Raw genomic sequence first — 71,405 nt, 5'->3', positions numbered from 1 at the left:
ATGTAATGTCTGCAATTCATAAGACTTTCTGTTACCATGGCAATGAGCATGGTATAAATACCCACACAAATCTCCCCTGTGGCAGTGCGTTCTGGTGCTCCCATGCTGCAGGGCCAGTCTGTGTACAGACATTTTGATGGGCATCTGCAAACCCTCTCTGGTAAAACTGTCTTTTGTTTTGAACTGATTTTGTTCAATCTCAAGCCTATAGTTCACTGAGCAAAAGTGCTCTTTCCACTTCATTCACCTCAACTCACTTTCTGGCTCCTACCAAACAAGCAAATAAATTCTTTAAAAACATAAACATGGAGGATTGCGTCCTTATTAATTTGTATTCAGGCTAAATAATCAATAGGAAGAGCTACATTTTAGTTGCTTTCATTATATTTGGATTCAGACTCAGCACAAGCAATTCCAGTAACAATTCAGTGTGATGAAAACTGCTAATGCTGTTGAATTTTGAGTTGTAATGGAGTTATAACAGATCCAGGTTAGCCAGCCACAGAGGAGCATAGCCTTAAGCTGAGTGCAATAATTAAAAAAGAAGTGCCTATGTTTCATAATACAGAAACCCTTCAATTGATTTTTCCAGGATGGGCGCAGTCTTGCATGAGATGCAGACAGAAATAGGTGGATTTTGTTATAAAAGTCAAACATGATCCTAGGTACAGACTTTAAACATCTTATTTTAAAAGGTTCGCTTCCCCATAATTCATTTGATAGGTATGGTAATGGCAGTGACCAGATTTGCAAGGACATCTCCTTTCCATTCACCCCCTACTTTTTGAGCATACAATTGAAAAGAGGAAAATGAAACAGCAGAAGGATATATATGTTCCTTCATATTACATCTATGTAGGAAGACAAACTACTTCAGAAGGAGAAAAAGTACATCTTCATTTGGAAATGAGGTTTGTTTTTATGCTGAGGAAACTCAGTAAAACTCAAATCCAAGCTAGGGCAAGAGAGCAGGTATTTTCCACATAAGTTAGCTGGGTAAATTACATATGGGAATCTGTATTTAACCCACCCTGTTGTGTGGAGAACACAATAAAAATGTCAAGCTGCCTGATTTTTTCTTATGACAGTTAACAGAAGATCAAGCCACAATGGGAATGAGAGAAATGTGCCTTGAAAGAAATCCATACTAGGATTAATTTCTTCCTGTACTCTTCCTGGTAACAAGCATGTAATATGGAAACAAATGGGGCTGGGAGCAGGAGGAGAGTCATGGAAAAGCCAGGCCATGGGATGAAAGAACCCTTCCTGCTACCAACACTGCGTCACTTCTGACAAGTCAAAATTTTCCAGAGCAGCACTTATTCTCCCTTTAGGTTCTGAATAATACAGGGAAGAGGGCAGTAGAGCCCAAATGTGAGGGAGAAGCAAAAAGAAAGTGAATGTCCCCCTTAGCCTAACTGGGATGGGTTTGCAGTTGAAACCACAAAGAGTAATTCTTTGTTAATCCCAAATTCTCACCCTCTTAAAATGAGGCTATGCTTCTTCCTCTAGCAAAAGTGTAGTTTCCTCCATCTCCTCACTCTTTATTTCTAAGCCAAACAATTAAAAATAACAAGGAAGAGCAAGAGAGAGCACCAAAGGAGTTTGGAAAAGGAAAATTTGCATTGGCAGTGAGAGCTAGTCAAGATGTATGTTTATCACACAGAGTAATCGAGACAGTTCTAATAGAATTGTACTGTAACCCCATGCTAAAACTGAGTAAGAGCTCATACAACTCTTCATACTAAATAATGTCATGATCCTGCAGTACTTTTAAATTGAAAACCCTTCCAAGAACTGAGAAATTGGTTTGACCTTTCCTTGGACACAGGTGAGGTGATTCATGTAATGACTGGAGGGGGAAGGGGGCATTGCATGAGTCACTTCTGTTTGTTATATGACAAGCACCTTCTCCTAACTGTTTATTTCACCAATTTTCATTTCCATCTGCTGCCCTGTGACCATGACAGAACATGTCATCCCCAATATGTGCCTTATACTTGCTTCTTAGCGCTGAAATAGATTACAGAGGCTATTCAGTGGACCCAACCAACTTGAACAGAACAGAAAATTCTTGCTTGTACTGAAAAAACGCTTCTCAGCCACTGGCTTGATTCTGACCTGGGACCCATCATTGTGGCTGAAGCCAATGGAGATGCAAAAAATGCATGAAAAATGGTTTTCTGACCACCTGGTTCTTTCAAGCATTAACCACTTCTAATAAAAAATATCCCAAAATAACAAATACCAGCACTTCTAATAACAAATATCCCACTCAGTTAGACCAGTAGTCTATCTAGCTCAACAACTCTCTATCCCATAATGGAAAAACCAGAATGCCTAGAAGAGTTTAGAAGTAGAAGGCAAGTATATATTCCCTCATTTCCCTGTTTCTAGAAGTCTATAGCTCAAGGACTTGCCTGTTCTAAGATTCCTGGGACAGATTTCCTGTGCCATGAGGACGTTTTTTTACAGGGACAAATATCTGCCTGCAAGGAGTAGAATGCCCTGTATGCACTTTCCCATGCTGTCCTGAAGATAAAGACAGCTCTTGCCAAAGGTGAATGCTGCTCTGTAACTCCAAATGCTCAAGGAGTGCTCCCAAGGGACTTGTGGGGACTTTCCCAAGTCGTTTGCCTGATGGCAGAGAGAGGGCTAATGGAGAAAAACCCCAAAACCCAACACTTCAGAAAAATCTTAGGCAAGTATCACAATTAAAAATGTGTACATTTGGTGAATGATAAATAGAAAATACTAGGAATGGGCTGAAGGGTTATTTTTTAACATTTCCCTTCCACATGAGCAGAATGATGATTGTGTCCTTGATGTTCCAGTATCAGTTATACACTGACAGAATTTCTTTAAGATGGTTTTATAAACTTAAATCAGAACACATACACCAAGGTGAACATGTTGTTGAAGCAGGAACACCGTCACTTCCCTAAGAGTGACAGCATCATCGCTCTCTATCAGTGACACACTCTGTAAAAAGGTACAATCTTCCATTAAACCCTTTCAGGAATTTTGGGAAGCTGCAGGCAGGAAATCCTCTGATGTCACATATTTTGATGTGCCACTATCAAGAGCATAACCCCCAGGATGTCCCAGATATGGCTCTGTGTTAGCTTGGAAGCCGGACAAAGTTACCCTCTGCAGGCTTTTGCACATCTATCAGAAATGGAGCATGGAGACCTGGAGTGTGTTACAGACAGGTTTATAAACAAGGAGAGAGAGATGCAAGTCTTTCTGTTTCTCCATTTGATTCCAGGACCGTGAGTGAGTTGGGCATGCCTTGCCATGTTCTTTACAGTGAATAAAAGCATTTTTTTCTTCTGCTGTTATCACCAAGAGGTGATATCTGTGTGACTGCTCTGCATTCAGCTGGCACCTCTGACAGTCTCGCCTGCACTCTGTCCAGCAGCACTTGAAAGTGGCCTGTAACCTCAGATTAAAGGGATGACTCTGAGTGCCTGTGCATGCTGCTGCCCATGGATAGCTGCTCCTCGAGTCATACCCTCAGTAAGGGTGTGGTAGCCTAGGAGAGAATTCCTACAGGTAGATAAGCACATCCAGAAGAAGAGGGCATGATGATATTCAGGGGGAAAGTCAGGACACCCAGCTGAGAATCTGCAGCAAACTAGGACTATGCCAATGGGGACTAATAAGAGAAACATTTTGCCTAATGCCAGAGGAGATTTTAAATTGGACAGAGAGAAAAAAAAAAGAGATATTTTTGCAAGACACTAAAACCTCAAAAAAAAAAAAAAATAGCCATGATGCTTTTGCAATTGGATCCATGAAAATATACTCCATAATCCAAGGTAATTTAGTACAGTTCTCTGTTTACTGCGGCATTACATCCCTTGGTATTAACTAGAAAGGCAACCGTGTATGTGTGCATATGAGTGAGTGTGACTGCACTTAGGAGGATGAGAATGAAGCTTTTTTCCTTTTTGACTGCCTTTTAATGAATGAAAAATGAAAAATTCAAAGCCTTGCCGCGTGATTCTGATCTCCACATTTGGCATCTGGGATTAATTCTGCAGGCCGGCTGCATGTGGATCCCCCTTCACATCTCCAACAGAGAGACTGGGAGTGCAACATCCAGCCCGAGGTGCTGCTGTGTCCCTGCTTCCTGGGGATATTGTCTCATCACAGCCAGGAAGAAAAACAAAACAAAAATCCAAGCACACAGCTGCAGAATTGGCTTACAGACTTAACATTCAGAATAGGTACAGCAACACCTGACTACCAAACTATTGCATTTGCTAAACATTGAAGCAGACAATGCAAATAATTGCAGCTAAAACCATTTCTTTCTGAGAAAAGAATATGGAGCAACAGGGCAGGATCCTGTTTGGCTTATGTTAGACATATTAAATGAATCATAGCTGGTGTTGATAAGTCTGTCAATCCACAAGAGGGGAAAAAATGCCTTAAAGGAAATAAGCAGAGCAGGAAGAAGAAAATCTGTATTCAGGACAGTGCTCTGGGTACTGGATTGCAGCAGTGATGGAGAGAGTGGAAGCGAAAGGGAGAAGCACACATTATTCCATATGCTGTCCTGATTATCAGGCAAGGTGGATGAAGCACTGTGAGTTATTTGACTTGGAATAGGTGTGTAAATAGCAAATAAATGTTAGCTCTGATCCTTTTAAGATTTTTAATAGCTTTTTTAGATTCAAATGTTGAGAAATATACAAGGAAGTTGACAATGGTATACCTGGAAAAGAGTGGAGAGCAGCCACCTCTGTAGTTTCCCATGGATGCTGTCTTCAACAGGGACAATCCTTACCCAAAGGGGTGGAGGGCACCGACAGAGTGGTGAGCTAACACCACTTCTTTTGCTCTAGCTGAATAAGGGAGCAATTTTAAAAGCATCCAAGTGCAGTTCTGGTTGAGAAGACAAATGTCTGAGTTAGATCCAGTTGGTCCAGACTTAGTATCCCCTGCTGAGAGGCAGGGCCATGTTTGCATGACTGTACAGGCTTCTGCACTGGAGCTGGACAGAAAAACTGATTTCAGACTTACTAAGTGCCACACAAAAGTAAATATTTAGATACCTATGCATACAAATGCACACTTGATAGGTTTATAAATGTGCTTATGCAGTTAGGCACCTGCTCTTAAATCAGTGTGAACCTTAAGTAACGAAATCCTCCTGGAAATCCCACCAAGCATGGTGTTTTGTCTTCCACCTTCCATTCTATAGGACCCAGCCCACTGACTGTCACTGAGGCCTTGTGTACTTGTATGGCTCAGTTCCCTCTGAAGATGGAATGGAGGCTTCTGCATCACCTCTTAATTTCTATTGTTTTCAGCCACCTGAAAAAGAGCTCAAACAGAAGATAAGGCGCAGAATCTCTAACAGGGCAGCACTTGTCTGGCTGCCCACACCAGCCTATGGCCGTGACTCCCTTCCTCATCTGTTGCTTCAAGACTTTATGCTGTGAGGAGGGACAGAAGACATCCAAAGCAAGGAAGGATCCAGAAAGGTGGTGGCATTTCCAGGGCAACAAGGAGCACAGCTCCTGCATCAGTCCCGGCCATGGCCCACAGTCACAGGCTTGAAGCCACTTGGAAGGGCTGGCCATGCTCCTGCACAGCCCTGGCACAAAGGAAGCTCATGCAGTTTGCCGGTGATGTTGACCCACCAGGTCCTACAGAGAGCAGTATTTTCTGCAGGAATGGGGGACAATAACATTTGACTTGGCAGGGATGTTCACAAGTCACTCTGGATGTTCCCAGATTCATGATAATGAGTTTTCTGGTGCAACTGCCCAAATATTCCTTTTCATTTTCTCCTTCTGCTTGAGTTAACTTAGGTAACCTTGGACTCACACATATGCAATAAGCTCTAGACTCAGTCAGTGGACTGGCTGTCAACCACAGTCAGGTGACATCCTGGCCTACTTTATATGTGAACAGCATCTTGCAGCTGAATAAATGGTTGATTATGAGCAATCTCTGTAGAGCAATCTGTGGAGACTGTTCTACCTGTGACTGATAGGCACACTGTGCCCCTTCCTCACCACCTGAGGGATTTGCACTCGACCAGAGCTATAGGTGTATTTATGAATTCTGAACTTTGTTATTGTAATTCCCTAGTCCTGCATGTACGATTGCCAAGTTTAAAGAGAAAATCCATTCACAACATCACATCTTCTCAAAAGCACAGCAACCAACAATACCTCATCCTCTGTATCCTATTCTCAATTCTGCTGCTGCCCTGAATACTGAAAAAAAATTGAAAAATCCTATTTTCCTTTCCAGTGCTCTTCAGGGGAGTGCATAATGTACGTAAGGGCTGGCTGCACTGTGTGTCATTTGGATCTCCCACAACACCTCCAATGGTCAAAGTTTGTGCCAGGGCAAACTTTTAGGAGAGAACAGGAACAAGCCACATGTTTTGAACGGAAATTCAAGACAATTTCTGTAGTTCTAATCCAGCTACTTACAATTTATGAGGGATACCTAGACTCCTGTGATGAGTGCTAAAGAGCCACGTTTTTAGAAAAGGTGAGATGAAACTGTACATACACAAAACCCACAAGTATGGACACACATTTCCAAGCATTCTTTGAAAAGCTGCTCAATCTACCTCATAAAATAACACAACTTTATCCTCTGGACATATCACACAAAGGTTTGAACTACTTTGAAAACAAAAAGGGAGGATTGCTGCAAGGTCAGGAGCACTAAGGACTTACTGTAAACACCACTGATAATTAAACCACCTTTTTTTTTTTTTTTTTGGTCAAAATTTGTCCATTTAATAATTCATACGCCTTTCTGCAATCAGCTGAATTCCAGCTGTATATGCCTCATCCTGAAGAGCACAGCTGTCAGCATAATCGGCACGTTTCATCTCTGGGGGGAGATGTGGCAAATCTCAAAAGAGCATCAAAATCCTACCTCAACTGTAGAGTTCACCTCATGCTCCCACACAGAAAAGTCCCAGGGTCCAGTGATGTGGCAAGGGGCCAGTGGCTCAGCGAGTGTCTTCCATGGAGGAAAAGTCATACCTGAGATGATGCAACCACTATAAACTCTGAAATTACACTTCCAGACTTGCTCTTGCAAGAGTGAAGTTTCTCCTGCGTCACATTATCTGAAAGCCAGAAACTCCGTTGCACAGGCCATTGAGGGTCCATTGATTGTTTTATAAGGCTCCATGAAAGGTAATTATGAAAAGATTAATTATGGGGGAAAAAATCCTTAGGGATATGAAAACTGGAAAAACAAAGGATAAAAATCACAGGTTTAATCTTCTGTCTTCTTCCTTCCTTGAAGCCTCTACTGGCAAGGTCTGGAAACACTTTTGATTATCTCCGAAAATGATGGAAGATGAAGGCACTCGGCACCTTGCACAATCAGGCACCTAATGTCCTTACCCTCCCTGGGGCTCTGCTGCTGACAGTAAATGAACTGATAGCTCCTGCTGCTCCCACCAGCCTGGTTCTCTGTGTCATCCACCTACACACTCACACATTCATTCTCTCCCTCATGATTTATTCATTCAATTTACTTATTTATGTAGGTCATTTTAAGTTGTAGTTTTACAAATAATGGTGGAAGGGAAAAAAGAGCAAGACAGAAACAAAGTTAAGGAGAGAGCTGGTGGCACGCAGGGAATGGCAGGGGGAACTCTGCTGAAAACAAGATGTACACTAGAGGACTGTTTCTGATTTTCTCCTCAGGCAGAGCCCGAGCAAATTCCAAGTGACATCAGCTTCACCAGCCTTTCCTTGACACTGACTTCACACAGCCAATTCACCTGGTGCTCATGCCCTGCTCCCTGGGCTTGCATGGTCTTTCTGATTGCACTTGAGGACTTTTGGAGTTCTCTGAAGGCTACTTCTGCATTTAGAGACCATTGTTTTGGTTTTCCTGGCACTTAGTCATTAACTGGGTTCTGAAGCTTTAATCACAGGGGTCTTTGCAGTTAAGAGCAGGCCTATTTACATTGCCTAACCTATGTGTCTAAACTAGATTACTTCCCTTTATTTCCTTTTTAGCCACCCTCTAAAGAAACTCCCTTTTCTACACTGAACCCACAGGAACTCCGGGGAAATCACCTTCTCAAGGACATAAGCAGACATGATAAGTTGATTTTAAGGCTTTCTCTCACTGAAAGAAGCAGTCTTGTCCCTTCACCTTGCGTGCTTTTTCCTGTCTTTTTCCTCTTCCTTTCCCTAATTCCACCTGTTTCCCACCCATGCTTCCTTACTTTTGACCCTTAGCTGACCCTTCGCTGAGCTGATTCAGCTCATTGAACTGACAGAAAATAAATCCAGAGAAGTAAAAAAAAAAAAAAAGGACAGTTTTCTGAGGGGTTAATGAGCTGCATCAGCTCAGTGAATATGAAAGTCAGCCCAAGGGTGAATCAGGATCATGTAGGAGGGAGTGTGAAGAGCAAGGAATATTGACCCTTTTCACAGCAGAAAGTGATCAAAAGAGCTCAGTTTGTCTCCACTAATGGTATCCTTAGTTGAGAATATAAAGTAGATGCCTGGAAACAGACAGAATTTATCCTTGCTGTTCTGGCTCTGCAGTAATGAATTTATATTTCATTTTCTTTCCCTTCTATGCTCAGCTGGCATGTTCTACCACAATTCATAGCCTGAGAGTATTATAGAGCCTCCCTTCAAGCACAGCATCTCTACACTGCTAAGAAATTCTGTCTCTCAGATGTTTCACAAATACATGAAACACTGAAAACCATTAGTTATCAACTATAACCTGCCCTGTTATGGAGTCTAGTGGAGAAGCACATAAGGGGAGCTAAGAGCAGCACAGTTGTCAAACTGTGAAAGTCAAACTGTGACAGTGAAATGAAACCTTGGCTGCTCCATTTTTTGATACCTTCAGACCAAGACTGGGCACTTTCTTCACGATACACTGTGCCAAGCACAAGGTTCATAACCTGTTATGCTCAGCAACACGGTTAGTTCAGTGAAACTGAAGGTTCTGTGATATATTGGAGGTCAAAGAAAATAATCTCATGTTCCATAAATCTGTAAAGCACTGATTACACAAAGGAAAAAAAATATACCAAAGCAAGACTTTTTAGTTAATGAGCACAACCAACTCCTATTGTTCTTCCAAAACAAAGAGGACTTCTCCCTATGTCCTTCACTTTGGATTAGTAGTCCTTACCTAACAGGAGGAGAGCTCCTTTTCTTTTGATCTGTGGACATGAGCACCAAACCAGCAATTACAGAAAGGTGTCCTCTCTGTTTTCAGAAAAGTAATTTTTGAATGCACATGTGGCATCTCAGCATTCTCCTAGCAATGTTCTGGCAATGCTTTTGTCACTTCTGCTTCTCCCATGGTGTTATGTGCTCTGCCCCAGACTTTCCTGCTCAGGCTGTGATGGAAGCACAGGCAGAGTGTGCACTCCAAAGGGTTACATATCACGTGGAAACCTTCAAGGCCCTCAAAATGTAATCTCTATTCTGATTGCAAAATCTGTGGAAGATATTTTATTTCAACAAGGCTCTCAGCCTCTCTTCATGGGTTAAGGAGAAATATTTTCATTTCCTATCTTCATTATCACTTTTTACATTCAGAACACATGCAGACAAATCCAGTTGGAACTACAGATATTAAAGTGGTAGGTGCCTGCCCTGGCAATAATCTGTTTGTAAGTCTTATTTTAAGGAGTCTTTTTGTAAGACTCCTTGAATCAGAGTCCCCCAGTAGTCTAACCAGTATCCTAGTTAGCTTTCATTCCTATCAGTCATGACAAGTCATGATTGCATTTCTCCTGCCTCAATTCAAAACTAGTCTGGCATCCTACAGTTTCTTCATTTCTCTAACTTCTTTCTTTTTTTTTTTTTTTTTTTTTTGAGTTAAAATTTCTACCCATGGTCCAGGACTAGTGTAAATAGTGACTCTGGTTCTGTAGCAAGTTGGTTTCCTGTTGCAACACCACCTACACTAAGGAAACCACAACTGTTCAGAGATGGACCCATTTTAAGAACAGTTATTTTTAGGCTGTAGAAGATTATCAGTCACTGAGACAAAGGTGGCTCAGGTGACTCCTTAAAAAAAATAAGAGTCGGGAAAGTCTTCTGACATATTGAGATACTGGAGTCAAGACGGGAGAAATACAATTTGCAGGTTGCTCTGCTTAGGAGAATTAAACATTTTAAACAAACAGTTCAAAAGTTTTTGTGTTTGAAAATGAAACAGTGCTCTGAAGGGAAGGACTAAACAGATTAATGAGTGAAATTATTATGGGCTACAAGACAGGCTTTTCTACTTCATGTGGGCAGGGAGGATGACATCCCCCATCTTCAGTGCTCTTTGCTACTTCTCCTGCATGTTCTGAATATTGTGATTTATGGCTCTTATCACAGGAGAGATTAAAGCCCTGGTCACGTTGAGCCCTCCCTGCTGCTCTGTGCTGTGAACACAGACGGACACCTCCACTGCCTGTGTGTGTGGATGTGCACAGGGGCTCCAGTCACATCTGCCGCTTCGGGCACCCAGAAGCTCAGAGCATGAGAAGAGTCCGAGTCCTCCCATGTAAAATACTCAGAGCTGATAAACACCTGCCATGTCATCCACTTGTCCTTTCTCATCCCTCTCCAAGATGTGAGGATACAATTTGCCAGCACAGTGAAGCCCTGGACACAATTTCCTCATGCAATGTAATGTTACAAACAAGGAAGGGATACGATACAAACCTAAGTTGGGAACCTCTTCAACAGAGAAACTTTGGGGTGAAATGAAGGAACAGTTCCAGACAGGAGTTCAGACTCAGCACTCTCTGGGGAAATCTTCATTGTTTTCCTGTCACGTTTTAGACAGATAAATACCTCTTGTGCATAGAGATTTGTTGCTCTTTTCTGACTGGATTAACTGCAATTAAGATAGAACTTTGCATGGAGAAAAGGGTCTGACCAGCTATTCTGGCAGCAGACATTTTGCACTCCAGGACTACGTGGTCTCTTTTTGCCTTCCACAAAACAGATTAAGCCACACTGCAGAAGGACACTATTTGTACAGTATGAAAGGATCTATGCATGGAAAGGTGCAGAATAATCAGCTTTTATGTATTTATTTCACTGATTTTCAGCAGCTTTCCCATGAATGCAAACCCATCCCCAGAAATTCAAGGGTTTTATCTCCATTCTAGCAAGTCAAAGGAACAGGAACTGGTTTGAGTTTCCATTCCTTGTTTTATTCCAGAAAATGTTCAGTTCTTGTCTCTTGATGTACTGGTATTTTATGTACTGTACCTCTGTCTAGTGCTCTACAAGATGCTAAAGAAAAGGAGGATTTTTTGTGTACATCTTTTTAAGAAAACATATTATACATTTATGGAAAAAAAAAATCCGCTCTGTATTTCTCTCTGCTCCACAGCAGCCTTAACACAAACTACTGATAAGTCTAGTTCATGTGCTTGTGCAGGGAACAGGTTTCCAAAGGCCTATTCCAGAGAGCCCTGATTAGATAATACATAACAGAGAGAAACCATGGGCTAGAGGACTTTGTTTTCATTTGCAGCTCATTAGAGGCAGCCCAGAGCTAACCTAAGCCTCCTGGCTGGGAGATACTGGATCAGGATAAAACCAGGCACAGACAAAATAGCACTGTTTACACTTGATACAGCTGTACCCTGAGTTCCCACACGATCAAAAAACAATAAGCCACCAAAGGAAGAGGCACTGTCTTCAAAAGCCGCAAAATCCATGCATGCAAATTGCTGCAGTCCAGTGCTTGTGGGGGTTCTTGCACTGTAAAGCTGGCCAAGAAAAGCACCCTTAGTCTATAAAGGTGACTTTACCCTCCTACAGTTTCAGATAGGAAATGAGACCAAACTCTCCTCCTGCTGCAGAAAATGAGACAGGCAAGTGGTGGAGGCAGGTCTTTACCAGTTCCACCCAGACTAAGACAAAGGGCTCCCTTAAGCCAAATTAAGAAGGCCACCTTAGAGGGGGGAGAGAAAGAAGAGTGTCCATGTGTATCTAATTCCAGTTCTAAATTAATTTAGTTAAATCAGTATGTGTTATGTGAGCAAGGCTTATTGTCAGAAAGCCAATTCTAAATTAAAATGAGAAATAGAGTGGTGTCATCCATTACAAAAGAGGCATGGGCTGAAACTACTGCTGAATTGCATGAGGCCTTCTAAAAATACCAGAATGCAAGGATTAGGTACAAGTGAGTTAATAAGGTGTTATACTGCATTCTGAAGGCTGCTTAAAATTAGCTGTGAATGCGCTTTTGCTTGTTCTAAATGCATTGCAGAAACACAGAATTTTTTTTCCTCTCTCTCAGTCTTCCTTTGAGCTGTCATACTCTGAGAAGTCTGGGTCTGTAAGCACTAGAGGGAGAGAGATCGCTTTGCTGTTGCTCTTCTTGCCAATCCTGCTCTCAAGCCTGAAGGAATCTGTTCCAGTAAGGGATGTTCTGAGGTGAATCTCAGTCATTTCCCCACACAATTTGTTTTGTTTGCACTACGGCGCCATTGGGCAGTGCTGTGCTTTCTGGTGAAAGCACATTTTCACAAAAAGTGCCCACTTTCAGGATCAGATCATTTTCTATAAACCAACCAAACAAAAGACAGAAAGGGCTGCAACTTTCCTGGTTGAACCCCAATTGAAAATAAAATATTGCTAGGATTTACTGAAAGTCTACTGTGTCTTCTGCATTCTACAGCTGTGCAGAAAGATGACAATTTTTAGCTTTTTGCACAGCACTGCAACAAGCCACAGGCTATTAATTACCTCTGCAATCAGTAGGGCTGGGAATCTTCCACGCTTAAGCTGCATGAATTGTGGGCTACACGCAGTCCACAGGATGTGGTCTGTGCCCCACAGAACTCTCTAAATAACTCTTGGCCAGGTGCTGCCCAGCCCCACGCAAAGCATTTCATGTCCCTCTGGCACAACAGGCTGTATTTAGTTAGGTGTAAGAGATTGGTGCTTCCAGGTGAACTACAATCCTTGAAGAGAGGTGATTCCACCCTCAGCCTTCATTTTCTGAACTTCCAAAACTGGCATTGACCAGAATTTCTGCCTGCATGGAAGCCCCTATAGCATCTGAGAGCAACCTGCTCCTCTTGCCCATAAGCAAAATATCCTATAATCCACTAGAGGACCAGTATTCCTGCACTGCTACAGGTATGAGTCTGTTTTTTCACGGTACTCTTCAATTTTAAGGGACAGCGAGTAGTTGCTGGAGTTCACTAAGTCAACCAAGTTTGCAGTCACACAGCTAAACACACAATCACCTCTTTAGCCTGGAGCCAAACCTGTTCTGGCATTCCCCTTTGTCAGAGCTGGCATCTTGGAGCTTTGTGACACAGGCAGTGTTTAGGTAAGTTACTAAATGCTACAAAAAAATGTTGGTTTATCCCTTCTGGGGAAAAAAAAAAACAAACCAATCTAGAAGCTGTGCAAGAGAGAAGTTTCTTGGAAAGCATCTTAGCCCAGAAACTTCCTTCACATCCAAAGTCTGGGTGGAGCATGGCAGCTCAGACACAATTCTGTGTGTCCTTACTTCTGAGAGTGAGGGTCAGCATTTAAACCTAATGTGACCGCGGCTGAGATCTACAAAGAGTTTGCAATTAAGCATGTTCTGGTACCCACCTTTGTCTTTAGAGGAGCGTGAGAGTTTGCACTGTCTGAATGTATTAGCCAGCAGCAGTTAAATACAATCGAGCTGTCTACTTCTAAGGTCAGGACAGAATACTTCACAGCTGCAGTCCTTCTCCCACTGGGTATGACTAATCACATCTACTTCCCTGATATTCTCTCCGTCTCTTTAGGTGTTTGCACAGATAAATCCTTTTGGCCAAAAGTGCTTTCATGTTGAAATAAGGGTTCGCTTTGTATTTTTTCAGCACACATGTATTTTTTTTTCAAATTCCGAGTAACACCCAGGGATGGTTAGACAGGGAGAAATCACAAGGTTTGGAGGGTATTGTCAAGTTGTTCAAGTCAATGACTGAACAGTGCAATTCATCACTTTACCCCCATGTGCCAGATTGCCAGATCAGGGGCTCTTTCTCCTTTGTTAGCTTTTCAAAGATGTGGGGTCCAGAAAGGATGTCACTGTTTTGCTCCCATTGCAGAATTACTTGTGAACAAAGCATTTCTTTACGCACAGAAAAAAATGCAGCTTCTATGGTTAAAACAGTAAATTGAGTTGTTATTAACTTAATTGCAATAATAATGAAAATACATTATTATTTTGAGGATAGCAAGGCCTTTAGCTGGCTTTAGTTCCAGTCTGACAAAGATAAATCCATTTAAAATTTACACTGGATATCAACATTGTTAGTAAACAAGCCCCAAAAGAAGCTCAGAGTAATACAGCTATGTTAAGTATTAAAAAAATAATCCATTTTGCCTTATAATAAGAAAGGAGACTTTTGTAAATTCAAGAAAAATCAAAGATTCTATTTTATGACTCGGAGAATGTTGCTTTTCTTAAGTTGTTCACAACACATAATTAGAACTGGGGTGTACTTTACTATTCACCACACAAGAGATTCTCTGTCTCACTAACCAGAGTGACTGACAGAGAACTCTCAATCTGTTACTATAGGTCTCCTACCATTCAAAAAAATAGTTGTCAAACTTAATCCCACAGACAAAGCAGATCAAAAAAGAGACTTAAAATTATAATTTTAAAGCTTATAAATTGGAGACTTTTTCTTTCTTAATTGGTTCCCTTTATGACCCTTTTAATAAACAGAAAAAAAGCAAAGCACGTGCAGTAACCAGCTACAAACCCTCTTCCTCTAACACACACACACATTTTTGCAAAGAATGCTCTATTTTAGGTGCAGTAAGCCCTGTACAATTCACAAACCAGTGGTTTATAGCTTGAAGTACTGGACTGTCAACAAATTCATTCATTTTAAAAGTACTTTTAATTAAAAAAATAATGATACAGGACATAAAATCACTTGTGATTAAAAGGTCATTGATATTTTTCTATTGGACTTTCAGCATAACATGATAGAAAAAGTCTTATATTCATGCAAGTGCTACAGTGGAAAAGTCTAATCTTTTTTGGATATTGGTATGTGTTTGATCTAATAGTGACACATGGAACCTCTTTAGAATTTAAATACATATGTTAACTTTTATTGAATTGTAAGCTCTATAAGTTTATAATGTGCAGCACTCCAATTACTGATACTATATGTGGGACTCTCTCACACTACAGTGGATTCTCTCGTGTTCTGAGAAGAATGGAAGATATCAAACTCTTATTACTCATAATTTATACAGGCATTTGGATATAATATTGCTAAACATCGCAACACGGTATGAATTAAATGATTAGCAAGAAATCTTTGCACTATATTTGCATGCTATTACTCTTTATTATTAAAAAAAATACTTAAATGTCAGGTCCAGGAGGTGCCTGTGTGATTAAACATTTCTCTGATTAAAAAGCCCGACAGAGAAATTGAATGACCGAGCTCTAAGCGACACAAACCCAGGACAGCTCAGAGCCTGCCTTGGAGAGCATGACATGGTCTGCCTCCCTCCCACTGAACATTCGCCCCAGGGTTCCAAGGAACAGTAAATGTTTAACTTCCCTGGAAACAGAAAGTCACCTGCTGTCCTTCCTTCCCATTAGCTCTATAACCCTGTCAGCTCCACAGTTAATAGCAACAGGTTTTGATCGACCAACAAATCCCTACCTGAAGCCAGGCTTCTGGGCTCCCCAGTAGGGCTTTTTACATACAGAGGGGTGCAATGACTAGAATCATGGAATCATGGAATCATGGAATCATAGAATCATAGAATAAGCTGAGTTGGAAGACACCCATCAGGATCATTGAGTCCAACTCGTAGCCCAGCACCAGACACCCCAAGAGTCACACCCTGTGCCTGAGAGCATTGTCCAAACACTTCTTGAGCTCTGTCAGGCTTGGGGCTGTGACCACTGCCCTGGGGAGCCTGTTCCAGTGCTCAACCAGTCTCTTGGTGAAAAATGCTTTCCTGATACCCAACCTAAACCTCCCCTGACACAGCTTCAGGCCATTCCCTCAAGTCCTGTCACTGGTCATGAAAGAAAAGAGATCAGTGCCTGCCTCTCCTCGTCCCCTCACCAGGAAGTGGTAACTGCAGTGAAGCCTTCCCTCAGTCTCCTCTTCTCCAGGCTGAACAGACCAAGTGCCCTCAGCTGCTCCTCACATGGCTTCCCCTCAAGGCCTTTCACCATGCTCACGTCATGCAGCGAGGCACACACTGCTCACAGCAGGAGCTGGCCAGGCTGATTCAGAGACTGGCTGCAGTGCTGGGCCATCGCCCCAATCCCCTGTATCCCTACCACATCCTGCTTCTCCTATGGCTCTAAGGCCCTGTCCATGCTCCATGACAAGATGAGCCAGGTAGAGCTGGTCATCAGACCAAAGATGGATACTTTACTGTGAGGCTGTGAGGACTGGCACAGGGTGACCAGAGAATCTGTGGATGCCCCATCCCTGGAAGCATTCGAAACCAAGCTGGATTGAGCTCTGAGCAACCTGCTCTAGTGGAAGGTGTCCCTGCCCATGGCAGAGGCCTTGGAACTGGATGATCTTTAAGGTCTCTTCCAACCCAAGCCATTCCAAGCCAAGTATGGACCAGCCATGCCTGCACATCAGGTCACTCAGCTGGACAGGGCCCCAGTGCCACACTGAGTGTCTGTGTGAGGGACTGTCCATGTGCAGGAAAGCCTGTGGTCAGAGCCAATGCTTGCACGACACTTACCAGGCCTGTTCTCTTCCCACTGCTACAAGAAAATTTATCACCAGGTTTAAATGGCAGAAGGTTGAAACCTGCTGAATGAAGAGAATAAACATGACTGAAAATACAGTAGCTTTTTCAGGGAGCCCTCTCTACCCCAGAAGTCCTGTTACGCTTTCCAGCAACCCCACTGACCCAGCTTTCTCCCTCACACAGTTTTGCCTTTGCCACCCCAACAGATTTCTCGAACCTACTTCCAGTTCCTTCAAGGTGGGGTTTTGAATTTAGGCACAATGCTCATCCTTCCTAGAAGTACTTGTGTCAGAGAATGGTAGCACTGCCAATCACAGAAAGGCAACAAGAAGAAGGAAACTTAAATATTTCTTTTTCACTACTATCACGTAGGCCAGTCAATTGTTTTTGAACTCCTAATGCTTATCTCCAGCTTTCTGTTAAAACAACTGATCTTGCCAAGTCTTCCAACAGCACAATTGCTGTGGGCGCACAAACGTAAGCCTTGAGCTTTTGACATTTCTCTGTAACTGCTCCTCCTTTCTTTGAAAACAGTATCAAGAGTTTCTTTCCTATGCAGCCATGTGAGAGGAGAGCTCAGCACAATCTGTGCCACAGCACTGATTACCTTCTCTCCAAGAGGAGCAGAGAAAGGCAGACAAGCTGAGGATGTCCACCCCCCCCAAACAATGCTGAAAAATTCACCAAGGCCAGAGCTTTTCTGAGGAAGGATTCTAAAAAGGGCAAAGTTAAACTGCATCAGAATTTCCCACCTGCTTTTTCATCAACAAAGTCTGAGTTTGTGCCAGTGTAATCAATGGGAACTTTATTATGGACTAAATCGGAAGAAAAGAGATGGGAAGAAGGGGGGAAAGCAATTTAAAATCCTGTATTTCCAAGTTATAGTTCTTATAAACAGCCTAATCAGGTTCCTGTGCATGTAAGCCAGTATTTTCTTCAACAGTGCAGCTAGCTGGCCATAAAATGAGCACATTGCATTTATTCATGCATCCAGAGTGAAAAAAAAATTTTCGTAAGTTTGAAAAAAACATCTTTAAAGTGGGCAGACAAGAACTTCAAATACATTAAGCCAATAACTTATATCACAATATGATCCAGAGAGTATTTATCATTCTATCCTTTATAGATCTTTTACAGATTAATGTATATAAACAGAACAAAGTAAATACTTCTTTCATCTGTATTGGAAAAAAACACCCCTCTCAACCAACCTTAAAAAAACCCCAAAAGTTAGGTATAAACACATTTTAGTGATTTTAGCAGTAAAATTTCCCAGCCAACAATCATAATCCACCCCCAGCTCAAAGGTTCATCTTACTGTGACTGAAGCAGCCCACAAACCTGGCTCACAGCTGCAGCAATACTGCCCTTCCTACCTGAACAGGTTGTTGTTGTTATTATTAATAAATTGATTACACACTTCTCAGGTTGAAAAATGTTTCCTTTAATATTTAACTTTGCTGGAAAGATATGAGTAAGAGGAAAGGTTTTCAAAAGACTGCACTTCACACAAAACAAATAGGACCTTTCCTTCTTTTTATTAAACCTGGAGGAGTTTGGGTATTTATTGTGTTTATTGTGGGGATTTCTTTGTAATCATAAAGCAAGAATTTATGATTTTACACTTGACTGAATCATGACACAAAACACCCAGGATTTATAGTTTCCTTACACAGTCCCCTTTGGTAACCAGTACACAACACATCAATCTTCAGCTGTTTACAGACCTTCCCTCTCCCTCCCTTCAGGGGTGTCAGTTGATCTGTAAGACAGAAATATGAAAAAGTTCCCAAAGTCTTCTGTTTATCACCTGATCCCACTGGATGCTCTGCTGCTCATGGCTCCTTTTTCTCACTTTAGCAATGACCTCGAAGGAGGATGTTCTGCTAGTGCTCATCATCTCGACACCCCTCACGAATGCTCCACCAAGTCATTAGGAAGGGATTGGCCAGCCTGGTGCCCAACAGAGTCCGCTGTTCCTTGACAGCCCCAAGAGCTGCATCAAAGGCTCTTTTGAGGCACCAAGTCCATAACCTGGTTCTATTTCACCCTGGATTTCAGTAACATGGGCAGATACAAGGGCAGGGATGTGATTCTGCCCCTCTGCTCAGCCCTGGTGAGGATCACCTGGAGTGCTGTGCTCAGTTCTGAGCTCCTCAGGACAGGAGAGACATGGAGCTCCTGGAGTGGGTTCAGTGGAGGGTGACAAAGATGATGAAGGGACTGGAGCATCTCTCTGAGGAAGGGCCTGTTCGACCTCGAGAAGAGGCAGCTGAGAGGGCATCTTATCCCTGTCTGTCAATGTCTGCAGGGAGGGGGCACAGGATGGACCAGGCGCTGCTCCATGGTGCCCAGCAGTGGGACAGGAGGCAAGGGGCAGAAACTGATGCCCTGGACACAAGGAAGAATTTCTTTCCTGTGCAGAGACCGAGCACTGGGACAGATTGTCCAGAGAAGCTGTAGAGCCCCCCTCACTGGAGATATTCCAGAACCGTCTGGACACAATCCTGTGCCATGTGCTCTGGGATGGCCCTGCTTGAGCAGGGAGGTGGGACGAGATGGCGCGCTGTGGTCGCTTCCAGCCTGACCCATCGCGGGATCCAGCGGTCCCGTGGCACAATGGCAGCTCCATCTCCTGTCCCGTGTGTGTGTCCCTGTGTGTGTCCCATGGGTGTCCCTGTGTCCCGTGGGTGTCCCTGTGGATGTCCCTGTGGGTGTCCCTGTGTGTGTCCCGTGGGTGTCCCTGTGGATGTCCCTGTGGGTGTCCCTGTATCCCGTGTGCGCCCCGCGGCCCCCGCCCCGTCCGCGCTTCCCGGAAAGGTTCCCCGTTCGCTTCCGGTTCCGTGCCCCATCATGGCGGCGGCCCCTGCGCCCGGCGGGCTCTGAGCGCTGCGGAGCCGCCCCGCTCCCGCCGCCCCTTCCCCGCTCCCTCCGTGCGGGGCGAGCCGGGCACGGTGCCGGCGCCACCGGGAGCCGTTCCCGGGCTGCCGCGCGGCTCCTGCCCGGGGCCGAGGCGCCGCCGCCGCCATGGCGCCGGTGCAGCTGGAGAGCGCCCAGCTGGTGCCGGCCGGCCCCGCGTCAGCCCCGGCCCCGCCGGCCCCCGGCGCCGTGACAGCCGCCGCCAGCCCCGGCTACCGCCTCAGCACCCTCATCGAGTTCCTCCTGCACCGCACCTACGCCGAGCTCACCGTGCTGGCCGACCTGTGAGTGCCGCAGATCTCTCCGTGCCCGGCTGGCGGTGCCGCCTCGCAGCATCCCGGGAGGATGCGGAGGCCTCGCCAGGGATCTGTCCCGGAGCTCATCCGGGGCTGGAGTGGGGGGAGGTGGTTGCGCTTTTCCATTCATAAAATGGTTTGGGTTGGAGGGGACCATAAAGATCATCTTGTTCCAACCCCCTGCCATGGACGGGGCCACCTTCCACTAGACCAGGTTGCTCAGAGTCCTATCCAACCTGAGCTTGAACGCTTCCAGGGATGCAGCACCCACAGCTTCTCTGGGCAACCTGTGCCAGTGCCTCACAGGGAAGAATTTTTTCCTGATACCTAATCTAAACTTACTCTCTTTCCCATTCCCCGTTGTCCTGCTCTTGTAAGTACCCTTGCCCATTCTCCCGTCTGGGGAGATGCCTGTGCAGGCAGGTTGGTCTCTGCATCAGGCTGTGTCCAGGGGCACAGTGAAAGCTGCTGAGTGATCTGTCATAAACAGAGAAAATGATTGTGAGAACTGAAAGCAGCTGCCGATTGGCTGCTTAGATGCTTAAGTTTGGCCCCAAGTTACTGCCAAAAAACCCCAACTGTAGTGCTGGTACTGATATCAAAATGTGTGAAGCTGGAATGTCTGAAACTGAGGTGTTTTCAGATGCTGCAACTCCTTGACTTGCCTCTGTAGTTTTAAAAATACTGTTTGATTATTTTGGGGAAATAAGTTATTTACGTTTACTTAATGATCTGCCATGCCGATGTTGTTGCGTTTGAAGTGGCAAAACAAAGGAATGTTTTTGGGCCAAGAAAAACTTTCCAGAAAGCATTTGGACTCTGAATAAACCTGTTTCCCTCTTAACGTTGTTTAACCGTAGAGGTTCTTGTGGGGAAGCTGTGTGTTTCAAGAAGCGACATACAGAACAAATGGGAAGAAATAGGTATAGCTCTTGTACAGTACCATGTCTGGTAAGGGTGCAAATTGAAGTTTGCCTGACGTGAGTTAAAGGATATTCAAAGTCTGGACAGGACAAGGAATTTTAAGTTTTAGTTTGCTTTGAAAAAATTTCCAGAATATCAGTCAAGAAGTCCGTCCTTTGTGTTTATGGCGTGTGTAGAGTAATTGATTTCAGTACCCTTCATCAAACTTCTCAATTAATTTGTCCAGTTCCAGTTTGCCTGGTACAGAGTAGTGAAAAGTGACCCATGGTACTATTTTTTCTATACTTTCTAGTTGTGTAGAAGTTCCTGTGCTTGAAGGTTGCTAATTAAATTTCTAGTTGTCTGAAATGTAATAGGACAATATATAATACATTTTTTTTTCCCCCTCTTCTTTCATATAGATTACCAAGAAAGACTGATATGGAAAGGTGAGTTATGAGAAGAAAATCTGTAATACATGTTAAAATATGGAACTTGTTTAGGATGTTAATATTAATATACTGCTGTTTAAATAAAATCTTTTTCACGTAATTTTAGATTTTATGCAAGAAAATAAGCTTTGTCTGTCTTGCTGTCACTACATATTTTCAAGTTTTTTCTCAGCATCAGTGACAATATTGGGTTTTGTTGCTGTTTGGGTTTACAGTTGTTTTGGGCTTTTTTTTGTTGCTGTTACAGTAGGTGAACTCTGTTAAGGGGATTTTTCTCTTCATGAATCTTGAAGCAATGAATTGACAGTAAAGCTGATGTGAAAGGGAACTGGAGATTCTAGTTAGTGTGATAAAGTAATGTTTTGTTCAGAACAAGGACAGCAAGGTAAAAACTTCTTTTCTGCATTTTTCCATTTTACCTGATCTTTCTTATCCTGGGCACTGTTTTCTGCTCCTGTTCTATTTGGTTTTGAAGTGTGGAAATTAATGGAGAGCAAATGTAAGAGACCAGAACAGCACCCTGCTGAGATGAAAAAAATCCATTTACTTTTTTGTTTCTCTTAATAAATGTTACGAAACTTGTCAGAATATTGTTCCCTTTGTGTTGATGTATTAATTGACCCAAATGTCTTTAGAGAGATATAGGAGCTATGATATTCCTAAGAATCTTAATAAAGAATTCTGTGTACCAGGATGATCATTAATTGTTATCTCAAACCTTCCAAAACTCTCATAACATGTGGAATTAATCCCATTTTCATGGAATCATAACCTGGAATGATTACCTGTACCCCTTTTCCTTCTGCATAGTATTTTATTAAGAGAAACAGTGTGGGTTTTGATTTGGTTTAGCTTGGGTTTTTAATTATCACAGTATTTACTGAGGAAATTATGTCCAACTTGGGTCCAGAGCTCCCTTGTACTGATTGGGGGGTTTTTTTCCCATCTCAATACTTAGCATTTCTAGGTAAAGTTGGATTCGGCTTTGTTAGGCACGTGGATCTGGGGCAGCAACTTAAATCCTAATGGATTACAGAGAAAATGAAATAAGACAGCCTTCAATGTACAAAGAATGTCCTTGGATTGAAATTGTCTTGAAATTAAATGTTCACATCTGTGCCGGTTTGGACAAATTTGGAGGAGAATACCCTCTGAGAGAAGGCAGGTTACAACCAGCCCTCCCCCACCAGGTTCGGGAAAAAATGAATTTTCCTCGAAGGAAAGTGAAAGAGATAAAACTATTTATTTAACAAACACACGGGAAAAGGGTAATAATGCTAAATAATAATAGAACCTCTCGCTGTGGAGAGAAAAACCTGGGAAAATTTCAGAGTCCTTCCATAGCTAGCCTCTCCCCTCCTCCTCAGAGCTGGGACGGGGTGGGCCCACCTCCAGGGCCAAGGCCTCGGTGGAAAGCCCTCCCAATGTATTCTGATGTTGAAACAGTCCAGCAGAGAAGAAGGGAAAAGTCGAAGTCCCAGGAAAACAAAAGTCCAGCTCTCCGGGGAAAAGGCCGAAAGCTGGCTGGAAAGCAAGCCGGGTGCTTCCCTCCGCTCCCGCTCTGCTGCCGCAGCTGGACGCAGGGAACCGTCTCTGTCTCTGTGTCCTTGAAAACAAACTGTAAACTGCTTTGAAAGTTTTGCTGAGGTTTTTTTTTTCTCTCCCCCCTCTCAGGCTCAGTTTAAAGGCACAGAAAAGGCAAAAAATTAATTTCTGAGCATAGAACAGCGATATGGGGTACAACATCATAAAGTTACCCCAAAACAGTATCCTTGTTAACTTTGGCTTACAACTCCTCTTGGTGAAGTGGCTTTCTAGCTCTTGGAAGAGCTCATCTGTAGGAATGTAGCTTAATTATCCATATTTTCTCGAGCTTTGAGACTGTAGTGGCTTCAGTAGTTGGGCTTCAAGCTCTGTTTCTTGGAGCTAGAGCCTAGTGACATGGCATATATACTTTGGTGAAGATGTGATGGTGTTATCCTCTAATAAAGTTCACATAAAATATAAGTTCTGTACTACAGTGCCTATTTAAAAGATGTTGTGATAAGAAAAACCGATGAGAAATTATGCATCGTAGTATAATACAGTGCCTTTTTTTTCAGGGTCATTTATTAGTTGTCAATTGTAGGAATAAATAACTCTTACAATAAAGTGGTTGGATTAAAAAAAAACATTAGTGCTGTGGCGTAAAATTAGTTGTGCTGAGTGGCTGGGGAAATCCAGGGGCTTTCTTTTTGGTAATGGAGACTGGTTTTTGCACAGTATCATTATCTTTTTCTGGGTAACCTACTTCAGTCTTTGACCACATCACTGTGTTTCTTTGTTTTCCTCATGTCTAACTAGTTTTTCACTGGTTTAGTTTGTAGCTGTTGTACCTTGGCCTTCTGCACTTCTGAAAAGAGTCCAGTTCTATCTTCCCTACAATACCCTCTAGATATTTGAGGATAGCAGTAGGATCTTGCCACAGCCTTTTCTTCTTAAGCAGGAGCAAACTCAGCTTCCTCAGCCCATCCTTGTATGTTACATGTTTCCTGCGAATGTAAATCCATCTTCTGATCTCCCCTTGATCACATAGCAGTTCATCCTGTGGAAGGCAATTTGTTGATCAGAGGTGGTTTGCCCTTGGCAAATTTCTGCTGGTAGTTTCCAGGCTAATTTCATGCTTGCTTGGTATTTATCTGGACATAACTTAAAGAAAGATTTGTCCTGTGAATTTTTTTCTTAACTGAACTTAGGCCAACTGACCTATAGGTCCCTAGCTCCTCCTTTGCCTTCTTGAAGAAGGACATGGTGTTTGTCTTTTTGCTGTCATCAAGACCTTTCATCATTGTGGGTTTTGAAAATGGTAGAGAGCAACTTTACAGTGGCATGGATCAGCTCCCTCAGAATCCTTGAAAGGCAACCCATCCACTCCAATGCACTTTTGTATGTCAAGCTTGCTGAAGTGGTCCTTAACTTGATTTAATTCTACTGTAGCTAATGCTTCACTCCCCCAGACTCAGCCATTAATTAGTCTGAAGAACCCAAAACCTGAGATCCAAACTTAGCAGTGAAGACCAGGGGTAAAAAATGCACTGAGCAACGTGGTTGTTAGAAAGATGTTTAATTTTTGTTTCTTGTTTTGTAAATAAACTCTTTCCTGAAGTTTCATCTTCGTTGAATATTTATTTTTGTGTAGCCCAGAATAGGGTCATGTACCTATAATGAAAGACAATGCAGCAAATTTTAAGGCCTTTATGTTTTATTAGAGAAGTCGATTCCCAATGCAGTTGTCATTGAGGGATGATGGTGGTGCTTCTGGAAGCAGGGTTCTGTCAAATCGAAGTAACAAGTCTTCTCTAACTTCATTTAAGTGGTATTAATGGAATAGTTACTGGAATACTCTGTCTAGATTTGTCAGTCATTTTCATTATTAAATCGTTGTGCTTTTGGGGGGCTGGTTTTTTAATTTATTTTTAGTCACAGAACATCAATTTGAATTTTTCCTGCTATCATGCGGCTTTCACCGTAGACGTTTGACATAACTACTGGATTTTAGCAACTTCTATGTGGAGTTTGTCTGAGAGATTGCTGGCTTTCTAAAGTCTCACTATAGTCATCTTTCAAATCTCATAAGGTTTTTCTGAATCTTTCAAAATTCTCAACATCTTGTTTTTGTAGTGTGGTTACTCTTAGGGCAGTGTGTACGTACAGCAGCTTGTCCACCGCTTGAAATCTTAATATCAGGCTGAATGCCATTCCAAAACATTTGCTCTAGAACACGGAGAAGTTACTGGCCTAATGCCCAAGTTCTTGGATGAGGTTCACAGTATGTAATGGAAGAAACAGGAACAGATGGTATTAGTTGTGCTTCTGGCCTTACATGTTCATCTGCTACAAGCAGATTATGCTTTACTTGCCCAGAAAAGTTAACCTCATTACACCAACACTCTCAGCAGAATCAGGCTCTTTCTGTGTTATGAGTTTGTGTTTTACAGATTGGGATCAGGAGGTGCAGCTTCTGTTTGTTAGAAGCCAGTGTCTTATGCACTAATTAATGTTCTTTTTGTCCAAACGCTTCTGTTACTTTAGAAAACCTTATCAGGAAAACAGCTTAGGTTCAGGGTTTTTTCCAAACTAAGTAGAAAACCGTAGTGAAATTAGTAAATTGAACCCACAGAAAGGGAGGAAAACCTCTATAAACAGTTGATGAAGTGGTATTTCAGATTGTATGGTATTACAGATCTACACTGTAGATCTTTGTGTCTCATCTGATGCATCTACAGTGTAGATCTGTAATAAAGCATGAAAATCTGCCTATGCCTGTATTGCATTCTCTTTTACAAAAATTAACTCTGAAGACATGCAGACATCTACTCCTTCATTTTGACTATCTAATACAAAGAATGGTGGGAGGAATACTGAGAGTCAGTAAGTCCTTATTTCCATTTCTTTGCAAGGCAGGAGTGGAAAGGAAAGTTACAGGGTGGGGTTTTTGTGGTCTTCCCCACCACCCCCCTATTTCCATATTGTAACATACTATGTAAAGATGATGTAAAAAAGCTAGAATGTATTTTGTTTAGTACCTTATTTGTTTGTTTGTTTGTTTGTCTGTTTATTTATAGTGAATGTAAGTGTAATGTTACTGTCAGGTCCTGTAATCCTTGGGTGTGTTGCCTACTTTAAACTTAATCTTAAGCCTTGAGGAAATCCTGTAAAAGCTGTAAAGATAATTTAGTTGAGTTCATGATGGAATTGTTTCTCTTACAGTCAGTGATTAATTCCTATGAATATGCTTTTTGTTTCCCCAGACAGTCATGATTTAGAATCCATGTATATTGTTAGGTATTCACAACAGAGCTTTTTTCCCCCCATGCTCTTAATCAAACAAGCTACATATTACTTATGCCTGTATTAACACAATTAGAAGTTATCATTACAGCTCTTTTTCTTTTTTAATTGGCACACAGTTAAATTACAGCTTTATTATATATCTGAGCACTGGCTTAATGTACATTTACTTTTTTTTGCAGGAAAATAGAGATAGTGCAATTTGCAAGTCGCACTCGTCAGCTGTTTGTTCGTTTGTTAGCCTTGGTCAAGTGGGCTAATAATGCTGGGAAGGTGGAAAAGTGTGCGGTAAGTTAGAGACAGAGTCTGGCATGAAACAGTCTCTGAGGGATATGGGATATTGCTGCACCCTGACTTCTTTTTACTACAGAAATTTGAAAAAAATATTCCTGTTTAGAGATTGTATAATCTTGTTTTTTAACAGTTCATGTTCCCAAAAACTCATCAGTGACATAAAATGAAAGGCTTGTCTGCGCATAGTTTCAGGAATGCTTTGGGTTGAGATAACAGGACAGGGAAGATGGTGATCTGAGTGTGTTAGTTCTTATTATCACTTTCATCCTGATCTTGGATAAATAAGAATAAAGTCCAGAATGTTGCAGAAAAACAAGCCCCTACTGATTACAAGCAAGTATGGTTGCATTCCAGTAGCAATCAGCAGATAAAGAGCTGTGAGGCTGCACAGATCCCCCACAGCACCAGGAATGGCATGTGGATTTTAGGTGTCCTTGCATGTGAATGTAAGAAGTGGCCAGAATATTCATTCTTTCTTTGTTTTGTAAATGTACTTGAATTGGAAGTGACAGATAAACTGACTATAAAGGGCCATTGATTTGTGCATTTTTTTAAATTGCCTTTTTTTTCCTACTCCTTGTCCTTTACAGATGATATCGAGTTTCTTAGATCAGCAGGCCATCCTGTTTGTGGACACTGCTGATCGTCTGGCATCGCTGGCTCGAGATGCTTTGGTTCATGCTCGGCTGCCCAGCTTTGCCATCCCATATGCAATTGATGTTCTGACAACTGGATCCTACCCTCGGCTGCCCACCTGCATTAGGGTAAATAACTCTGCTGTGTCTGGGGGGTGTGGGAATCCCCTGTACAGCATCAAATGCACAGTAATCAAACTAATTGTGTGCAGATGGAGCTGTAGCTCAGTACAGGCCTAGAGCCAAGTCTCTGCAGTGTCAGTTTCTCATGCAGAACACTTCCTGTTTGAACAAGTTACGCTTTCCCAGTAGAACGTTCCCTCCATTTATTTAGTTCTGTCAAATTTAGTGATTTTTCTCAGTGGTCAGTCTTGGGTAAAACGTAATCAGCTGGAAAGCAAATCTCAGTGTGAGATAGAAAACTTCACTGGGCAGTGACCTGTAGTATTTATATTTTCAGACTTCTGGTCTGGTCGGTTTTCACAATGGCTGCTGTCAATCTGTTTAAAGTGTTTGAGATGCGTAGACTTGCTTGTGTTTATTGTAACAGGATAAAATAATCCCTCCTGACCCAATAACAAAGAGTGAGAAGCAAACCACACTTCATCAGCTAAACCAGATTCTTCGGCATCGACTCGTGACTACGGATCTTCCTCCACAGCTGGCAAATCTTACAGTTGGTAAGAACTGGGATTACTTTTTGAAGGATACGTTATTGCAGGCTGATTTAAAATTGTTGTTTTAATGCTAAAGCAAAACTAAATGTTAGCTTGAGACCATTAAGGATGCTTCATCTATTAAGACTAGGATCCTGTCTCTGTGTGACATTAAAAGATGTGTTTTTTTCCCCCCTTTGAAAAATAAGGGCACTGATAATATTGCTGAAATATTGACTTTCAAGAGGAAATCCTCTGCAGGTAGTGCCAAAAGGTTTTAGACAGTGTCTTGCTCTTTTAGCAAATGTTTTGCAAAATGGTCTTTGGACTACTTCATCTTAATTTGTTTTTAAAATGCAACTTAGTAAAGCTGTTAGGTCTTTCTGCAGAAACTGTTTGAACTTGAGTTTAAACAAGTCACTCTAATGTTACTTTTTAAAGCTTTTTTGATACTTGTGTTCAGGCACAGAATTTGTTCATATTTATGCACGCCTTTTGTTCAGTGGCTCACTGCAGTGCCAGATCTCTTAAGCTGTTTTGAGATCTGTTTTCATTTAGCCCAAGTAGTGGTAAACATTAAAATAACCTTTTTTAAGAGGAAAGATGGCTATAAACTGGACTAGGTTATTGCAGAATCACAGAGAATGGGGTGGGAATGGACCTAGTCCATGCTTTTAACCAAGACAAGGTTAGCCATTTGTAAACCATTCCCTACAGACCTAGATCAGAAATGTTTCTAAAGAATCTCAGTGCAGGTTTTCTGTAGTCCCTGTGTGAGTGCTTGCAGTGTCAGTATTAGAGGTATTTTTGTCTAGTGGAAGTACATATGAATGATACAGGGATAATATGGATAATATGGATAGTATGTCTGAGTCTTGAGAGTTTTCAGTTAGCTAAACATTTCAATGACTATTATTTTCTATTTTAGAGTGTGGTTTGTTTTAAGAGGATGTCTGGGGTGCTCTTGAAAATGAAACTTCCTGAGTTAAAAGGTTAAAATTTTTGCAGGAATATTTCTATATGTCTTTAATTGTAAAGGCGTAGGACATAATTTGTTAAATGATTGAGAAGAAGGTTGACCTGCAGGTTAGAGTAAGGACTTGTACTTACTTGTTTGCTCTGCCTCTCATTCCTTTATGACCTTGCTTGCATAGTTTTAGTCCTTGCTCCCAATTCTTGAAACAGATAGCAGTGTTCACAGAGGTGTGAGGATGTACATATCAATTAGATAAATAGTGTGCGTCAGCTTTGTTTGTTGTGTATATATAAATTCTGCAGAAGATTATCTTCCTCACATGAAAATGGATTTATAATATTCTAATATTAAATAAATCCTTTGCAGGGAGATGTGTTTTCAGGGCTGGATTTCAGCCTGGGCTGAGATCCATGTTCTGAATGTCATTTGAATATTGCTGAAAGTATTCATTGTTGATAGTAGCAAAGAATAGGAATATTTCAGCCAGATGTTTTGTTTGTCAGGCTGGTAGTCAGCTTAGTGTTACTCTGTATTACAGAAGCACAAGTGTTAACAAGTTACCAGATTTAACAAGTTAACTTCAGGACGGTTTGTACATCTGCCTGTGCTGCTTATTGACATTGGGTCTGTTGCAGACTGTAAAATCTTCAGAGTTGCACAGAAACATAAGCAACAGAGCAGAAATGGTAGGGAAGCAATCCATTATGAGTGCCAGGAGCTACCACACTGTTATTTTGAGGCATCTTAGGAGACTGAGTGAAATAAAACATTCTTGTCTTCCTTAGCCAATGGCCGTGTGAAGTTCCGAGTTGAGGGTGAGTTTGAGGCCACCTTGACAGTGATGGGTGATGACCCTGACATCCCCTGGCGCCTTCTCAAGCTGGAAATTTTGGTTGAAGACAAGGAAACTGGTGGTAAGAAAAAAATTAAACCTTTACGCTTTGTTTTTAACATGATGTTCATCTCTGACGCTGTATAAGTCTTGTTTATACTGGGTTTTCTGCATATAACAACTTAAGAGAATGAAGTTATATATACTTGTCCTGTTTTGACCTTGCTTAACAGGGTTTTAATACCTTAACAATGCTATACAGTGACTTTAGTAGAATGACTAAAATTTCCAGAGTAAACCAAGGATTTTGTTGTTTTGTTATAAAACCTGGTATGGAAATTGCTCAGTACAGCTGTATCTTTTTCATTTTTAATTCATTAATTTACTGAATTATTTTAAATACCTAGTTTTCTGATGTCTAATATGACTTACTTTTCATTTGCAAAAGATGGTCGAGCCCTGGTTCACAGCATGCAGATCAACTTCATCCATCAGTTGGTCCAGTCCCGGCTGTTTGCTGATGAAAAGCCACTTCAGGACATGTACAACTGCTTGCGTATCCTTCTGAAAGGGGCTTCTGAATGAGGTGTTTAATGTAGCCTCACTCTTCTTAGTAGCTGGAAGTCAAGAAGGATGGATTCCCTGTTAAGCTTGGGGGAAATGTCTGGGCATGAAGTTATGGTGGCCTTGAAGTAAATGATGGCCTTGGAAGCAGTAATTCTCAGGTGCCTGCATGTCAAATTTAATTCTACACACTAAATCAGCAAAGGTGAAGGTGAGGTATTCAAGGCAGCAGGTTGTGTGGTAAGTCAGTGCAGCAGCAGCAGCTAATTTTGGAGATGAAATACAGAGCTGACTTGGAAGTTCTGGGAGCCGACAGTTCTTGCTACCCAGAACTGCAGTAAAGTGCTGTTGATGAGGGTGTGTTAAGTCTATTGTGTCTGTGTGAATAATGAGAGGAGATGCAGGATGTGCAGTGATTTTCCACTTGCAAAGGGCAGATTGCTCGACAGTGTGAAATGGATTTCAGTGAAACTGTTTCTGCAAAAGAGTCGTGTTGTTTTAGGGTGAAGGTGGGAGGTGGGGTTAGTGGTAACTATAGGGTGAGTGGAATTTCTTTGTTAGTAATCATCTTTTCAGTTAAAGATGATGACAACTAGAAATCTGTAAAACAAGGCTGTTGTGACTCTTGTTTAACAGCCTGTCCTAGTTTAGAGTTTAGAAAACCACAAAAAAAACCCCTTTGAGAAATATTTGGTGCTGTTTATATGTGTTTATCTCTGGATTAGTACATTAGTGTGTTTTCAGACAGCATCTTGTCTGACATAGGTGACAAATGGATTGATGTAGTGTACAGAAACAGGTTTATGTAGTGTACAGACTGTCTGGACATCTTACATTTTCTTAGCTCCATGCATTAGACTCCTTCTGCCTGGCTCTTCAGCTGGAAGTCTTGCATTCACAAACACTAATGCTGATCCGAGAGCGCTGGGGCGACCTTGTGCAAGTGGAGCGGTACCATGCAGGGAAGTGTCTCTCACTCTCTGTTTGGAAGTAAGTTCATTTCAAAAAGATTGTTAACAAACAATAAATGAAATAAAAGGAGGGATTATATTTACCAAGCTTGAGCCATAATTTTCAGAATTGTACTTTCTTTTTGATGTGAGACTCCTAAATTCCTTTAATTAAGTACCTACATGTGTTGCTTGATTTGTAAAGAAGTAAGGGTTGCACTCTAATGTACAGAAGAGGAGTGGATACAGTTATAAATTAGTTTACATTTACAGAGATATCTAAAAATTAATTAGATCTCTGTCAGACTTTTACTATATTTATTGCTTGACTCGCACTAGATAAAATTTTAAAAAGCAATCCAAGTACACTTCTGACTGTGTTGAATTTGCAGTCATCTAAAATTCGTGTAGTTACAGTTAACCAACAGTTCTGCTTTAAAATGTCATCTAAAACAAATGCCTTTTTCAGTTCAGCTGACACAGTGTTTTTAACCAGAACACACAGAATCAAGGTTTAGCTACTGAAAAATATATTTTCTGTTCTTCCAGTTGCATGATTTAATTATTCCATTTGTTTTAAGTCAACAGGTACTTGGCAGGAAAACGGGGACTGCATCTGTCCATAAGGTCACTATAAAAATTGATGAAACTGATGTCTCAAAACCCTTACAAATATCTCATGAGCCTCCACTGCCAGCCTGTGATTCCAAACTGATGGAAAGAGCCATGAAGGTAAAAGTTTGCTTTTCAGGAGGCACCTGATTTTGTAAATCGAAAACTCAAGTGCTTTACACTGTCAGTTTGTTCCACTTTGATTCTCTTTAAAGAGCTGTTTCTAAGATTTCTAGTGAGTAGTTACTCTAGGTTGTGTAGTGTTTATGTGGGGACCTCAAATTGTTCTTAAAAATTGTTGGCCTTGACTTCATCTTAAAAATTGCACCTACTTCGCAGTGCATTATATACCACTTGTGAGACAGAATGCTGAGGCTGGGGGAAATAACAGCAAAATATCAGTTATTATTAAGGTTTGGTTTGAAATAGAGAGACCATTCTTCCCTTTCCTGTCTTGGAGCTCCTCGAAAATCAGCTTCCCCTTGTCACTGGAGTTGGCTACCCAGCAGTGCTATCCACTTTAGAAAATCTGACGTTATGATTTGGAAATCTTATGCTGAAGAACTCATGTGGTTTGCTTGTTACAAGTGTTAAGTGAAGCTTAGTTTTACATTATTGCTAACCAGATTATATCATGTGGCCTATTTGAATGTTCAAATTCCTCTATTTTAAAGGTGGGATTGTTGCAATGATCCAAAATGAGTAACTACAGTCAAGTTCCTACTTGGATCATGCTTCACTGGTGATAATTCTAGATCTTGGTTAAAGATATTTAAGAAAAACTGCATTCTGGGTATTGTAATAAATCCTCTGTAAGTCCCTCAGCAAATGTGGCTGTAATATATCAGGACATCTGTTTGTCATTATTTCTTTCAGTGTTTGGGTTTAGGAGAGTTAGTAACTGGAGTGAATGGTGTAGTCTTCACACTTCTAGTACAGTTTTTCCACAGGGAAAAGCTTTCCAGCTCAGGTCTTTCACCTGCATCACAGAACTTTCTACTGATGGTAGCCTTCACCTCCTGTACATACTTTGTATTTCAGCCTCTTGGCCCATCATGTTACCAGTGCTGACAGAAAAGTCTACATGGTGAATTATAAGAACTACCAATGTTTCAGCTACAGAGGGATGTGGGAAACCTAGTGAAGCATGGTAGCCTTCTACTCTACTTTTAGAGCAGAAATTCTATTATCAAGATAGTAAATATATACTACATTTTCTTATTTAATAGCCTAAATTAGCATATTTAGGCTACTAAATATAGAGTTGAATTAGTGAAGATGCTGTATTTATGTGTAAATCCAAGCAAATGCTCTTTATCTACAACATCTGCTGAAGGTCCACTGGAGGTGACACAGTCTAAGATCACTGAATCGAGTCTGCAGCCTATAGGTTAAGATATGAGGCCACTGTAAATTTGAGATTTATCAAAGTTAAAGCTGACCTCCCTTTATAAGGACTTGCTCTGAGCTTAAAAAAATTATCAGCTGTGGTAAATACAATGCTGTTTTAGTGTTTGAATAATGATCTCAGCTGTAATGACGTAGATGGCACACTGGGTTTCTGTTTGTTTAAGGTACTGTATACAACAGTGGCACAAACAAACATGTTTGTCTGAGAACGTTGTTTGCGTTAACCTACTGAAAATTGGATGTAGTCGCTTCTTAGAGAGGAAGATTTAACCCATTGCAGCTGCTGAGTTGAAATGCTCTTGTGGATGGATAAAGACTTGGTTTTTAAGGCCTTGTCTTGGAAAGCTTGTCTTTAGGGGAAGGTCATTCTGGAATGCAGAGGTAGGCACTGTATATAGTAGAATTCTGTGCTGTATGAACCTCTTCTGCATTTATGTCTTATGCTGGAATAAAATTTGAGTTTACTTCAGCTCAAACACTATTCAAAACACTGTGTGGTTACCTAGAAAAAAGGTTTCGCAGTAATCTGGAGCTTTGCTTATGCAAAGTATGTAAATAATGCGAGTGTAATGTGAATGAATGTAAATGCAAATGCTTTAATTTGGATTGCACAAGTAGGTTACAGTGAATATAAGTGGTGGCATGAGCTTCAGCACTGGCGGTGCAACAGAATGTAGATGCAAGCCGCTAGATACTTCTGGGTTCAGTAGGGTTGCTCATACTCAGTGCCTGTCACTGCCTTGTTACCCTGTTAGCAGGACTTAAACTTGTTGGATTTCATGTTACAGCTGCATGTATGTTTGTGTAGAGGCAACCCTATCCTAATGAAGTGTTGCTTTGGGGTGTTTTTTCTTTGGGGTCTTCTTTCTTTAGCTTAAGCTACTCACCAATGGAGGGGAAAAAAAAAAAACCCACTAAGCTGAAAATGGACCAAACTTGATCCAGGACAAGTAGGTCTGCACAGAGGGTGGTAACAGCATACTTTGTGAAACTTCTTTTACATCTTCTAACCTTAGCTTAAAACCTCTCCCACTGCCTGCTGCACAGGATCTTATGGTAGCTTGTTGTATTTTGTAGTGATCCAAATACTCAAGTTAATAGTCCATGTGTCTCACCACAGTTCTAAGAAAATTATTTCTGAAGTGATTGTTTTATTAAGTACCTTTGTTTCAGTGTGCTAATGCAGAAAGTCTACACATCAAATACGAGCTTACTTGAGTACATTTCTTTTTCACAGATTGACCACCTATCAATAGAAAAACTCCTAATAGACAGTGTCCATGCAAGATCTCATCAAAAACTCCAGGAGCTGAAAGCCATTCTTAAGAGCTACAATGTTAATGACAACTGTATGTGTTTTCTGCTGAAGTTTTTCTAGTTCCATTTGTGTCTAGGAAGGGTTTCCTTTTCTCTTAATGTTTCTTGTTTTCATTAATTTAAATTAAAAAAAAAAAAAAGGGAAATGTGTTTAGAATTAACAAAACTTAGCTTTGACTTATTCTGCATTGAGAATGGTGAAATACGCATACATCTGAATGCAGTGTAAGAGGTGAAGCTGGTAGAACATTGTAGTCTGGGTTGAAGGGTTAAAATTTGCCTACTGTAAAACTTGTTTCTGTTCAGAATTGAAAGCAAATCTTTCACTGTTTTGAACTAGTTTTGGATGAGATTTTCCTTAAACTGCTGTTGAAACTTTTGGGATTTAGATCGATCTTACAATTGTGAAGCAGTGAGTTGAAAGATATTCAAGGATTAAGAATCTTCAAATTTGGTCTGCCTTTTCTCATTGATTTGTCACTGTTTTCACAGACAAATTCTTATGTTCAGTTTTCTCTTTATGTTAACACTGTAATAATGTGCAAGTAGGGTTTGTTTCTCTAAAAACATACAGGTTTTTTATTATAATTGGCTAAGTTTTAATATAAGCCTGACTTTTTTGTGAAATTATTAACATCATTTTTTGTGTAGCGTTCATTGAGACGGCTCTCCCAACTCTTGTAATTCCGATTTTGGAACCATGTGGTCGATCAGAGTGCCTGCATGTATTTGTTGATCTCCACTCTGGAATGTTCCAGCTGATGCTGTATGGTGTTGGTAAGTAGGCACAAAATCAGGAGGTATTTAATACCTTGCAAGAATCCTGCGCTGTGAGGTGATTTTGTGGGAGCAGTTCTGTCAGGTCTGCAAAGTTTTGTGAGCAAATGATCCCCACGCTTGGGTCCTCATCTAGCTATTGGAGTTTGAGGAATAGAAAAGAGGATCTTTTTGCTTAAGTGCCACAGTTTAGTTAAGATTATTTTAAGAGGGCAACAGAGTAGTTATTTTTGGGGTCAATGCAGTGCATATTCTTTATGACTCATGATTCGTGGCTTGTGCTGTTAATGGATGAGGTCATTTCACATGGACCTCAGTGAGAATTATATTATGGGACCTTATACATCTGGAGTTACTACTGTTCAAGTCTTAACTTCAGGTTTCACAGAGCTTAAGAGAAGAAAGAAAGTTCTTTTAGTTTATTTGGTTAATAACATCCTGCTGTGGTCTTACAAGCATTATGTATCATCTGTTGGTACCTTAATCTCTCTCTTCACAGTAAGCCATGTGGAAAAAACAAGGGGCAACAATTACAAGTTGCACCAGGGGAAGTTTCGTCTCGAAATCAAACAATCCATAGCACAACCCCCTGAGAGTTTTGATGGAGTCTCCACCACTGGATATGTTCAAGATGCTGTTGGACAGGGGATTAGATAGTCTCATCTATGCTCCCTTTCCCACAAAAGGCTGGACCAGATGATCTTTGAAGGTCCCCTTTGAAGCCCAAACCCAGGCTGTTCCATGATTCTGAGATTAATTAGATGAGACACTTTCAATGAAAGTTTGAAGTTTTGTTTGAAGGACTGGTGCTAAGACCATTTACTCATCTGATGTTCTTGCAGATCAACTGACACTCGATGACATAGAGAAATCTGTTAATGATGATATGAAGCGAATCATTCCTTGGCTTCAGCAGCTCAAGTAAGTGACTTGAACAGTTCACTTAGTTTGCATGGAATGAGTTACTACATTTGTATTCTGGATGATCACACTTGCATGGCTTTGTGTTTTACCACAGTAGGGGTTACACTTTCTCACTGCTGTAAGCAACTTTGAGTATTTGTTATCTCGTCTAAGCAATCGAGGAAAGTCTGGTTTTATTTCGACTTTGTTCCATAGCCCTGCTTTAGTTTTCCTCCTTACATGTAGCCTCATGCATTGCTATGTGCACACTTTGCATGAAGTCTTTTCACTTGAAGTCACTAGCAGACCACTTGCTTCCTGAGAGTCTCCTTTTCTGTTCATGTTCATCTTCTATATCCTTTATTCCAGTGTTTCTACAGCTGAACTCTGCTTGTTTCTCAGCAAAAATTATCTCCCTTCTCACAATACAGAGGGAAAAACCAGGAAGTGGCCTAGGATGATTTAAAACGTGTTTATCTTCTAGCACTTCAGCCCTTGCTGGTTTAAGCCTCTAATCTTCCTTCCATAAAGCCCTGAGATTTAAGCATGAGATACATTTGGCTTCCATAAGAGTTTGTAGCAAATAATACAAACACAGTTTGCATCTGCATGAGAACTGAGTTCCACCTGCTCTGTCGTTTTGGAAATTCCCAGTGCTCTGACTTAATTGCAGGGTGAAATCTCTATTTGAGGAGTTCAGCTTCTAAAAGAAGCTTGATGATGCATGAAGCACTGGCACCCTGGAGAAACTAATCAACTTCCCTTTGTTATAAATAATGTACTTGAGATAATGGCTTGGGTAGTGCTGCAGTTTCTGAGGAAGCTCAGCAGTCCACAAAATGTCTTTTAGGACAGCTGTATCTGACATGTATCTGTGAGAATAAATATGGTGTGTTGTGACGGAGAGATGCTGAGCACCCACACTTTCCTCTGCTATTGTCAGTGGAAGTTTGACTAAATACCCAACCCCATGCATTTCTGAGCCCCTTTCGAGCCTTGCTAGTCTTCCTGGCCTTGCCACTATGGCCAAAATCCATTGGAGTAGGACAAAGTTTAATTCCAATCATGAAACTAAATTTGGTGTCTCTCATGTAGCTCTTCATCTCCAAACTTACTCAGGTGAATGAGTTTGTTTATAACATAACCCACAGTGACATCCAGCTTCAGTGACTCTTTTTACTGTATTGCTTACCAGCATATGGGAACAAAGATTTTCCTTTCTATACCAAAACGTAATTGAAGATTCCAGATTGTCAAATAACTGCAATCTGCATGTTTTTTTAATGTTTCCCTTCTTTGTTTTATGTTGTAATTTCATATTGTAGCATATTAAAATTTATTCAGCAAATAATTTCAGGGCTTTTCTTCTTGAATTAACACCCGTCTCTTAAGCTGAAGACAAGATATAAATATAGTGATAAGGAAATACAAAGTAATGAAATTTTCTATGTGATTTTTCTTTATTTAACTTGTGCTGCAGTCATAGATGTTGGCTTAGAATATGACTGACTCTTAATTTGACACTAATGCTCTACACAGCAGTATATTAGAATCCTGTAAACCAGACTCAGGGTACTAATACCTTTATTTCCATGCAAGGTTCTGGCTTGGACAGCAGCGCTGCAAACAGTCTATAAAACATCTGCCTACAGTGAGCAGTGAAACTCTTCAGCTAGCTAATTATGCCAGCCATCCAGTGGGAAACCTTTCCAAACACAAACTGTTCATCAAACTCACTCGCCTTCCCCAGTACTACATTGTAAGTAACTGAAAAATGCTTCTGTCTTTTGCTCCCTGTCATGGATATCCCAGGCAGTTTGTGGTACTGTTAACTCTTAACATTAGGAACCAGGTGATTGATGTAATGCTTGATTCTCTCCTCTCCCTCCCGTCTCCTGTGGGTTTGTTAAGCACTCAGGCTCATACAGGAGAGGGTACATACAGCTTTATTACTCAGCAACCTTCCCATTCTCTGTTTTCCTGAAAGGTTTGGTCTTCATCTCTTCTTGGATCCCTTTCCTAGCCACAGTATTAATATGTTGGAAAAGACTAATATTTGTCCTTTGAAAGGGAGAGGATAGGAAATGAGTTAGACTTAATCTTAGCTTGAGAATCTTCTCAATTTGTTGTTTTGTTTACATATAGGTTGTAGAGATGTTTGATGTTCCTGGCAACCCCACAGAACTAGAGTACAAGTACCATTTTCTATCTGTGAGCTATGCTGAAGGAGATGACAGCCCTGCCACTGCACTTTTACTACAGCAGTTCAAACCAAACATTGAAGAGTTGGTACTGGACACAAAAAGTGGCAAACAAATGAAAAGTGGTGTCAAGCGCAAGGTACATGTTCCAAAAGCCATCGAGGTGGTTACAGTGCATGAAAGCTCGACACAGATTCTGAGCATCAATTCCAGTTTTAGTAGCCATGTTTCCAGGGTTTGTATGGCTGGCATCTTACTTGTATGAGTTCTCTGGACTGCTTCCCTAGGGAGATGCTGGGAAACTGTTTTGTAACAGTTGTCCTTCAATGCATGCCAGGCCTTCTCCACTGCTCTCCCGAGCCAAGGCAGAGCTCTGTGCAGAGGAGTGTGTATATATTGGATATGCAGGGTGCTGGTATCTGTGAGATACGCTTTGCACCATGTGTAGACTTTGAAAGACTTGCAGGGGCTGATAAGAGTTACTTCTTGGGACCAGGCTGACGTGGCTTAATGATATTCAAGTACTGTTTTAAAGACAGTCTTCAGCTGAATTGCTTTTGTCCTGAAGTGGATCCTTTCAGGAGTTTGTGCTCAGGGTGTGATTCATTTAACACTTTGATGAATTAGATTATTCTCTGACATCTCTTTGAAGTGTTTACTCCAAATATGCAAGTACATTTGTCTTTATTTTATAAATTCTAGTTATCTGGAGATCCATGTTCCATAGAACCCAAGAAACCAAAACGGTCGGGAGAAATGTGTGCCTTCAATAAAGTGCTAGCTCATATTGTAGCCATGTGTGATACAAATATGCCATTTATAGGGCTTCGGATAGAGGTAGGTATTAAAAAATATTTTGTTTCCTTCTTCCCCTCCCCTACTTCTGATTCTGGTGTCTAGATGTGAGTGTTTGGCAAACTTGTGGTCATGTGCTCACTCTGGAGTTGCCCAGCCAGCTGAGCCTGGGTGACTCAATCTTCTACACTGTGTTGCTCTAGTCTTGCTAGAGCTGCTTCTCTTAATACCAAGCACTGCAAAAAGCGTGAAAAGTTGAGGGAAAAGGGAAAATGAGGTTGAAAGATGCACTTGTGGGAAGGGTTGGGAGACAACTTTATACCAGATTGGAGCAGACCGTTTTTTGGCTTTCCAGTGCTTGAGGACATGAAACATCTGTCACCCTCAGGGGAAAAAAAAAGTCCTTGAAGATGTTTGAAGCTTTTTGCTTGACTTTTTTGCTTAGAATAACATTTTTCTTGTTCATTCCTAGTTATCCAATATGGACATTCCTCACCAGGGAGTACAAGTAGAAGGAGATGGCTTCAGCCACGCAATACGTTTATTAAAGTAAGTGGATATTCTCTATGTTTCGTTTTATTATTGTACGTACACTTGAGAGAAAAAAAAGGCTTGTTTGGAGAGTAACAATAAGAATATCCGGACCGGGGTAAGATTTTTGTTTTGGGGTTATTTTTCCTTTTTTTTGGAGGGGTGTTTATATTGTGTGTCTTGCACTTGTATGTGAAGCAGTGCTAGAGAAAGAGGAAAATAAGAGTAGACAAAGAGCCAACTACAATTTGCTTCCTTCATTAGCCTAAACCAAGGGGCTCTGAAAGCAGTTTGGCAGTTCTCAATCCTTAAATCCAGGCAGTGCTAAGGAAGATGTGATGATGATTCATGAGCATGCAGTTTTAGATCAGATCAGAGGCCTACATACTCCATATGCTATTTGACAATTATGTGAAACTGCAGAGGAAAATGCCAGGAATCCCAGAAAAGACAATTGCATGGTAAAGAGATTGTAGAGGAAATATCTGAGAATCATACAGTAATTTAATAGGTTATTTAGGCCCAAGTGCAGGACTTTGCAATTGTTTTCATGGAACTTCATAAGGTTCCTGTTAACTTATTTCTCCAGCCATCTGTGATCTCTCTGAAGGGCAGCCCTGACCTCCAGCATGTTAAGTGCTCCCTTCAGTTTGGCATCATCTGCAAATTTTCTATTCTTTTGTAACATATAGGCTATTGAAATAGTTATATTGAAATTGTTAATAGGAGGCCAATAGTGGTGGCCTCTGTGCTAACCCTGAGAAATGCCAGCCACAACCAGCCACTAACTGGACCTGCAACAAATCAGTTTAAAGCAAAAAACGACAAACCCCAAAGACACGTCCTAGAGTAAAACCTTCATAACTCCTTTTATGCTGCAGAAATGTACGGTGACATAAAGGCACCAGTCTCTAAATGCATCAGGCCCTACCTTTTTAACTTTGCATATGAGCAGGGAACTTGTGAGCTGAAGTTAAGGGTGGAACAGGAAATTTCTGGCTAGATCCTCAAGGAATTTGAAAAAGAGTTTGGCATGTTTTTACTTAAGCTTTATTTAGTCTGTCCCTTGAGCTCGATTCACACATTGGGATACGAATAAATTAGTGAGTACTAAGGGAACTGCCAGGTTGTTCATTGCATGTAGAGCAAGCTTGTTCTAGAAGGCAAATGAATTCAGATTGCCACAGAACTTCCTTATTCTCATCTTTTTTGTCTTATTTCTCTGTATAAGAGCTTTATATTGGTGAGCTCTTAGTTCACCAGGAGATAAGGACAGTTCAGCAGATCCTTTAATAGTCTGTAATTTGCAGGTGTTGAATCCATATAAAAATTGATCTTAGCTCAGAGTGCTTTTGTGACACACTTACTACAGTCCTTGAGGAGGAATAGGTTATCTCACTGTGCAGTCCAGCTGCCTCTGCTGTTGATTAGTTCATTCTTTCATGTCCAGACTTGGGAGTCCTTCAGGAAATATTAGAAGGCGCTGTTGTTACTTGTGGAACTGTACTGTGTGTAATGGCACTTCTGTTTTTTGTCATGTATAGAATTCCTCCCTGTAAAGGTGTAAACGAGGAAACACAGAAGGCTCTGGACCGATCTCTTCTTGATTGCACTTTCCGACTACAAGGTAGAAATAATCGCACGTGGGTGGCCGAGCTGGTGTTTGCAAACTGCCCACTGAACAGCACTTCATCCAGGGAGCAAGGCAAGTTTCATTGAGGAACACTGGTAAATTTTGTTTCTTTGTAGTTTACATTGTCAATTGCAGTAGTTTTCATGTCTTGGTGTAACTGGACAGCTGTCTGCTCCTGAGATTGCTAATAAACCGCAGTAATCAAATTTTAATCAAAATTCTGACTGCTGAGTTGATGCATTTTTGTTACTTCAATGTCCTTTCTGGTCACTTGCCACAGTTCACTCATAGTGTGTAAACCACAGCTCAGGAACCACTGGGTTGATCAGTATTTGCCATCTCCTCACACTGCAGGACCAACCCGTCACGTTTACCTGACGTATGAAAACCAGTTGTCTGAACCAGTTGGAGGTCGCAAGGTGGTCGAGATGTTCCTTAATGACTGGAACAGTATTGCTCGGCTGTACGAGTGTGTCCTGGAGTTTGCACGATCCCTACCAGGTACAGAAATCACCTTCTTTTTGTCAAAGTGGTGGGCTTACAGATTACTGTGATTTTCTCACTCTCTTCCCTCCCCTCTTCACAGACATCCCCAACCACTTAAACATTTTTTCAGAAGTTCGGATCTACAACTACAGAAAACTTATTCTTTGTTATGGAACTACCAAGGGGAGCTCAGTAAGTAACTCCTAAATGGACTTTAAATGTATGATTGAAAACAGAATGGGTAGACTTAGACTTCTCAGAATTTTACTACAGAAGTTTTCTTTTTAGTGGAATTAATATAGATGAATGTAGAAAAGACAGAGAGTGCTGCATTGCTGATTTGCTGGGTTCCTAGAAGTTCAGAATTTTTGACAATTTCTGTTTGATGTTTTATATTGTGGGAAGGACAGTTGTGTGCTTCTAACTGATGAAAGCTGGTGTAGCAGCATGTTTCTGAAAAACTTTGTGTAAGTGTTGTTGCTGGTCACTGCTGTACTGGGATATACGGATATGTGTTAAGCTGAGTGCCTAATTCTGCCTTAAAAGAGAGTACTCTTAACAAAGTTTTAAATGTAGTGCTGTGCTTTCAAATGGGGTGGTCCTTAATTATTTTGTAGCAGTGTTGTTTTCTTGTTCAGAACTCTAGCTTTCTCTGTAGTATTTGAATTTACAACTTACTAATTACTTAAATAACTGAGTACTTGCTCACACCTTTGCCTTAAGTGCAAGGTAGAGGAGGAAGTGAGTGCATGTTTATTTCAGATTTAGAATATAGTTTTTGTGTGCAACTGATGCAAAGTAGCTGATACACTTGAAATTTGCTTCCTGGAATGCTTTTGTGTTCATTTTTCTAAGCTGAATTTTTGGGAGTATTTTTATGTGCCTTTTATTGGGAAGTGTATGTGTGTGTATATATATGTATACATATATACATATGTATGTTATATATATGTAAGTAGCCCCAGCAGCAGTATGGATTTTGCATTTAACTTCCTTACATATTAACATATCCAGTTCTCATTTTTGTGTAATGTAACTTAAGAAAACCAGTCCACCTCCAGAACTCATTAATCAGTTTCCCACGGCGTGAATCTCTTGAGTTTACTTTTCTCTCTCTCACCTTTGGCATAAAAGACTCTTTTGCTTTTTGGTTGACTTGCTGATATAATTGCCCAGTTCTGTAGTTGCCAACAATCCAGGCAGCTAAGTGGGTGTTAAAGCTGACAGTGCTTTTTTTTTTTCTTCACAACCTCAGCAGCTTTTGAGGAAGGTGAATTAGGAATCTGTTGAGGTTTGATGAAAAATGGGGGAAAAAATTAAATCAGACCAACTTTCTTGTTATAATCTCTTGTTATAATCTTGTTATTACAACCTACTTGTTCTAGCTTCCAAGACCATTTTATGTTTGTGACATTGCAGATCAGCATTCAGTGGAACTCCATCCTCCAGAAGTTCCACATTTCACTGGGAACTGTTGGCCCAAACTCAGGTTGCAGTAACTGTCACAACACAATTCTGCACCAGCTCCAGGAGATGTTCAATAAAACGCCAAACGTGGTGCAGTTGTTACAGGTAATGTTCTAAAAAACTTCTCTCAAGAAAATTGCAAGACACTTGGGAGCTGAATTCTGATTAAACTGTTCTCTTCAAAATTACATGGGTGTTACAGTTGTTTATGGATCTCATTGCCAGAAGGCATCTAATTTTCCCTGCTATTCCCCATTTTCCCTGACCTTTCCTTTTGGATAAGCTACCTGACCTCTCAATATCCGCCCTCTCCCAGGTTTTGTTTGACACTCAGGCTCCATTAAACGCCATCAACAAACTCCCAACCGTGCCCATGCTGGGACTGACCCAACGCACCAACACTGCCTACCAGTGCTTCTCCATCCTGCCCCAGTCCCCCACGCACATCAGGCTGGCCTTCAGGAACATGTACTGCATCGACATCTACTGCCGCAGCCGCGGCGTGGTGGCCATTCGCGACGGCGCCTACAGCCTCTTCGACAACAGCAAGATCGTGGAGGGCTTCTACCCCGCGCCTGGGCTAAAGGTGACCACCCCATGTTTTCTGGCAGGCTGATAATAAATGAGCTTCTAACTTGGGAGTATGAATCTGATGTGAAGAGCTTGGTGAAGGCTTTCTTTGTGGAGAGCTGTGGTCCTTCCAAAATTCTGAGCGTAGAAGGAAGTTTTTGATTTATCGGTAGATCTGTTAATTAGTTTGAATTAAAACATTTCCTTTTTAAAATGTAACATCAAGTTCTGGGGGTTTTTTTTCTTATCTGTGTATTCAGGCATCCTTTTGTTGAAACTTGCTGAAGCTTTGTGACTAGGCTAGATGTCTGCTTCAGGATTAGCAGCAACTGCTCCTCACAAACTGTGTTGTGCGGCAGTACAGTGCTCATAAGTTGCAGGTGGGACAATGCTCCATGTCAGATGATTCTAGATAGAAACTTCCCTTTAAAATAGTTCTCATCAGTGTGTGGCAGGAGCCTATGGCTTTGGTTCTAAATGCAGTGCTGGTTCACTCTTCCTGAAAAGTGAATCTGTGCACATTGACAGAATACCTGAGGGCAGCTTGTACCAGTGCTAGTTACACTGAAATACTGGAAAAATGCATCCTTTGAGAAACAAGTTGATTTGCTAATTTTTGTTTTTCTGACAGTTGCAGCTGGATATTGATTCTCTGGCATTGCATTTAACTAATCCTGAACATCTGCCTCTTTCACAAATGCTAAATGAAAGACTAATGGAAATAAGAAGGAGATTGTAGATACCAGTGGAAGGTAGTAGAAGAGAATGAAAATGGGAAGGTGCAGGAGGAATTAACTCAAGAAAGTTGTCAGGCTCCTCTGGGTACAAGAGAGTTCTGTGGAGGAGGTGACCCAGATGTTCTTAACCAAACAGGGCAGTTGTAGGTGTACAGCAGCCCTGTAGGTTCTGGATACTGATAAGTTGTTCTGGAACAGGTATTTCCAAACGTAGACTTTTCCTTATCTTTAAGGAGACAAGAAAAATGTTGGTATTTCAATTTACTGGAGATACTTCTTGTTATAGAGCCAGGTATCTCTGTTTATGAATTGATATATTTTGCAGACTAATTATACTGTAATTAATGAATGTCCACCAGTATTTAGTTCCCAAGACCTGTGTGCTGTAGCTGATAGAGGTAGTGTTACAGCTCAGCAAATACTGCCTTCTTTTGTGTAGTAAAATTTAAATGGGCCAATTGCTAACAAAACTGCTTTTTCCACAGACATTCCTGAACATGTTTGTTGACAGCAATCAGGATGCACGGAGACGATCTGTAAATGAAGATGATAACCCACCTTCTCCTATTGGAGGAGACATGATGGATTCTTTGATATCACAGCTCCAACCCCAGCAGCCGCCGCAGCAACCACAACAACAGGTACCCTTCAGGCAAAATAAATGTTTATTGTCTTCCACAACAGTGGATTTCTAAGAACTTCATGTTCTAAAGGGATTAGCAGTAGCAAAATGGAAAAGGAGGCTATAAACCCACTCTGCTGCAGAATTCCCCTTCGGGCAAAACGTATTAATTTATTTTGCCATTTCTCATTCCAGTGTAAATAGCCCATAGCATATGAACAGCAGCTTTGGAAGGTCACATGAGACTTGCTGCCTAGAAGCAAAGGACTGAGGGAGGGAAAACAACTGTTAAAGATAAAAGATAGGAGGGAGAGTCAGGAGGTGTTGCTGTTACAGGGTGGCAGATAAAAGGTGTGAGGTACAGAGGTATTATGTCTTTAGAAGAAACTGAAAAAAACAGTGAGCACTGAACAAAATAATATAGAAAACCAAACAACTGTGTGGATGAACCTGTAAGAGCAAACCCTTGTTAGTATTCTGCACATACTTAACTTCTATTTTAGTACAAAATGATCAAAAATTTTCATTGCCCTGTGTTGACAATTTCAGCCGTTTGCAAAACAGGCAGGAGCCTCGGGAGCGTATCCTCTCACCTCACCACCCACCTCCTACCACAACACAGTGACACCCTCCCCGTCCATGATGCACACGCAGTCACCAGGTAGGATGGCTGGGAAGCTGGGAGCTGATCCTGTCCTAGAAAAATAGGTCTTTGTGCATGCATGTTTTTTCTATTATTTGAGGTGTGTTTAGCCCCAGGTTAGCCAAGAGAATGCACCTTACATTGTGGAGAAAAAAAGAAAGTCCTACCATGTGTGTTTTGGAAAGTACATTTTGAAGATAAAAAAAAAAAAACATTAAGTAAAACTGCCGTCTTTAGCTATGTAGTATTTGGGACTGTTTTCATTCTTACAGTTTATAACTTGCTAAGACAAAAACCTGGTAATTTTCAATACTTGCTTCTTCAGAAAAGCTTTTCATCACCAAAGCTCTGCTTTCTGCTCCCAGCTGTTGTAGAACAACAGCTGAAAATATTTAAATTTGGGGAAGGGCTGAGCAGGGGAGAAATGCCATTCTTCAAGCCAAATATCATGGGAAGTTTTTCGTTTGTGTCGCAAATCAACCTGAAAAATATAACAGTCATGCATGTACAAAATAAAGCCTTCGAGTGCAAAAACAAATTCTCTTGAATCTTGTTTGCTGTTTCCCTGAAGGGAGCAGTTGATACAAAAAGTTAGAACAGAATTGTGTATGTCAAGTGATGTGATGTCTTTGATCAGGAAATTTGCATGCTGCAAGCTCACCTAGCGGGGCTTTAAGAGCACCATCACCAGCATCCTTTGGTCCAACTCCTTCACCTTCCTCTCTTGGAATCACAATGGGACAAACAGCTAACTTTGCCAGCCCACATGGTGAGTTCTTTACTGGCAGGTGTATATGTAGGGACAGGGAGGTCAGATTTGCTTCTTGAAATTAAGTCTTCCAGAGCAGACCTAAGTTAACTGAGAAAAATTCATGTTTTGCAATTGGCTCAAGTAGCTGTTTTCATATATGCGAGTGTTAACTCTTAACAGTAGTCAAAAGTAGCTGCATGGCATGTTGAGGCGTTCCTAACATGTTAAAAATTGACTCTCAGTCACTCCTTTCTGCTTACTAATGTGGGGAAATTCAATGTGGTCTTGTAGCAGAACAGTGGCTGCAGCTTTTAATGAGCATTTTCTTTTGTTAGATTAGTTAGTGGATTTTCACTGCTTACATTTCCTGGAAAAATAGCAGGTACAGGTTAGAAATTCAGATACTTGCACTTTGAAAATGTTGTCAAAGTCTGGCTGGTTTGACATATCTGTATGTGAGCAACATGCCTTTTGGTTGTTTCCTTTATTAATTCGGTTGGTTTTTTTGGAAAGCTGCCAAAACAATCCTTTGTGTAATCACAGTGTATTGGAAACTGTTGTATAGATGATAACAAATGAACAGTTCAGATGGTAATTTTCATACATCAGTTTGATTGTTGAGATGAATGCAGTGAGAGAGATGTGCCACAGAGGGTTCAAGGAGCTCGTTCTGATCAGTCTGTACAGCAGAGATACTTTTGCAGAGAAAACTGTAAGATACTGAATAGATAAGGAACTGTCTGGCTGAGGCTTCCATTTGCTAAGGAGTAGAAGTCCAAATCTGTAGGCAAGAGCTCCTTTTAGTTTAGAACCTGTTACTTGTTGAATATGACAATTTTTCTGAACATTCAATTTTACTTTTTTAAAAATACAACCTGGAAACCCTTGAAATCCATATTTTGATTTTTCCTCTCTGCCCCCACTTGGTGTGTTTTATATGGTTGTAAAAAGTAGTCTAAAAGCTTGCAGGCACTTTCATGCTTTACAGATTTTGTAAGCCTCTTTTAGATTTCTCTATTAGAAAGCCTTTTACTTTATAAAGAAATAATAATGGTCTTGTAACATCTGTAGGTACCATAGACCCAAGCTCACCATACACCATGATGTCACCCAGTCAGCGTGCAGGGAATTGGCCAGGATCTCCCCAGGTCTCTGGTCCATCACCAGCAGCACGGATGCCTGGAATGTCACCAGCCAACCCTTCCCTTCATTCACCTGTCCCTGATGCCTCTCATTCCCCACGAGCTGGAACAAGTAGGCTTCTTTATCAGTGTTATAACTGTGAAACACCCATGTTTAACATTTCCAGTTGTGTTCCTTTTGGTAGTTCTTGTGTTGGTCTAACAGTCCTTACTGCCCTTGTGCAGTAAAATATCCAAGGAAATTAAGCCTTTATTCTGTCCTAGTTCAAATCTTCAGTAACAAACTGGTAAAAATGAGCTAAAGCATACAGCGTAAATGTCAGCAGGATTGATGATAACTCTTGTTGCAGTGCAGAAATCAGTCTGAAACTACTGAACTCCGTGACTAAGAGAAAAGTCTTCAGAGTGAAAGCAATGATGGGCACATTTGCCAACCCAAATACTAACTTTTCACATCATAGATCTGTAATGCTGCTCTTGCACGACTGATTTAGCCATCTTTACGTCCCATTGAGTTTGTTGTGCAAACCTCCTGTCTGCTGGCATGCTGCAGAAAGAGGAAAAGGGAGGCGTGTTTTAATGTTACTGAAACTCTTTGCATGGGTGCAGGGTCAAAACTAATTCTTTGTCTGTCTGATGCCTATCACTAGGCAGGCAAATTCTTAAATAAGAAGGATTAAGCTTTGGCCCAGAGGACTTACTGATGAATAGTGACAAAGTGAACACATATCTTGTTTCAGTGTAAATCCTCCCTTACTGCAAGTCCTTGTGTCCCCACAGGTTCCCAAGCCATGCCAACAAGCATGCCTCCACCTCGGAAACTACCTCAGCGCTCTTGGGCTGCATCCATTCCTACAATCCTCACCCACAGTGCCTTGAATATTCTGCTCTTGCCCTCTCCTACCCCTGGGCTTGTGCCAGGACTAGCTGGCAGCTATCTGTGCTCCCCTCTCGAGCGATTCCTCGGATCAGTGATTATGAGGAGGCATCTTCAGAGGATCATACAACAGGAAACGGTATGATTTAAGTGGGCCTGTGGGTATGTGACTGCTCCATGTCTTTCAAGTCAGGCACAAACTGAAATCCTTCAAATAAAATAACTGTTTGCTCTTAGACTTGTGCTGTACTTCTGATTTTTGCCACCTAAAGTGTCAAAATTTAGAGAAATCATTTAGTTCCACTTCCTTTCCATGCAAATTAGATGTGGAAAACCTGTTTGGTCAGGTGAAATTTGGTAACTGTTAAGATAGCAAGTTTAGGACCAGACTTTAAGATGCCGTGGGTTCCTTGGGTTTGTCATGTGCATTGGGAGTTTACTAGAACAGCCACGGGGTTGCTGTGGATGCCACTACTTGGCAAGATTGCCAGAGAAGTGAGTTACTAGTTAATGGTAACTACTAGGTCAGGAATGTTACTTTAGGGCTTGGGACAGACAAATGTGCCTCTTCACTTCTGTGGCGTGGATTCAGTGACAGAGAAAGAAGCCAAATCTGGCATAAACTTAATTCTCAAGGCAATTTCACCTGTATTAAAATATTTTGTGTTTCTTTCTGGAAAGAGAGGTTGATCACTATGCTTTGGGGAGGGAGTGAGAGTGTGTGTGTGTGTATGTCTGTGTGTTCATGCTATTTAATGAATGACTAATTGACTGTGAATCTTCTTTTTATGCAGCTACAGTTAATAAACTCCAATGAACCAGGTGTCATTATGTTTAAGACAGAGGCACTGAAATGCAGGGTTGCTCTCAATCCCAAAACCAACCAGACCTTGCAGCTGAAAGTCACACCTGAAAATACAGGACAGTGGAAATCAGAGGAGTTACAGGTTTTGGAGAAGTTCTTTGAAACGAGGGTATGTACTGAAATCAAGAATATTTACATTTTTGTGCCTTGCTTTTAATCTCTGGTGTTGTTTTGAGTGGTCCTGCTGGCTGTGTAAGAGCTGCAAAATATAAAATTGACAGCTGTGCATGCTGGTTGCGTATTAAATGATATATTTATTATCTAAATAGGCACTACTAAATAGTGTCTTTCTTTAGGTTGCAGGACCACCTTTTAAAGCAAACACCCTGATAGCCTTCACAAAGTTACTAGGGGCTCCCACGCACATCCTCAGGGACTGCGTGCACATCATGAAACTGGAGCTGGTAAGTCCACTGTTCTATTTATTTAGTTCACCCAACTTTGGTTATTATATTTTTGAAAAAAAGCTGTTGTATCTTTATCTACAAACACACAAATTACTCTAAATCTATACATAAGTTATTTAATGTTACTGGAGAAGTTTTTGGTTTACTACCAGCTCTCCTGGAAACTCCCAAAATTTCTCATTTAAACTGATGATTTTAAAGAACTGCATACATGTTACTGCACAACAGGCACATGCATAGGCTGGCTGCAGTCTTTCTGACTGTATTGTTGTGCTCAGTTCTTTCAGAGTTACTCGCATTTCTCTAAACCTGGCAACATCTGCAGGTTTAGGTAAAGAGACACATTCTACTTCGTGATGCTTCCCTGTTTCATAGCTGTGTATGTCACTGACATGAGACCTGTGCTGTTCTCTGTGCTGCTCTCTCTGAACAGTTCCCTGACCAGGCAAGTCAGCTGAAATGGAACGTGCAGTTTTGTTTAACAATCCCTCCCAGCGCTCCACCAATTGCGCCTCCAGGAACACCTGCTGTTGTTCTGAAATCCAAAATGTTGTTTTTTGTAAGTAGAGCTATCTGTTTTAAAATTCTAACCCTGCATATCTCAGAGAACACGAGTTTGTAGCAAAACATAAGCCACTGTACCTGACAGCTGTAATAGCTAAAAGTTTTGTACTGTTTGGAATCCTGGATTTGCGTGGATCTCTTGTAATAAGTTTGGTTCATATTCCTACTCTCCTTCTTACTAAAACACAGCAGCTCCTCGTGTTTTGTGTTCTTGGAGAGATGTTGACAATATCTGAAGTTCAGCTCCCTCTGGGCTGCATCTTCAAGTGCTCAACTTGTGGGTGTTTTGTTGTTTGAGGCACTAACCACCTAGACTGAGTGACGTGCACATTAGTGGTGCTGGGAGAGGAGAGCAGGAATGAGATGTTCAGAACAAATCTACATCGGTGTTGTGCCCGAGGCAGTGCTTATTGTGGGGTGCTTTTGAGAAGAAAACAGTCTCCACCTGATTGATAATTTCTCTGTTACAGAATTGATGTCTGAAAACGGGGGTGGATGTACATGCTGTCTGTAGGCCTGGAGTGTTTAACTGTGTCAGAAGTTGCACTGAAGTACAAGATCTTTCAATTTAACACAGTTTTTGGGTTTTTCCCCCACAGCTCCAGCTAACACAGAAAACAACAGTCCCACAGGAAGCTGTTAGTATTATTGTCCCAATTATTTATGATATGGCTTCGGGTACAACGCAACAGGCTGACATTCCCAGGCAGCAGAACTCTTCTGTTGCTGCTCCAATGATGGTTAGCAATATTCTAAAGAGGTTTGCTGAACTGAATTCACCACGACCAGGTACTGTACATGTCCAGTAGATATATTCTCTTCACCCAGACATCTGTGACAAATCTCCAGTGTAACACTAAACCTCTCTTAAGTCTGAATTCTTCTTGGTTTCTATCTTACTTCTTTAGTGATTACAAACTCCTGATGTGACAGGCAATACATAACTTAATAGGAAGTACTGGCAACACAGCAGAAGGTTGCACTGATGATTCAGGCTGGGTTTTGCTGTTCTGCCCGAGTGATAGGATGCACCCACCTCTTGTTGGCCCAGCTCTTGCTGCTCAGTAAGAGTCACACTTTTTGACAAATGGGCCCAGAATGAGTCACAAGACATATACTATGGCCAAGTGTCAGTTTTCATGGTTAATTATGAAGTTACTCAGCTTAGCAGTAGAATATAAAGGGATGTTAAAATAGTTGTCAGAACTTGTCCACGTGCTGTGAATGATTAAAAAGTAATTGCAGTGGTTGTATACTCCTTTGTCAGTGTGTCCACTAGCAGAGGTGCATACAGTTCTGTCGACCAGACGTGCTGTGAAGTGTTTGAGCTAGGTTTTTCTGAGTGTTCATTGGCCTGTAGGTAGTGCACCGTGAGCAGCGTTGTGCTTTGCTTTCCCTCTTGTTTGTCATGCCTTTTTTGTTATTTTTTTAGTATCTAAAACATTGAAGAACAGTAGCAGGTTCTTTGGGCAGCATGTTGTCTGTAAGCAGTGGTTTGGGGTCCTAATACACAGATGGCTTAACTTTCAGTTCTGACGAAGAACAAAATTTTTCCAGTAACCCAGTGAATAGATTGAAGTTGTGAATCCAGAGGTTGACTCTTACTTCTCTTTTGTATAATTATTCATCTCGTTGTTATGCAGTAATTTTAACTATGCTTGATGGATTATTTCAATTGCTAGAACATGAGCAATGTTTACCTTAAATTGGTGTGGGTATGCATACATTTCTGAAACTTGTGATGGGATTTAAATTAATATGCATTTTTTGTTTAACATGTAGTAATAGTGTAGGTAAATAGAGAGAAAATAGCCTTGAGGGCATGTGGAGTTCCCTGTAGGAGTTCTGTATGTGGCAGAGAGCTGTTGTTTGTATAGCACTTCTGTTTCAAAATACATTAACTAAACTTCAGGTGTTGCTTTTGGAAGGTGCTTCCCCACAGAGTTCCTCTGGTGTGGGGAAGGGTAGGTTCTTGCTTTGCTGTTTGTTATTGCACTGAGTTGTGTTTTAAAGTAAACCCTCCACAAAATACCACAGAGCAGAGCAAGTAACTGTCAAAGCTGCTCTGGTGATGCCAGGTGAGATGTTTTCTGATGTTCACTAGATAGATCAGAACGGACAATTTTTGTTTGTTGTGCAAGTTTTGAAGCAGTTTTCAAATCAATACAGGGAGCAAAGTACAGACAGGCAGAAAAAAAGCGTAGGAAAAGCATTGGAGCCACAAGCAGAACCTTATCCAGGCAAAGGAGAATGTAGCTGGCTGAGCAGAGAAGTTTCTAGTAGTCCTTCCTCTGATTTCCAAAAGAAGGAATGAGTCTGTATGAATTTATTTATTTCCACCACTACCTAGCCAAAGTAGGATCTTCCTGAAGACACTTGAAATGCAATTCCCTCTGTTCTTATTGTCAAAACATACATTATTATATCTGATCAAAGAGAACAAGAATACCTTCTTTTCTTCACCATTGAAAGGTGATAGGAGAGCCAACAGATGAAAGTAGATAGCTGGGAGACTTCTCTTGTAACAGCAGTACATGGGAGATCCCAGATGTGTGTCCTTTCTCGTCTGATGCTCCTTTCTCTTCTGCTGCTCCTGTGCTGTACCCAGGATTTTCCTGATTTTCCTGCCTGTTAGCTCTCTGCTGCACTAACTGCAATCTGCCTGGTTAAGGGAATTTTTCACTGTTTGAGTCAGGAAGGACCAGGGCCTCCCATCGTGCACAGATGATGTTACTGGCACTGTCGTTGTAACCTGGAATTAGTGTTGCCTCGTTCTGGCTGTATCTTTTTTACCTTTCTCTCTTTGTGAGAAAGTATTTTGTATTCAGCTTAATTTTCCTCTTAATAAAATGGTAGTGCCTGAAAAGTAAGTTCTTTTGAAAGAGTTTTCTTTTCAGATATGTGGGCAAACACATTCTGCTGTGTTTAACAGTAAAATGTTGACTCATTGTGAGTACACATTGTCTTTCTAAGACCACTTTACCTATGCCTCAGTGGGAGAAAATACTTTACTTTGGGGAAATACTTGTATGAACTGAGAAGAAATCAATGCCCTGGAATAGTAAGCTTAAACTTGAGCTGTAATTCCAAAACCTACAGTGTGTAGTGGACATAAATCTGGTAAGGAAATTAAAGTCCCTATGGATGCTGGAGGTGACCCTTAGGGAGGAGCTCAAGGGACTCATGATGATTCTTAAAGCACTTCACAACTAAACATTTTTCAGTGTCTGATTTTCAGTGATGCAGTGGATGGTATTTAGCCCAGATTGGTAGCTTTGATATGATAATGACTTGCCCAAAATAATCTTGGGAATCCCTAGTCTGGCAGTTAAGATTAATGCATCCCAGCAGGCTCTGTGCTTATCTCTTTGGTCACACTGTTGCTCCTTCAGCAGCAAAATGCAATGTCTTCTAATTGACATTCCGGGAAATATGCAGGAAAAATTCAGCCCGCAATGACCAGGTTACAACAGTGGCTATTAATTGTATTCTCTTTACCAGGAAACAGTAGATGAAAATCACAGCTGCCTGTTACTTCATCTTTTGTTGTTCTTATTTAACCCTTTCACTTCTGCTGGTTTTAACTTCTTTAAGCTATTCAGAATATGTGTGGTTTTGTCAACAAGTGCTGGTATTTAAAACTTGAGGTAGCTGTGGCTGGTTTTTCCTCTCAGTATTGAATCTCAGCTGTTGGAAACAGAAGTCCACCTGCTCTGTATTTTATTTTGCAGTTTAGATGTCAAGGGTAGAGCCAGAGCAATTTGGTTGAAAGAAACAGATTCCTGACTGTTGCTCAGTCTTGGAATTAGAAATGTTTCCAAGACTAAGCTTAGGACAGAAAACATCTATCAGCTGTTTCAGACTTGAAGTCATTTTGAGTCTTTCAAAATCTTTAGTTTCTGCTTGTAATCAATAGAAATAAAACTTGAAAAAGCTGGGTTATTTTCATTGTAAGATGTAGTGCTCTTAATTAATAACATACTGAAAAAATTCGGACCACAGTCCATGGGCAATCAATTCTAGCATAGATTCAATCTGACATTCAAAAGCAATTAAAAATTAAGAGTTACTTGCAATTCCATCACCAACAAGAGCAGTCCTGCTGGGAAAGCTGGAGCTGCTTCAGCTGGTAACTCCCACAAATCCCAACGTCCCTGGAGGTCGCTGGGTTTTGGGAGTCTCGGCCGCCGCGTGTCTGCACCTTCGGCTCTGCCCTGGGGGGCTCAGGGGGGCACAGTGAGGAAGGGCTGTGGGGTGTGGGGCTAACCTGTCTCTTTTCCCTGCTCCAGAGCGAGGAAGGGCTGTCCGGGGCGCGGTGCTAACCTGTCTCTTTTCCCTGTTCCAGGTGAATGCACAATATTTGCAGCCGTTCGTGATTTGATGGTTAATCTTACGCTGCCCCCTGGGGGGCGTCCCTAGACACTTTTAAAAGAAGGCTGAAAGTGAGACAAAACAGCAAAAAAAAAAAAAAAAAAATTAAAAAAAAATTAAAATAAAGCCTTCAGTTAAAAGAGGACGTTTTAATTTTACCTTTTTTTCTAAGAGCTAACTATAAACTGGCAAACTTTCAGGGATGCACTTTCATCACATGAGTATCACCACGACTTTTGTATAGTGCTGTTGTATAGTGTGTTTTAATGGGAGACACTTCAGACTAGGTAATAGATTGAAGTATCAGCTTGCTGGTAATAGATTTAATATTCTGTTTTATACTATAAAGATTATGAAAATGCCAAACTTGTTTGTTTTTCTGTTTTTCTTATGTTTTGGTGTAATAGTCTTTTTTTAAGGCAGGTCTGTCATTTTTGAATACTGTAAAACTGTGACAAACTTTATATTGAAGCTGTATTTTAATATGACTGCTTTGAATCCTTAAACAATTTATTTGGGCTTGTTGTAAACATGTCCCCAAAAAGCAATATTTAATAAACTGGATTAAAAAATCTTGTACTGGATGTTGTATCATCTTAAACGTTATTCCTCTCCCCTGTAGCCACTGGTCAGATCTCTTGTGTTCATACTTACTGCACTATCTCTTTTTGTGATCTTGGTTATACACGCACACACGTGCTGCTAACTTAAAAACCCAAACAAACCTTTGTTTATTTATCCTGTGGATTCAATTTGTCCAGAGTAGAACAGAGTTTGTTCATTTTCCTGGTTGTAAACATAACCAGTACTTACTTAAAATGGTTCTTCATTTCTTATACCAGGAACTACATCTTTTCTGTCCCAAAAGCAAAGTTTAGTGGAAGAAAGAACCTTTTGTCATCTGTCATGGAGTCTGTTATTACGGATTTGTCTTGTTGTAGAGGCAGGTAAGGTAGGAGCTGGACCTGCATACCACAAGATTGGAGAGGCTGATCCAAAAAAGAAACAACCTCACATTTAACTTCCTGAATTGGATGTATGTAGATAACTTTGTCAGTAATGACTGAAGGCTCTTGTAATTGAATAAAATGTTCATCCTTAGGAGTTATCTGTCATTTACCCATTTGTCCTCCTGGATCAGTATTCTCAAATTTCTATAGAGTTCAAGTTGGTTTTCAGACTTCCTACAATAGTGATTTTCAGCTATACTTCCTCCTTCTCTTTGCAGAGCTCTGGCAGCTCCCTGCTCAGCTGAAGGACATTTGAAACTAATTTTAAATATCTTTTAGTGAATGTATTCCAACCTGTCTTCAAGGCTGCCCATTGCCCTTATGACTGTCACAGTGCTTTTCTCTGAAGCTCTTGCCATTAGAGATCACCTTTTGGTTGGTGCCCACCTCAGATTTCAGCCTTGAACCTGTGGTTTGAGTGTGGGTTCTGTATCACTGCAGCTCTCACCCACGTGTATCTAACAGATGGTTATACAGCTTCTCCTTCTGAAAAACTAAACCCATACCCTGGAGTGAAAACCTGCAGTTTTTAAATGCTGCTGCTGCTGCTGCTCAGTTGGAAAGAGCCCACATTTCTGCTGTTTTACAACTAAACCGATGTTTTAAAATTGAGAGGTGATACAAGGATGTCTGAAAAAGACTGGCTGTTGCACTGGTCACTGCTCTGGTTTCAAGGTGGGAGCATTCCCATGCCTAAAATCAGCTTCCTGATATGTGAGAAGTACCTGCTGCCCTTTGTGGGAAGGGGCAGGAGATGTGGAGTGTGGTGAGGGCAGAGCTTCAGCACTTGGAAGTGAAAGGAAGGGGAGAGGCCTCCCACAGGTCAGAGAAAATAAAACATGAAACTACTGATAGATGGTTATGGACTGACATTCCAAATCCCAGATGATGGGATGGTTGAATTTTGTTTTATATTACACACAGCACTCATAACATACACCACATTCTAAACATTTCTCCTAAATAATTAAATTCTTAAGGAAAACACTGCTAGTAAAAAGAAGCATTTCCCACTCACCAGAGACACTTGTTCCTTTCAAAGCAATGACTGTGACTTTACAACTACAGTTTTAAGTTTTCTTTTTCATATGTATTTACAACTTCAGTTTTAAGTTTCATTTTCCATGTGTTCAGTCCCTTTTTCTGGCAGCCAGATGATGTGAGCACCTGCTGCATTGGGACTATTTGTAGATTTCTTCCTTATGGCAGATTTCTTTGTCCATTTATTTTGCTGAAAATGCTTCTGTGACTCCACATCCTGCAGGTTTTCTGGAGGTTTCTAAATTTCTGATCAACCCACCTGTGGGACAAGGATGAGGGAATTGAATTATACAGAGGAAAAATAGTTGTTCTGAGCTGATGCACAGCTCTGGCTTAGAAATGTTAGCCAGCATCAGATGGGAACACGTTTTAGGTGTCCAAAAAGCCCTTCCCAATGGCAGCCATAGACTGTGGCTTTCCAGATAACAAATGCTGATCCTGCTGAAGGTTTCCTCAAGATAGAAAACAGGGAAGAGGCTTTTTCGAGCCTTGCAAATATTCAGACAAGGAGCAGAATCAAGGTGAGGTTCTGGGGGTGTTTGGTTTGAAATTAAGTTTTAATTCTTTGTTATCTTTCCACGTTTGAGTGTTCTGCCGGTGCCTTTGAGTCTGCAGATGTTTTAACTGAGTTTACAAAGGCTGCAGGGAAACAAGCTCTGATGATAAACTGGTGAGACAAAACAAAGCTCCATAAAACCTGAAGCTGTTTTTCTTTATGAGCTGCAGTTTGTCTTTAAGCATGTGCTCAGTTTCATCTGTCAGTAGAAAGTTACTCTGGTTTGCAGGCATTCTAAAGCAAAATCTTCTGTGTGAGAAACAGACTACTAGGAGAGTATCTGGGTCATGTTAATCAGATTTATGATTAGTCTGTCAAAGGTGTCACTTCAGAAGTTGTGCTACACTGGCCATTTCAGCTCAGGTGGTAATAGTTGTTCCCCTGGCCCAAATTTTCCATCTACCACAGAATTTCAGAGGTTTTTTAAGGTAAGAATGTATTTCAATAAATTAACGTGTAACTGAAATGTATTAACCATATGTAGCATCGAGGCTGTAATTACCGCGCTGTGGCTCTGTGTAACCCCATAATAGCGATGTAATTGAGACTTTCACATTTAGGTTAAATCACGCTGACTTCAAATATGCGACGCTTTTCGGGAGGTGCTCCAGCAGCCGCCGGGGGTTCGCTGCTCAGCGGGTGGATCATTATTTTGGAGAATGTTTTTAAGGCTGAACTTTGGCTCCGGGAGCATCGCACGTCCAGGAAGCAGGTGCTGAGCTGACCCCTCACTGCGTGACGCTCCCCCGCGTACTCCCAGCTCCTCACGTTCCTCCAGAGCAGTAATTAATTCTTTGGGAAATGACCCCGCATGGAGGGAGCGGCAGGAAGCGTCCGGCCGCTGCTCCGGGAGATAAGGGATGCGGAGCGGGGAAGGGCTGCGCCCAGGCTGGGTGGTCGCTGTGCGGAGCAGCACGGATGCGGGAGGCTCCGGCAGCTCCAGCCTGAGCAGCTTCAGTTCCTGCCCTGGAAAAGGTTCGGAGGGGCCTCCGGAGGCGGTGGAGGCAGAGCCCCTGGGGCAGGGCTGTTCCCTCGCACTTGGCTGGAGAGCTGCTGCACACAGCCAGGAGCGACCGGCATCAGCAAGTGCTGGGAAAACGTGTCCCTGCTATGCGGGATAGGGTCCCACAGCGGGGAAAGCATCGTGTTCAGCCCTGTCATGGACTGGTTTTACTGCTCCGGTGATGCCCCACCTCTCCCCGTGCCTTTGGGAGGCCGTCACTGAGGCTCCAGCTACCGGAGCACCGGGAGTTTCACCTGCGACTCCTGGAGAGCAGCGGCTAAAGAGGGAGCTTGTCAGAAACTACAAAAAACGAGGGTGTGAATATTCCGGGATGGGAAGGGTTTTGCTGTCATCCCTGCCCTGTGTTAGGGCAGGCAGCTCCCAGGACTCCGGGGGTTCAGGCAAGAAGGGGTCCCCTCCTTCTCCTCTGCCGCCCCTGGGGATGTGCCTCCCTCATGGGTGTCTAATCCCTCTCAGCGTCGCTGCAGCTGATCCAGAGCAAACGAGCAGTCCTACCCTACCCTCGGGAAATCTGCCCGCGGCCGTGAAGCACTCGAATCTCCACATTGCCATGGTGTGTGCGAGCAGGGAACCCCCATCTCTCATCTGCAGCCCCCCGGGACCCGCAGGCCAGGACCAGCCCCCAGCAGCCTGCCCAGAGCCCTCCTGGTGCTGCTGGCCCTGTCTGCTGCCCTGGATGCTGCTCCCTCAGCAGCGCACGCTCCTTTCTGCATCTTTATTTTTGAGGCTTCCTCCGTGACGAGTACGGTGTTGAAAGCAGCTGGCAAGCTGGCAAAGCAGCATTTAAAAGAGACAGAGAAAAGCACTCCTGTCCTTTGGAGCTGATTTTGCAGCAGAAGGAGGGAGGGGGCGGCTGAGGGGCTGCAGGCCAGCCTGGGCCCCGCTGTGCTTTTGGCACAGATCTCTGCAATGTCGATCCCAAAAAGCAGGGACAGAGCCAGCCTGGCACAGGGCTGGGAGCTGTGGTGGTGCCTCTGGTGCTGTTCTGCACGTGAGCTCCCACCTTGCTGCTCGAGGTTACAGAGGATAGGATAGGATACGACCATTTCAGTTGGAGAGGACCTACAAGGATCACTTAGTTCAACTGCCTGAGCAATTCAGGGCTGACCAAAATTTAAATCACGTTGTTAAGGGCATAGTCCAAATGCCTCTTAAACACTGACAGGCTTGGGCCATCGACCACCTCTCCAGCAAGCCTATTCCAGTGTTTGACCATCCTCTCAGTAAAGAAATGCTTCCTAATGTCCAGTCGAAATGTCTCCTGACAATGAAGGTTTGAACCATTCCCATGCATCCTGTCCATGCATCCCAGGGAGAAGAGCTCAGCACCTCCCTCTCCTCTTCCCCTCCTCAGGAAGCTGCAGGGAGCAATGAGGTCGCCTCTCAGCCTCCTCTTCTCCAAAGGAGACAAACCCAGAGTCCTCAACCACTCCTCGCACGACGCTCCTTCCAGCCTTTTCACCAACTTTGTTGCCCTCCTCTGGACACATTCAAGGATTTCAACATCCCTGTTAAATGGAAGGGCCCAGCAGAGAGTGCAGTGGGATAATCCCTGCTGACACCTGGCCGTGCCGTGGCTGGTGCACCCCGGGATGGGCTCTGCCCTCCCGGCTGCTGGAGCAACACTTCCCCCCCAGTCCCTTTCTGCAGGGCTGCCTCCAGCCTCTCCTCTCCCCCTTATGCTTATGAGGCCTCTGCTTGTGAAGTCCTGAGATGTTGTAGGAACTTGTCATGGTTTCCACACACAGCTGGGAAAGCCACGTTGTACACCGGGAATGTGCCCCCACAGAAGCTACTCCACAACCTGACACTGGGATCATCACACACTGGTGCTGTGAAATGAGAGCCAACACTTTGACTTGCTGAACTGTGTAAACATCACCCAGCAGGACAGATACATCTTGTTTATTTACATCTGTGCTCTGTCCTCCCATCAAAAGGAGGACAAGAACAAGGCAAAGAAAAGAGGTGTTTGTTTACATGTGCCACCAATGATCTTGAGGAAAAAACAAGGAAAAATGGATGCATGCCTTAACTGCTTGGACAACCTGCAAAGCTGACTGATACCTAGGGATTTTATGTGAAAATAGCTATTTTGATGACAGTACTGTGTGAGAACTGAAGTGTAACTTCAAATACTACTGAGACATCCTCCCCCCACACTGAAGCAGCTGGTTGAGCCCAGCTCAATCCTGCTTGGCTTTCACCTCAGTGCCCACAGGAGAGCTGCCAGCTCCAAGCTGAGACCTAACCTGTGTTTGAACCCAGCTCTACCCTTTCCACCTGCTCTGCACTCAGAGTTCAAGTTTTCCAGTTCAGCTCTCTGTTAAGGTGTCAGGACACCACACCAGAAGCTGCTGAGTGGCTTTCCCAGCAGCACCCTCCCAGCAGCTGCTGCTGTGGAGAAACACCCCTTGTGTTCCCCTCCATCACAGAGCTCCAGCAGCCAGGCAGGAGTCGGCTGGGAACCCAAACTCAGACCTTGGCCTTTGCCAGGTGACTCTTGGCACCTGCACTGGTCCCACTGTTAAATTTTCTGCTTGGCAGGAGTCTCTGAAGGGGGCTCTGTTTGAGTGTGTTTTCCTCTGCTAAAGTGGGCCAGGTGGGGGACTCGGGCTTGCTGTGCAGAAGCTGCAGGAGAGCAAGATCCCTGGCTCTGTGTGGGTTATGTGGGACTGCTCCAGTGAGATCCCTGCAAGCTGAACCGGCTCGGGGTGGGTGTGGAAGTGTTTGGCTGTGAGTCAGTCAGGGATGTGTGTCCCAAGGGCCCAGACTGGGTCCTGTCCCTCTCACTTTGCAGTGCAGGCACAGTCCCTCCCTTTCACAAAGCTCCATGCTGAATGTACAGGTGTAATATGCACATTCAGGGTAGCTCTGGATGTTTGGAAACAATAGATTCCTTTTCATTTCTGTGGGCTGGAATTTACCTTGGGAGGAACTGTTGAGCTGGATAATGCCTTTCCTTTCATGGTATCTCACAGACAGGGACCAGGGATCTTTAGAAATAACTTAATTCTTTTCTATGCTCTAGGTGCCCAGATCCATGCATAGCTGGTCACAGTCAACTTGAATTTACCTTAGATTTGAAAACACACTTGGTAGCCCTGGAATCAGGTTTGTAAGTTGCTTTTCTCTACACACTTTTGCATTTGTTTTTCTGCTTTGTTTAGTTGCAGATGGGTGCCTTAAAAAGCCCAGAGTTTGCCTACACACCTCCTGCCTCTTGCTCGCTGCACAGCTTGGCACAGCGTGGTACCATCCATGTGCAACTCTTACCCAAGAGTCAGCTGCTCAAACAGGGAAAGATTTCTGAAGATTTTCAGGGATAATGCTGAAGGAATCAACCTTTTATTCAAACACACTGTTGTTTGCAGCATGCAAATAGCACATCCTGGGCATCCTGGGAGAGGATTATTCCAGGTTGTTCCATTTATTTCTAACCCCAGTGGCATGCATGGTGGTGACGATAGAGTTTGCTGAGGCCCGAGGTGACCCATCAGCCATGTGGGTTTTGTTGTGCAGATTCACTTGGCTTGTGGGCAGATGAAAGGTTTTGGGCCAGTTTGGTGGAGCACAGCAGCTCTCCATCCTTTTAACTTTTAGGACTACTGACATCAGCAGAAAGTCACAGAGGTGACCCTGACCAGAGCATTTCCCGAGAGTCCTCTTTGCTTTCACATCACCCAGCACTGTGCAGCCCCACACTGTGCAGGGTGTTTGTGGGCAGCAGTGCCAGAGCTGAGCACAGCACGGTCATGGCCCTGCATGGGCACTGCTGCAGCTCTTCCCTTCTCCCTGGGGGATTGGAGACCTCAGTGAACTGCTGTCTTCCACAGAAATGAGAGTTTCTTCTTCCTCATGGCCAAAGGGATTTGGGAGGGAGACACAAGATTCACTGTGTGCATTGCAGAAGGTGCCACCGCTCATGCACCTATAAAAAGAAAAATAAAACAAGGGGTTCTGCTTGGCATCCCATGAGAAATGTGGGACTGGCAGTGCCCTCCTGTGTCTCCAAACCCAGATCCATTACAGGCAAATCCGCTGCAAAATGCTGCTTATAAACTTGGCAGGCTCTGTCTTAATTATGTGCTCTTGCCTAAACTCCCAAGTCCTCCCAGTATCCCCAGGGAGGGAGGCTCTGGGAGATCCTCACTGCTCTGGGCTTTGTGGTGCACTACAAAGATTAAGACAGCCATGGCAATCTGTGAGCATGAGGTGATATTTGTAAGAATCCAAGGAAAAAACTGCCCTTTCCCCATCTTGTTTCAGTCCCTTTGGGCAGACTTAGGACCAGAGTCAGGCAGCTGCTCTTAAGTTGTGATTTTAGAAGCACTTTTCTTCTTTCTTTGGCACAAAGAACAACAACAGAATCCATGCAGCCACAGCTCTTTCAAAGATTGATCTTATAGTTAAGGAAGAGTGGAGGGAGCAGAGGGAGGAGGGCAGCAGGGACTGGCCCAGAGGTGCCCAGTGTCCTTCAGAGGGCTGGAGAGAGGGACAGTCCCTGGCTGCTTCTTCCCTCTTTCCCCACGGCCTCCCTCCCAACCCTGGTGCTGAGACATCCTCCCTGCAACTGAGAGGGAGCCAGAAGGTCCTTCCTGTATCATCGTTTTCCTTCAGTGCTTTCCATACCTTCATTTTTAAGGAAAGACACCAAAATCTCACTCTGATTCTCTTTGCTTTCCCAATTTTTCCTCCCCATCTGAATTGCACAGGCATTCAAACAAACAAACAAACAAATAAATGTAACGGTCTCCATCCCATCCCAAATCTTTGCCAGGGTGTCCCATGTTGTCAATGCAGGCTCAGCCTGGTTCAGGGAGTGGCAGAGGGCAGCTTAAAGCTGATGAAATGAAGATCACCTGAGCTGTGCAGGAACAGCCCAGCCCTGCAGAATTCATTCACGTGTCCTCCTGAGGGAGGGATGTCCTGAGGAGTAATGTCCTACATACTTAATTCCATCAGAACAGTCTTGTCCATTTGTGCTACTCCAGTGCTTGCAAGAGATGCAGATTATAGAGAACTTTTTGAAGGACTGGAATGCAGAGGCTACAATGCTTTGAAAACAGAAACATGACCAAAGCCAAATTTTAAGACCAGAGAGGAAGAGCTTAAGGAGAAAAAAAAAAAAGGAGTTAAGAATTCAAATGTGTTTATTTTCCAGCTAAAATTAAGCTGCATGTTACAGGGAAATGCGTAAAGGAATTTGTCAGTATTTAAAGACTTCTGCTCTTTGGATTTTTTTCCCCTCTGCCAAATAGTTAATTTAGGCTACAGTAACCAATTATTCCTACACAGTGCTGGAAATGGTGGCAAGCAGGACTTGTTTCACCACTGCCAACAATCTGAATATTTCAGCAGCTGTAGAATTTTTAAAGAACCAGGTCTGTGGCATAAAAGTGGCCAAACACAGGGTGGAAAGAAGAAATAAATGTGATTCCTGTGCTGGTGAATTCCTGGGAACCTCTGGGTTAACGGGAAAAAAGCCAAAGAAACAAAACCAAAACAAAAAGAGTAAAAAAATTAAAAAAAAAAAAAAAGGGAAAAAGGGAGCAGAGGAGGAAGTAAAATGCAGACTGGTTGTTTGTGCTGCTCCAGTCTGGGCAGGAAGCTGGTCTCATGACAAGATCATGACTCCAGTTGTGACATGTAAGAGGCTGCTTTCCTGAGCACGTTCCCGGGATGGAATGGTTTGCCTGGCAGTTACCCCTCGCCAGTAGCACAGGAGACTCCAGCTCTGCGCTGGGATGGCTGGGGAGGCAGACTTGGAGGGAGCACTGCCCTGAAACCACTTCCTAAAGTTTCAGGCTTTGCACTGCTGTTTGGGCCCTGGGAAAGTTTGAGGAGTCAGCCCCTCTGACTCCCTCTGTATCTCCTTTAGTGCTGACTCTTCCATTCCCTTGGATAAAACACGGTAGTTAAAGGACAGAGGCAAAATGAAAGTGAGCCCTGTGCTGCAGGGTGGCACTGGGGCCATTATGGACAGTGCTATTTGTGTCCTGCTTATTTTCCTAATTCACTTGTGCTTATTTTTGATGGCTTATTTTGTTTTTTCTCCAGAAGTAACACACGTCAAAGACAGCTTCGGGTCAGTATCGCCTGTGGGATGACAGTGGTATGGGCACAGTTCTCCTGAAGATGTTTTTCCTGGACATCTTTTTTAGGTGGATGTGTTCCTACTCATCTTCTGAGTTTACAAATCCTCATTTTTGCAAGTTATTTAGCATACATTTTTTATAAAATCCCCTTTAAAATATGGAAAGAACTTAAAAATAATTTCACTTTCTATTAAAAGTACTGTTTTTAATTGGGGGAGAAAACAACTCCCAAGGTTTCATTTGTTAAGACCAACATAACACTGTGTGTGTGCATGCAAACAGGCAGGAAGGAGATCAAAATTATTTCATACACAGAGAAAGCTTATCTTAGTTTGTGCTTTTTCCAGTTAAGCCTCCTCACCCCATCTGCTTCTCTGCATGATTGACAGCTGATTGCACTTCCTATTTCTAGCATGTTTTCCTGTCAGGTTATCCAGAACTGCTACCATTGGGTGCCACCAGGCTTCCCTGGGGAAAATGACCCCATTCAGCCATAGGGCAGAGCCTCCCTGCTCCCAAGGAATCCATCACAACCTAGGGCACAGCTCCCTGGAGGTTTCCAGAGGGCAGAACTGCACCTTCACCAGTGGGGCAGAGGTGGTTCAGGCTCACCTGGCTCCAAAGGAGTCAGAGCTGCTCTGGGCTTCGCAGCTCTGCCATGTAGCAGAATGTAGCTGCCTCCTCTTGGCTCTGCCAGCCTGCAGAAAAGTTGGGATGGGCCCACGTAAAATAATTGGTACAGCTGTTTTTACGGGGGTTTTTTCTCCTTTTTTTTTTTTTTTGCTACAGCAGAGACTAAAAGGGACAGAAATAGTTGAGAGCTGGTTTTTTCTTTCCAAGCTGATGCTGTAGCACAGTCAAGATTTTGACTGAACACCTGCCATAGGGTGTGGTTGGAGCTCCCATTTAGCTCTCCAGGGTTCCAAACCTGATCACTCAGGTATTGCAGCAGACTTTTTTTTATATCAATTGTATGGGTACTTGGACCATGGCATTGTAAAGAAGTATTTAAAATACGGGGTTGATCAGGTGAGTAGACTGACAGCACTGAAGTCCATGACTTTACAGTGCTGACCATCAGCTACCAGCTAAAATACAGTGAATTTATTTATCTCAGCCACTGCTTCTATGCCCACAGCCTAATGAAAAGCATATGCTCACTAGATTAAGGACATGTAAATTTGCCATCACAAATTCACACACTGGAGCCTAATTAAGTGGAATTCTACTGCCTTTGTAATTTTGTGCAGCCATCAATTTTGTTCCCCTTATGAAATATTTTAAACATTTTATGATGTGTATTCATGCCAAGAACTGAGCTATGTATTTTTGTTGATGTTGGGTGACATCAACAATACTAAATTTGATTGCCAGGGTCCCTTAGTGTGAATCCATCCTTCAGCAACAGAGGAATCTCCTTGAACTCTGAAAGCACACTAGCAGGGCAAGTCCCTGTTTAAATATGGGATTTATATTCTAGGTGCTGCCCTCGACCACTACAGAGTACAGATGCAGTACATGCCTTTTTGATCTATTCTAGGAAATAATTCCTGATAATTGTTACCGACATCCAGGAGAATCTCTACACTTCCAGAGCACTGGAAGTCCCGTGCATTTCCTGGTTTTAGACAGCCCCATCTCCTGCCTGCCACACACAGACACCATCTGTAGCAGCTGCTTTTCCAGCAGTTCAGGTCGGAGAGCACACTGGAGCAGACTGTTCGGATGCTTGGCTTTGTGCCATCCATCAGTTTCTGTTTATCTGAGAGGAACGTGGCCACCTGGGCTTTCTGTCCCCTGTCCCTCAGCCCTGGGCAGGCAGGACACATTGCACAAGTCTGGGCAGAAGCACCAGGGTGATGATTTCACACCATGAGCTGTAGGAGCCCTTTACAGTTCAGTTCCTGCACAGCAATGCCCAGCATTAGTGGCACAACAGGACAGGAAATAAATTCTGGGTTCCCCATTTTTTCCAGTTTCTTCTGTTCTGACAGATTTGAAATCCAACAGTTCCACTTCTGTCTTCTTTGATCTGGCTCCTTTTCTGTCCTGCAATACTTATGTGGAAATGCCCTCTCCACTTCTAAAAAGATGAAAATCCCTAAGAATATGGTTCAGGGCCTGCAGAGGGGAAAATAAAAAGTGCAGGAGAGTCCCAAACCCTCGAGAGAAAAGAAAAAATTTCTAGAGAACATTTGTGACTTTTAGCTCAAAGCACCAATTTCACCACAGCCAAAAATTGTCAGTATAGGATTCAAAATGTCATTGTTTTGGAGGGTTTTTGTTTTGTTTTGAGAGAGACGCTTATCTCCTTACCTAGACTCTGGCAGCGTGCTTCTTAGATCCGTGAAGGGTGACCTATAAATCCCAGCAATCACTTGCCAGGTTGTTCAACATTTGCATTTCAATGTGGTTTCTTCATTTCCACTTCCTTTTTTTAGATGTAACATTTACACATTTCAGATCTGCTTTAGGCTTCCCTTGCCTGTGTGTTGCTACAGCTGCAAGAACTCTGAAAGTTGCCATTCCTGCCACAGAGAAGTCTGAAAGTTGAGGCAGGCATGAAGGCTGATTATACCTCCCTCTGCCAGTTTTAGACTTTAGAGCATTACCTAGAGAAAAGCAGTATTCTGACTCTTAAAAGAACCCTTTAATTTATGGCTTATTTTCTCTTTTCAACCTAAGTATCAAAAGCAAAGCTCAGTCTTCAATTCTGACTCAGAATTCCCTCCTTCTTCAGAGATATCAGCACCTCTTGAGAACATTTAAGGTCTTCCCCAAGCCAAATCTGGGCAATGTAAGACCAAGGTCTGAAGAAGACCCAATCAAATACACCTCACCCTTTGTGCCAGAGGCCAAGTTCCCCAAGGGAAAACTCTCTTTGGCAATCAGATCACTACTCCTGCAGCAGTTGCATCCTAAGCCCTCTGTGGAGCCTATTCCAGCCCAGTGAAAGCTGCTTGCTACCAAATATTGCAACACAACGCTCCTGCCCTTCTCACTTTGAGCACACAGGATACCAACTGTTATTTTCCGTGCATCCCCTTCCTGCCTTGGCTTCTCACTGTTGTCTTCCTTCACAGAACGTCACCTGAAAGTTTTGCTGCTTTCCTCATAGCTCTGTACACAAAACCTGTGATTCTGCCATATCACATAAACCTTTTTACAATTTATATTCTTGGGGTGATTTAAAGAGAACAATCAAGAGCAGAGCTGGTGGTGTTGATGGCACTTTCACTCTAATTAACTTAATTCTAAGTATAAAAAGGCTATTCCTGGCTCAGTGATCAGAGTTGTAGTTGCCTGTTTGATTAGCAGTTATGGACCAATACTGTTGTATAATAAAGTGTGTCTGGCTTTCCTAACTCAAACTAAAGTACAGGGGCTCTGGAGTGGTTCAGAATGCAGTCTGTGCTGCACAAAGCATTTGGTATTTAAGACACAGCACACATGACTGTGCTCAAAAGCATCTTTAGTACCAGTACAGCCATGAGAAGGAACAAGTGTGGTACTAACAGGAGGAGTGGGAATTGCAATTTGCCCTTCAAAGTACTCTAAGACCAGCTTTAAAGAGTAAAACTAGAGCCTACACCGGCAGCTGGGAGAGAGCTGACAGGCAGAGACTATCTCAATGGCAGGTCCTGCATTTGAACAAATTCTACACTGCCAACTTCAGACTGACTAAAATACAGCTGTTAAATACTTACCATTAATTACACAGTCCCTTTAAACAACTAGCTCCTGTGAAACTGTACCAGTATCTGAAGTGGACTGCTAATCTGATCAAGCCTCTGAATCCACTGTTACAGATGATAGAATTCTTATTTAGATACTGCACTGGCAATATTTACACAGTGTATTAGCAATAAATCTAATCATAATCATTGACATAATCACTGTGTCCTACTTCTCACACCTAGCTGAGAGCCCTCCCTTGACTACTCTGTCATGGTGTGTTACAGAATGTTCAATAATTACATTCCTGTCAGAGGAACTGCCAGTGCAACTCTTCCTTTCTATCTACTGAGATCAATCATCCAGATTAACTTTAAATGCCATTAGAAGTAATTTCAAGTCATTGTAACATATACTGAACTGGATTTCTGGGACTCAGGCAAACATGCAATTTGCTCAATTCAGCCTGAATCACTGTCCAGGATCTCCAAGACATGAACAACTTCAATGCCACCAATTCAGACACTCCCAGTAAACTAGACTAATTCAGGGAGAACATCTTTTCTGGAAGTGGAACAATTATCTCCTAACAGTAGGGAAGGTTAAGCACATTAGAGGACAAGATGATAAAAAAAGTAGTTTCCATTCATGTTGCTGTAGTCTGGAAAATCTTTTACCACAAGAGCAATTGAGTTTCTAAGAAGGAGGTAGCTCTAAAAAAGACCCGAGCCAGAGATCAACCACTTGTTTCAACTACACTCACTATCTGGTTTAGGAAAATCCACACAAGACAATCTTTCTTTTGAAGGGTAATGAAAACTAAACTGCTGCAGGCTTAGGGCCACTGTCACACATCAGATGCTGCCACACCTGCCCTGGTCAGCTGAACAAATCCTAAACAGAAGTAGTTACGTCTGCAAAGGAATGAACTGATTCCAGAACAACTGCTCTTTGTTTTATTGAATGGGTGAAGCAGAACCATAATCCAGGTATACTTCAATCAATTGTTGGTCCACTCTTATCATCAAAAAGAACTGATTTTTTTTTTCTAATAACATCAACACAAATGGAAGGAATATGAAGCATCATAATAGGAACTTTCAACTGTACGTGACGTTAGACCGTGACCAGACTGGGGCCACTTCAGGATTTACAGACTGCGCTGCACAGATCAGCCACACCAGAGTTATTCACCTCCCAATCAATAAAGTTCTGGGCAAAGGATCCTTCTGAGCCATCAACATGAGATCAAAATGCCATTTGTGCTACTAGAGTCCTAGGCTGATAGAAGTATTTCTATATTTAGTATTTTACTGAAGAATATTTACTATCCTCTCTGAAGTTACATATAACCATTATAAATATTTACATCAAACATATACAGCTGGTTCATAATATACAACACAACAATTTAGCTATAATTTTTAATCTTCCAGTGTAGAAGTTTCAAACAACATCTTGCTATTGTAATTTCAATTCATCTGGTTTGCACAGGCACAGGCAGTACAGGGCATTTCAAAAACTCATGTTACATGATAAAAAAATGGAATGATATCACTTTAATAACAATTACTCTGGGGAGTGTTGCTTTGGTTTTTTTAAGCAAGCAAATTTCAACTTCTAAATCCCATCTGGTGCTACTACTAACATTTAAAATAGTCTTGAGAGGGGGAAAAAATACTTAGAAATAAATACACCTTTAAAAAACTTCCACAATTAACCATGTCAGAATATTTGTTTTCCACACAGGTTAAAGGAGACCTTGCTCTTCATCATCTTCCTGTGCTGAAATACAGTGCAGTTCAATCCATTCTTATCTTCTGATTTGTCATCCTATAAATAATGCTGTCATAGCCAGGATCCATGTTCCAGAGGTTGTAGGAGATAACTATCACAGCCAAAGCCAGCCCTATCATCATCCACAGAACAATGTTGAAGATTACAGAGTAGTCGTAGTTATATGGATAGGCAAGGTTATATGGATTTTCTTTTTTAGGCTGCAATAAAGAAAATATTTATTACTTTAAAGTGAGCTTGCACACCAAACATTTAGAGTCCATCCAAAGTCTGAGCAACCTAAATAGGAAAGGTGCATTTTTGTCTAGACAAATCTGATGCAAGGGCACAGATTGCAAAGAAGTGATTATGTGAGTGGCATCAGTGGAATCCAAAAGAAGAAGTTGACAGGAAAATGAAATTCAAAGTGCTGAACCTGGGGCAGAACAACCCTGGTGACAGCACAGGCTGGGGACTGAGCAGCTGGGCAGCTGCAGAGAGGGACTGGAGCTCCTGGTGGACAAGGGGAATAGGAGCCAGCAGCGTGCCTCTGGAATGACACAGGGCAACTGCACCCTGGACTGTGTCTGGAGTCCAGCCAGCAAGCCAAGGAAAACATGTATTCCCACAGCTGGGAGGCAGGACTTGCATGCTCTGGGAGGTAACACAGAAAGGCAAATTCTAACAAGGCATAAGGGGAAAAGTTTTCACCATGAAAGTGGTTAATGATTTGGAGCAAGAGAGGCTGTGGGACTTCCAGGGATGGACTTTTCAAGAACTTGGCTGGAGCAACCTGATCTAGCTCCTAAATTAGTCCTGCTTTGAGCAGTAGGTTGGACTGGATGACCTCCAGAGCCCTCCTCAACTGAAGTTACTGGGTGATTAAGTGAAGATCAAGACAAGTAAGTAAGCTGCACCCACATCTAAGTCATAATCAGTATGCTAGTACTTAAAAAAAAGTTACACTCAGGTGAACTGATACAATTTGGATCATGTTTAATAATGAGATGTAGAAAAATGTGGCTCTACTACCTGTGAAGCCTGGAGAATGGACCGAGTCTTCCTTGAGAGGGGAGAGTTAAACTCCTTCACAGCCACCACTTCTACTACTGCATTCCCACCATACAGATTAAACATCTCATCTGCAAACTGGAAAAGAAAAGGTGGTTTAATTAAAAGCCTAGACTGTAGCCAGGAATTAAGCAGAGTTTTGTTTACAAGATGTCCTAAAACATAAGATGGCAGCTTCAAGACTAATTATGAGAAGCTACAAAAGTTAACACTATTTTAGAATTTCACTAAGAAAGTGCCAACTTTCACCTGGTCTTTCAAACCCCCAATCACTGTTCAGCACACTGTAGCTTATGCCTGCTTTCTGGGCTGAAACTTACTCTTTTATCCCTTTTACAAAAGGCACATCCCCACGTCATTTCCTAATTGCATGTCTGTCAGCTCCAACAAAATATTTAGGTTCTCAAACTTCCACTAAGAATCTATGAAT

General features: G+C 42.1%; 2 protein-coding genes across 3 annotated transcripts in view; one reads left to right on the top strand and one right to left on the bottom strand.

Moving 5' to 3' along the window:
- The first annotated feature begins 19,748 nt into the window (after positions 1 to 19,748).
- MED14 (mediator complex subunit 14) lies at positions 19,749 to 55,303 on the top strand. Of its 2 annotated transcripts, XM_032100937.1 has the most exons (31): positions 19,749 to 19,939; positions 21,277 to 21,303; positions 26,319 to 26,424; positions 27,021 to 27,194; positions 27,616 to 27,745; positions 29,483 to 29,611; positions 29,978 to 30,085; positions 30,951 to 31,083; positions 31,625 to 31,775; positions 34,303 to 34,414; positions 35,034 to 35,159; positions 36,002 to 36,080; positions 37,662 to 37,821; positions 38,208 to 38,402; positions 38,966 to 39,100; positions 39,531 to 39,607; positions 41,134 to 41,294; positions 41,577 to 41,723; positions 41,809 to 41,900; positions 43,128 to 43,280; positions 43,492 to 43,761; positions 44,968 to 45,123; positions 45,654 to 45,765; positions 46,385 to 46,516; positions 47,570 to 47,752; positions 48,421 to 48,656; positions 49,312 to 49,491; positions 49,679 to 49,786; positions 50,223 to 50,348; positions 50,953 to 51,142; positions 54,699 to 55,303. In XM_032100937.1, the coding sequence occupies exons 1-31, from the start codon at positions 19,764 to 19,766 to the stop codon at positions 54,770 to 54,772; spliced, it is 4,338 nt and encodes a 1,445-aa protein (XP_031956828.1). In that variant the 5' UTR covers positions 19,749 to 19,763; the 3' UTR covers positions 54,773 to 55,303. The 2 variants fall into 2 exon arrangements, with proteins under 2 accessions (XP_031956828.1, XP_031956829.1); XM_032100938.1 differs by lacking the exon at positions 47,570 to 47,752.
- Positions 55,304 to 69,061: 13,758 nt separating this feature from the next.
- The window catches only part of ATP6AP2 (ATPase H+ transporting accessory protein 2), an 11,613-nt gene continuing 9,269 nt past the window's right edge, over positions 69,062 to 71,405 (bottom strand). The window contains exons 8-9 of the mRNA XM_032100936.1: positions 70,937 to 71,053; positions 69,062 to 70,125 (exon numbers count right to left, since the gene is read on the bottom strand). Coding sequence (XP_031956827.1) covers positions 69,931 to 70,125; positions 70,937 to 71,053 — 312 coding nt within the window. The 3' untranslated portion in view covers positions 69,062 to 69,930. The remainder of the gene's footprint in view (positions 70,126 to 70,936; positions 71,054 to 71,405) is intronic.

Source organism: Corvus moneduloides, chromosome 2 (assembly GCF_009650955.1).
Source record: "Corvus moneduloides isolate bCorMon1 chromosome 2, bCorMon1.pri, whole genome shotgun sequence".
NCBI lineage: Eukaryota > Metazoa > Chordata > Aves > Passeriformes > Corvidae > Corvus > Corvus moneduloides.
The sequence above is the reverse complement of the archived record's forward strand: the minus strand, read 5'-3'. Positions and strand labels throughout refer to the sequence as shown.

Excerpts from the sequence above, each read along its gene's own strand:
- MED14 (XM_032100937.1), top strand. The coding sequence starts at position 19,764 with ATGGCGCCGGTGCAGCTGGAGAGCGCCCAGCTGGTGCCGGCCGGCCCC. Across the intron at positions 31,776-34,302 it reads TGATGGAAAGAGCCATGAAG|ATTGACCACCTATCAATAGA; the intron begins GTAAAAGTTTGC and ends TCTTTTTCACAG. Across the intron at positions 39,608-41,133 it reads CACGCAATACGTTTATTAAA|AATTCCTCCCTGTAAAGGTG; the intron begins GTAAGTGGATAT and ends TGTCATGTATAG.